This window comes from Empidonax traillii, unplaced genomic scaffold (genome assembly GCF_003031625.1).
Source record: "Empidonax traillii isolate 1590-97213 ecotype Southwest subspecies unplaced genomic scaffold, ASM303162v1 scaffold60:size2069287, whole genome shotgun sequence".
In the NCBI taxonomy this organism is placed as follows: domain Eukaryota; kingdom Metazoa; phylum Chordata; class Aves; order Passeriformes; family Tyrannidae; genus Empidonax; species Empidonax traillii.
In genome coordinates, this window is record NW_020955253.1 from 824,153 (window position 1) to 895,700 (window position 71,548).

Here is a 71,548-nt window from a genome sequence, read left to right on the forward strand (position 1 = left end):
AAAAAAAAAAAAAAAAAAAAAAAAAAAAAAAAAAAAAAAAAAAAAAAAAAAAAAAAAAAAAAAAAAAAAAAAAAAAAAAAAAAAAAAAAAAAAAAAAAAAAAAAAAAAAAAAAAAAAGCCAGCTTAAGTTAGTGGTATTTTCTTCCTTGAAATAACATACTGGTCATATGAAAGTCACTGAAGAGGTCTGCTTTTAGCTCGGAAGACTTTTACAGTTACAGCTGAATTCAAAAGCCCTAACTCCAAATGTGTGATGTTAACACAAAAACTGAAAACATAAAACCTGGGATAAAGAACAAACTTGGCTGTTAAGATGCTAGCAGTTACGTGAGGCCTTTCATGCCTTTACCATAACATTGTAAGTTCTTCAGTATCTTTCCCACCACCATTAGTTCAAAATTCACAAGGTTCTTTAAAATACTAATGGGTTAAATTAAAACCAAGCTCCATACACTTGTAATGTCTTCTGTGAAAGGTCTGAAGCCACCCTGTTTTAATTATTTGGTTATTCAGTGCAGAAGGTTAAAGACCACAGAAGGTATAACAGCTTTTAATACTCCATTAATAGTATAGATTAAAAATTATTGCATAGTCTTATGCATTCCCTAAAACAGCGTTCTCGGGAAATTAAACATTTTAATATAAAAGGAGCAACTCTTTAAAACATAAATTGCTTTCACTACCTCGATCTTCTATCCTTTTTTGATTTGTCAGTACATTTGTCCATTGTTTTCTCATTGTCTCCTCTGCACTTGGGGCAATACCACTTCCCCTTCGGTTTGTAGGTGAGTCCAACACAGGAGAAGTGGAACCACTCGATGGGGCACTGTTCATTGTCACATCCTATCATTTCGCCGTAAGACACTTGGTTACATAAGCAGTAAGTTGGTTCATTGGGATCAATTGCAAACTCTACAGGTGAAACCTCCCTCTCCTGTTTGGCTTTGGAGCGTTTTTTCTTCTTGGAAGATTTTGACCTCTTTTCCTTAGGCGGCTGATCGTCGCAGTCGTCGATACCATTGGCTATGTGGCACAGGTCACGGCTCTCGCTGGTTCGCTGGCGACGGGGCCTGCGGGAAGATCTCTCTGGCTGGCACGACTCCATCTTGGCCTTTTCCAGGGGCTTTTCGTTCTCTGACAGATCTTGAAAACACTGAGAGTGTGTTTCCATTTGACGGGCTCTGTTCTCTACCAGTTCTAGCATCTGAGTAACTATCTGAATTTTTTCATCTCCAAGTTCTTGGCTGTTGATTAATGCACGCTGAAGATGCTGCTGTAAGCGTTTTTTCTGAACCGGGTCATTTTCTGACTTGTATTTTTCATAGACATCATCTATTTCTTTTAACGCTTCTATAAAATAAAGATAATAATAGGAATAATTACACAGGGTGGAATATGCTCAAGAAAACAAAGGAATGTATTTCTAACTGATGAGAAATAGTAAAATTTCAATTATAGTATACCCTAGTGGGTTAGATAGGATATATTATTCAAGTTACAGTGGTCATCAAATCGGTGTTAAGGTCACAATCTGTTGCAAGAAAAAAAATTCTCAAGTTCTAAGAAAGAGCAAGCTTATTTTAGCCATTGGGAAAAGAAAGGATAACTCAAGAAATGGGACACCATAGTTGCTGATGCATGGATAATCCAGATCCTCCTTCCATCTGAAAAAGCAGGAATTTCTGTTAAAAGTCTCTATCATAGTAATTCCAAACCCCTGGTCTAAGTACCAAGGCAATAGCTTATTTTATCACAGGGAGAAATCTTAAATTCATAGAATCATTGTGTATCATGATATATAACACTTCAGAATTAGGATACCCGGGTCCTCTGCCTTCCTCTTCTTACTCGTCTAAAGGTTTGGTATTACGGTTTCAGTGTAGTTATAAAAGGAGTATGACAACTGAAGTTACATAACAGCAAATTTACAATCCGGATGAAAATTAACTTACACCACTCAAAATGCCTTTCCTATTAACAAAACAGTTTACAGCAAGTTGCATTTTAAATCAAGGCTGAACTTTTCAGAATAGGTGACCCTCTAGAGCATCAAAGGACATTTTTAAGCAACTAGCAAATGAGTGGCTTATAGCTTGACTACCAAGCTTTCCTTCTTGCTAGTCATGCAAAATAACTGCATGAGTTGCTGTGAATTTCTCATTAAATTTGGTTCTCAGTAGCAAGTTTAATGAACCCAAATATGAGACCAACAAACACCTTATACATCAGTCTTAGTCTGTACTCTGCTGTTCTACATTGCTGGATTTTAAAATAGTATTTTCCAAGCCAAAAGCTACACTAGATCTACACATAAAGAACAGGAAACGCTTTAGAAATACTGGCAGTGCAACTTGATGCACAGTGTTAGATACGGTACTGGTGCCCTCAGAATTTAAGGATTTTATTTGAACAGGAAGGAGAACTCATAAATGGTACTGAGCTATTTACTTCTAAAGCAAGAAGATACACAGCACAGTCTATCTCTTCCTAAAGATCTGCATTTCACAAACTGGCTTTCATTTTTAAAGAATTTGTCTGCATTATACAGTAGTGAAATGATTCAAGCCTGTGCTAAATAGAAGCCACAGCTATTATCTCAATATCATTCCCAGCAATTTTTTTCCTGCTGACATCTTGAAACAGTAGCTTAAGTATGGATAGCTGCTCTTTACTTTAAATTCTGAAACCTGTATGACAACAGGAGCCAAATGCATTTTGTTCTGTTCCAGACTTTCACTAGGGGAAAATTCCTCTTGTCCGGTAACTCAATTAATCAGTATTTTCTCAATATCAGCATTCCAGCTACTATTAAAAACATTAGTTTTGTTTCCCTATATCTTCAGCTGCATTACTTGGCCGTTGCCCTGAAAAGGGGGAAAAGAAACTAAAAAAATCTTAATCTCTGCTCCTGAAAAGCATGGAGTAAGGTACTTAGTATGCTTTTGAATGAGAAAGGCATAGCCAGAGTACAATAATCTCTAGCCATATTATTTCCTACATGAAATTCTTTGGAGGGGAGCTGGAAAGTGTAGGTATAGTTACACAGATTTCCCATATTTGAAATGCTTTACCTAGAAGAACCCAAAAACAATAACTGTTTGCTTTTTCACACTGTGACAGAGAAAAACATTCACCCCACATCTGTATTCCATAAATGCAGCCTGTAAAGATTTAAATGGATCAGCATCACTAAAGAGAGGAAACAACTTTATGACTGACAGAGATGGAAGTTTACCAAATGCTTTGTGAGTCCCTAAGATTAGAGAAGGCACCCATACATTGTAATAAACAGCTCTGAAATCCCTGTTGAAGGAAAACGAAAAACAAACCCCAAGAAACCTCAACCCAACACAAACCAGGGCCAAGTGTTCATTACAGATAATCTGATTAAGTTTGGTGGAGCTAATGAAAGCTAAAAGGATTTGTTTTCTAAGCACATGAGTGACTTTGTTCCATCTGCACAGACTATCACTACCTTTCAAATTAGCTGAAATAAGAGAGCATTGCTTTTACATCTTAAAACCTGGGCCTAAAATAGTTTTATCCATTTTTGGGGGTCTTGGAGATTTTTTGTTGTTGTTTTTTAAAACAGTTGAAGGTTTTGGTTAAAACTAGCAACAAACTTCCGCTATGGCCCGGTATTGTATTAGCGACTAGATGTTACATATATAGGGGATGCAGCCTAAATAAAAGACTGAATCTATACAAAGCAGATGAGCGCTGGATAGTCACCACCGATCAGGAGGTAAAGAGCCTGCTAGGTATTCCGGCCTTGACTAGGAATTCCAAGTGCTGCAGGCAAGTCTATGCCCTTTAAACCCCCAGGAAACTTACAAAAGCCTGTCCTCATGTATCCTTCCGGGTAATTAGAAAGATAATTGGAAGAATCCCTTCCCGACAGCCGCCTCCTGAGGTGGCCATGTAGCGTCTGAGAGGCCTTGGCGCTTCCCTCGGTCCCCTCCTGCCCTCGCCGAAGGAGGGAGATGCGGCTCCAGTGCCGACTCCAGGGGACCAAATTCCTGCCTCATGGCAGGGCAGGCCGGCAGCTGCCGGGCACTGCTGCGCGCCGCGAACTCCGCGGGATGGGAGGGCACTGAGCCTCTCTGCCGGAGGAGCCGAGCCTCCGGAGAAGTTCAGGGCAACTTCTCGCTCCGCGGACCCCCTCCACGACCCCGGGGAGCGCTGCTGGCGCCTTGTGCATCCCCCGCCGCCCCGTGCTGTGTACGCGGGACGGGGGCAGGGCCCCGCCGGGACCGGCGCCCCCGCTCGGCGGGCAGAGCTGCGGAAAGGCCGATTCCCGCGCCCCCACCCCCAGCGGCACCGCCGGCGGGGCGGAGCGGGAGCGGCCCCGCACGGCAGAGCCGGGGCCTAGCGCTGGGCAGCGCCGCCCCCGGAACGGGGCCGCCTCGCCGGCAGGGACCGGGAGCCCCCCCGGCCCCCGGCACCGCCCCGGGCTCAGCCCCGCAGGGCCCGGCAGGGTCCGCCCGCGGCCCTGGCCCCTCCGATCCAGGCGCATGTGCGGCGGGCGGGCTGGGCGGGCGGCTGTCCCCGTTCCCCGCTGCCCCTTCCCCGCGGGCGCCCACCTTGGCACTGCGTGTCCATCTCCCGCAGCAGCGAGGCGTTGCGCTGGATGTCCAGCGGCAGCGACTCCACGCACTCCAGGTAGTCCTGCACGTAGAGCGAGAGCAGCCGGGCCCGCTCTCCACCCGGTGCCGCCGGCCCGGCCACCAGCTGCGGCCCTGCCAGCATCATCCCCCCACGCCAGCAGCACATCCGCCGGCACCGCGCCGCCCGCACCGGGCGCGGGGTCCCTGCGGCGGCCCCGCTCCCTCCTCCTTCTCCTCCTGCCGCCGCCGCCCCTGTGCCCGCGGGCGGGCGGGCGGGCGGCCGCGGTGAGCGGTAAGCGGCGGTGGGTGAGCGCTCCCCGGCCCGGCCCGGCCCGGCCCCCCCCGCCCCGCGGCCCCCGCGCCCCTTCCCGCGGTGCCGCCGCCGGAACGAAACCCCCGCTCGGCGCCCCCGCCCCTGCCAGCCGCGCGCATGCGCGAGGCCCTGCCCTTATAAGGCGCGGCCGGCGGCGCCGCCAGGGGTTCGCATTCTCCCGCCTTGCCCTCGCGCGCGCTCCCATTGGCTCGGTCCGCCGCGAGGGGCGGGAGCGCGCGAGGGGCGGGGCCGCCCTTAAAGGCGCAGGGCCCTCCGCCTCAGGAGTCGCCACCTGAGCCGGGGATCCGGCGGCGCCCCGGGCGGGAGTTTGGACTGTCCCTGACCGGAAAAAAAAGCTGCCCGATTTAGCTTTACAGAAAAGCGATGGTGGTTTGTGATATACTGTGACCTAGGGAAGCTGAGTCACATTTCGTCCTGATTCGAGGAATCACTTCAAGTGTTTTTTTTTGCCTACCAGCAAATCTCCAGAATTTGACAGAATATCCTGTCTTTTCCAAGGCTGTTGAAGAGTCTGTATCAAATGTTTGCCACAACAGTTATAGTAGGAAACAATAGTAGAAAAATACTTTCTAGCTATATACCTTTTAGCTACATAATTTTTCCTACTGGAAGAATGATATAAAGGGGTTAGAACTACTAAAAAGTTTCAATTTCATTGCCACTTCTCTTTCAGACATTTTTCAGGAGAGGTTGCTCACAGGGGTTGTATAGTCTTCTTTCTTGGATATTTTTGGGGCCTAGCTGGCTGAGGCCTGACAGGACCTGATCCGGCTGTGAAGCTGGCTCTGCTTTGATGGCCTCCAGAGAATCCTTCCAGGCTCCTTTCTTCCTGTGATTCTGTCACTGTGTGATCTGTGCCAGATGGCTCCATGGTGAGTCCCTACAGCAATATTAGCAGACATGATGGCAGTCTGCAAGTGTTATTTTCTAAAGACCCCGGTTCACAAAGATATTTAAACACATTCCTAACTTCCAACTCATGCAGCTGCTAAGAGGGTGTTCTATATGGCAGTGATTTTCATATATCTGTATCTGAGCTGTTGAGTAATTGTAGCTGCAGACAGACAGCTTTGCCCAAGCCAGTAATGTGTTGGCAAGTTCATAAAAATGAATGGAAACAAAGCTGTAGGCAGTACTTTCGAAACACTCTTTATTACGCTGATGTCACTCTGGCCAAAAAAACAGGAAGTCTGTAATTCTGTGCATTCATGTTCTTAAGAGGGCACCCTCATCTTAAAATCTGTAACACCTGTAAAACCAGCTGCTTTTTTTTTTTTTTTTTTTTTTTTTTTTTTTTTTTTGTGTGTGTGTGTGTGTGCATTGTTACAGCTCAGGTTAATGAAGATAAGCCTCAGATCATTTTATGCTACTTGTCTCATTTTTGCACAAATAGATTTAGAAAGTGGCAATAACTTAGTTACCTTCACTTCCATCAGCAGTATCCCACTGAAACTTTACTGTGTAGCATTCACTGCTGTCACTTCTGAGTAACTGAAGTAACCGAGTAACTGAAGGTTGAATTCTTTGATATAATATTAACAGATGACACTTACCGTACAGGCAAAAACCACTACCTGTGCACCAGTGTAAAAGGACCTGACCTGAATTAGTAGAAGTGATACAATGTTCTTGAGAAAGATGTAGGCTGTTTTGAGGGGTTGTGTTTCTGCTTACAGTATGTTTGAATGGCTCTATCATTCTGTACCATTTATAAGGAAATAAAGCTGAGAAATAGGAGATTTCCCTTACAGAGCAGAAAAAAATAAAGCAAAAATGTTCGTTCAAAATTAACTTCTTGTTTAAAATTAAACCTTAATTATGATTAAATGTTAATTTAAAACAAACATTTTGGCATAACTTTTTTTTTCCCTCTATTGGTAAAGAAATAGCCAAGACAGTATTTTTAGAATAATTCATAACATTTGTTACAGGTAGCTTCTGTGCTAAAAACTTGCTGTTTGTCACTATGTGGGAAGCAGTATCTAAGGTACAGCAGAGACGTATGATGATTCCTGAATGTAAGTGTTGTTGCTGCTTTCAAACACTGAAATGAAGACTAATATTTTGAGTGGCTTTAAGAATGCAGTAGCAATGTTAGACTAGATGTCCCTAGGAAAAGGAAGCCTTAGCTTGCTGCCTGTTTGAAGCCTCAGAGGAAAGGAATGCAGGAGTAACAGGCTGAATTCTCTGTGTTGCCCATGTCTCAAAATGGGAGAATTTTGCTGTATTTGACTCAAGTTTGCAAGTTGATACCTCTACAACTCAGCTATGTCCCTCCTCTCACTGACTGCACGTGAGAATAATGTGGCTGTAAGAGGAGACAAGGTAGGGCAGAACTCTGCTGTTTGTAGAGGTGGAGAGGCCGAGCAACCATACATTTCCACTAACACCTTGTGCTAAGTGGACAATTGTCAGCAAAGGTTGACATATGTGGTGATATCAGGGATGTGGTATTGGGGTGTATTGCATAAGACCCATCTCAATGATTGTTATTCCAAGAGTAAATAATACACAGACGTCCTATATCCAATTTATTTAGATTTATTTATATGTCTCTAAACTAACCCCAGTTTTCATGGAGAATAGATCCCAACAGAAACCCCAGTCAGAGTATCCCTCTTCTTTTTGTGAAAGATTATCTCGTTGTATTATAGATTTTAATGTGATAAAATATTTCCAGAGATTTGATACAAATCTTATTTTCCCCATTTGTGGTTTTGCTTCTCATCTTTCACAGTCCTGATTTTACATCCTCAGATGACATCTGATTCCTGTCCTATTTCACCTAATAATACACAAGTTGGTTAGATTTTTTTTTTGGCTTTTCATTGATAGTCCAGGAAGTGTTCCAGCCTGTGGAAAAAAAAACTCAAAACCAAAACCAAGCAATCAAAAAACCAAACCAAAAAACTACACACACACACACAAACCCAAACCAAACCAACAAAAAACAAAAAAAAAAACAAAACAAAAAAAAAAAAAAAAAAAAAAAAAAAAAAAAAAAAAAAAAAAAAAAAAAAAAAAAAAAAAAAAAAAAAAAAAAAAAAAAAAAAAAAAAAAAAAAAAAAAAAAAAAAAAAAAAAAAAAAAAAAAAAAAAAAAAAAAAAAAAAAAAAAAAAAAAAAAGAAAAAAAAAAGAAAAAAAAGAGTAGAATTATTGATGGGGACACATCCATAAGGGACTGTAATTATGAAAGGCCTATTTATTTAGCATTTAGTAAAAATGCTAAGATGATGATAACAGGGTGCTTTTAAGCGAAAGAACTGATTTTTGATGATATATATTTCTTGGCAGAAATGCTTCTCTGGCTTCCATGGTATGAAGAGGATGAAGAATTGTCCAAGATACCAAGAAAATAAACCCAAAGAAAAGAAAGAATGAGTACAAGCTAGATGGACTCTTTACAGAGTCAGCTGAAGGAAGCTATAGGCCATAGCTGACTTTTGTATAGATGATATTCCAGGAAGAGGCTATCCTCGCCAGAGCTGCAGAGGTACTAGTGCATTTGTCCAGGTAAGCTGTTCTCAAAAGCTTCTCTATTTGTTCAGGTAAGCCATTCTCAAAAGCTTTTCTAACATCAGGCCATCCAAAATAGATAATTCCCTGTAATGCCAGACATTGCTTTTGGTTTTCCTTAAATATTAGGCTTGATTTATCTAGTGGAATACAAATCATATGAACACAAACATTATTATTTTTTTCTTTTGTTTACACAAGTGCAGAACACCTAAAAATAAGACATGGGCTAACATCAGATTATTTCAATATGATGATAAACTAAACAGTGCATTTCCTGAAAACACTGGCATGTGCTTTTTTCCCTGTTCGCTTCATCTTCAGCTGTACCAAAAAGCTTTCTAGTACTGAGTAACAAACATCCCACACTGATCAGGAGATATATGTTCTTCCTCATCTAAATGCAAACATCTCTTCAAAAACTGGAGAAGTTCCTGTTTTCTGCCAATGTGCTCTAAGAGAAATCTCTTCCCGACCCTGAATTAGTAATCAGTTGACTGAATTAGTAATCAGTATTAACATGGGGAAAAGGCAGCTACAATATCCTGCTCAACTTTTTTCTTTTAAAGGAATGGGTTCTGCTTATCTCACCAGGAGCAGACTGAAGAATGGAATAAAGTGTGCAAACTAAGTTTACTCTGTGCTCTGTTTTGTAATAACTATTTATCTGTTTTTTTACAGTTCTTTCTATTCAGTTTCCATACTTTAATGCCATGGCTGTATCCAAAATATTTCGAGAAGATGATAGGCCCAAGGCAGGACATGTTAAGGAATTGACTTTCATATGACATCATTGCTTCCATGAGAGCATAGTGACCTGTTGTCACTTTGTTTCGAGCAGAACCTGCTCCTGAGAGTATAAGCTGTGTTTGTAATACCCTCTGGAAATCATGAGGAGCTGGACAGCACCAGCTTCTCACAGGTCCTATGGAATATGCTTGGCTGGCACAGGAACTGCAGCTCCTTAGAGGAGGGAGACTCTGCTGACCAGCTGAGGAGCAGCATTCTGGTCACAGTGATGACAGAGCCACATGGATCATTTCCTGTAATTTACAACATGGATCTGTCCACTTGTGTCTCAGGTAATACTTTCCTGTCTTCCTCTTCAGGAAACTGCTTTCAGACAGTGACTCTTCTTCCTCACCTCGTTTTAAAGCATAAATGATCAGTGGATTTGCTTTCCAGCTCCAGAGCCAATCACCCTGCCAAAGAACACAGGAAGTGTGCAGATGACGTTTAGGGAAGCCAGATGAGGAATGATAACATGCTAATCTTATGCAAATATGTACTAACCACCTTTCTTGTCTTAGCTCAGCCTTAAAACTTGATCCTCTTCCATTCAAGTAAATGGAAGAGTCCATATGACTTTAATGAGAAAGAACTGAGCCCCTTTTGCCCAAAGTAAACAAAGGATCTTTTGTGTGCTCCTACCTGAGCTACACACTTAAGGTGCACGCCGTGTTTCCATGGCTCTGCTGCTCAGCACAGGTCATGTGAAAAACACGCTTATTTCTTCCTCTTGTGAGGAACAAACACACATAATTGCACCTTTGTAATCAAGATTATGAAATGACGACAGGCAGTGCACCTGCAGGAAGTTTCAGTAGTTGACAGTGTAAGACATTCATAATACTCTCCCATATGTCGATGTTAATTTTTCTTTCCAGTTCAGGAAATAAAGGTGGGAGTTACCCAGCTAAGTATGTTGAATGAGACAGAATCTTAGTATAAATAGGTCTTGCTCTAAAAATGTCTCCATTGACTGTAAGGGGAGCCCAGGTCTGCTGTCACAGATGTCAGTGAAATGAATTCCACTTCATATGCAAAACTGGGGTAATTACATGCCTATAGGTACCATTTACGAATTTCAGAGCTCCCCTGAAAACCTGAAGAGAGTTTTGGTGTACATCACTACAACTCCACAACAAACAGGAGGAAGCCTCATTTCATTTCCCTCATACTGTGGATTTTTTTTTTCCCTTTGGCATTTGCTTATCCAAACCTCATACAAATAATTAATCTCTAATGCAACTGAAAAGTCACTGCAAATAGCACCAGCGAGTCTTCAAAATAACTCTGTAGCACCTCAGTCACCCACATTAGGTGTTTCCTAGGAGTGCTGCTGCTATGCAAACTTTTCAGTGCCACCACTTACTGCAAGTTACCAGAAAGCAGTACTACTAGGAAATGATCAATGCATACTTTTTTTCCCCCCAGGAACTGACAGTATTTACATTTGCTTTATTATTGAGTTGTAATTGTGAGAAAAATTAATGGTTAAACAAGATTAATAGATCCTTAGCCTCTCAAACATCCTCTTCCTCAAAATAATAAAGAGAAATGTGGTATTTATTCCAAACTAAAGAAGAATTTGGGGTGAAAGGCTGTTGTCAAATATTTTGTCTCAAACTGCAGCTAAAAGCACAGAATTACAGAATGGGTGAGGTTGGAAGGGACCACAGTGGGTCATCTGGGTCCAACCTCCCTGCTCAGGCAGGGTTGCCTAGAGCACATTACTTAGGATTGTGTTTGGACAGCTTTTGAAAATCCCCAGAGATGGAGGCTTCACAACCTCTCTGGGCAATCTGTTCCAGTGCACAGTCACCATACAGTAATGAAGTTCTTCATTATATTCAGGTGGAACTTCCTATGCATCAGTTTCTGCCCACTGCCTCTCATCCTATTGTTTGGCACCACCAAGAAGAACTTGGCTCCATCCTCTTGACAACCTCCCTTTGGATACTTGTAGACAGTGATAAAATCGTCAATCAGAGGATTTGGAAAATCAGGGAAAACATTGGTTAGATCAGCTTTCTTACAAGTGACAAAGTATCTTTTGCCCAATGTGATTAATCTCTGACATTCATATTAAAAAGAAGGCTCCTTTTGCAGCCCACTTGGGCCTAACAATTAATGTTACTTGACTAGCAATGACAATTCAAACTTTAAAGGGCTGTAGGCTCAGATGTGAGAGCTGAACGGTGCTTTCATAGTTACAGAAATGTTACTGGAGGAGGAAAAATACCTAGCTGGTAGCCACTGGAACTCAATCTTCCATTGCCTTAGGAACAGGCAGTTGTGCTCAGAAATTATCCTGCACCATTTTCAAAATTAGCCTGTATCATGCAGCATTTTCAAAATTAGCCTGCAACATATTTGAAACCGTTACCAGGTATCAACATCCTAAATGCCCGTCTATGAGTGTGTGTTAATTAATCACAAACTAAAAACTGATACTTCCTGACAGCAGATTTAATGACAGCATCTTCATAAAGACACTTCAACTAGCTAATGGCAGTAGCTTTGCTGTGGCAGTGTCAACTAACAGAACCATCTAGAAGGCACACAAATACAAGTTAATTGTTGTTACCTGGACACAGAGTATGGCATATTATACATTATGCAAAAACATTGCAAAAATGCAGATTTTAGCTGAAAGGAAAGCTTAAAAAATATTCTGCAAAGCAGATACTGTTTTTATTTTCTCTGCACTTTGCAACTTACAAATATGGGGGACTTACCTGCCCAGTGAAAGAGAGACAGCATCAAAACTCTTTCAATGCATGCTTTTTCTCCTCAGCCTCTGGGCCACTAGACTATGTCGTGTCAGCTTAGTGTCATCTGTAGGGAAGAGAAGTTTAATGTATTTTCTCCTGCTCCATGTATAATGTTTGATGTATTCTCTCCTGCTAACAAGTCTGACAACCAACATTTACCATAAATTACAAATGCAAGCATTTTGTTCACACACACACACACACAGAGAACTGGCCCAAATCATTAAGGTGCTATAGTGCACCTTAGAAAAACAAGTACATGTCAAGTCACTGCACAAGCTTCAGCTTGTCTACACAAGCTTGACTGTGGTCTTCAGCCTGTATAGCAGGTGCTACCAGCACTACAGACGGATGACAACTCATGAAATGTTAGGTTCATAGAGCCTTAGATATATCTTTTTTAACAGATGAAACTAGGGCACCGGGATATCATTACAGCTTCTCAGCCCAAAAAAACAAAACTTCATAGAGTTGTGCCCTAGTTTAGTTGTTTCTTTGGGCATGGGTTCTTTGATAGCTTTTTAACTAGAAATCTCTCTTTTCCCATGCACATATAGCTGATCACATGAAGAATAATGGGAGAAAAGAAAGATACTCAAGTAGCTCAAGTGGCCAAGACAGCAATCAAAGCAACAGCTCAAGCCAGGTGGTTTCTCAGCCCCTTGTGCCCCCTTTGCTGGCTCTTGTGTGAGGCAGTCAGAGCTGCCATCACTATTTCTGCAGAGGCACTCCCTGCTCTGCATGCTGGTCTCCTCTGCCTCGTGCGGGCTCTGACACAGCTGGAAAGAGGTCACTGTGAGGATATTACTGGAAGAGGAACAACAGGTGTAGGAAACCAGCGGGGTTTGCAAACTGTACTGTGCCTATGTGTAGGCCACATGCCTGAGGCTCAACCAAAAAGAAAGACAGTGCTAGTTTAGCTGACCTGGGCTCACCACAGGAGCTCCGTAAATACGAGGACAGCATGGACCAGAAGGAAGCATTGGCTCTGGGCTGCTTGGGAGTGTTTTACGTAAGGCAATAAAGCTAATTTGGGTAAGGTAATAAATCATCTATTTGGGGTATGAGGTGCCCAAACCTGATGTTATTTTGGGGATCTCTGCCAGTGCTCTTCTATCCTGTTTCATACCCAGACATGACTATGGGGCAGTAGAGGTTGAGCGTGGTGGTGTGCTATTTGTTTGACATACTAGAGGCAAGAACAGCATTGTCTATGAAATTAATTCAGTTTATCGGCAGGGCAGCAGCATCTTATGTAGTTCCTGGGAGTGTAAGCATGCAAACCTGCTTAGAGTAGGTAGGTATCACTGGTGGCACGCACTGGCCTTCTCTGAGGAGGTCCATGTAAGCAGAGGAACTGCACAGCACAGGGCAAGTGGCTGCTGCGCTGGAGCAGCATGGTTTGTAGTCAGTGCTGTGCCAATGTTTGTGCCGTCGCTTGGATACCTGCTGAGCCCTCCTGTGTTTGGTGGTTAACTTTTGTATGGTGCAAGTGCCTGTGGCAGGGTACTTCCATCTGGGCTCTTGCTATATCCTGGAGCAGGGAAGGACAGAAAGCCTTTTCAGGCAGGGGTAGAGTGCTCCAACCGGTGAGTGCCTCCCAGCCTGAGTGTGCTTAGGTTGGACATCAGGAGGAATTTTTTCACAGAAAGGGTTGTCAAGCATTGGAATGTGCTGCCCAGGGAGGTGGTGGAGTCACGACTGGATGTGGCACTTAGTGCTATAGTCTGGTTGACATGGTGGTGTTTAGTCAAAGGTTGGGCTCGAGGATCTCAGAACTCAACTGACTCCGTGACTGCACTCCAGGAGGCACCCGAAGCCTAGCAGATCTGAGCAGCGGGGGGCTGCGGGACCGCGTCTCCTGCCCGCCTCTCCCTGCACAGGGCTGTGCTGCGCCGGAAAAGGTCCCACGGAGCCGTGGGAGCTGTCCCGGCAAAAGGGGATGGCCTGAGAGTGAGCCCCGTTCTGTTGGCGCGCCACCGCGCGCTACCTGCGTATCTGTGGCCGTGACGAGAGCCCGCCCCGCGCGCACCCGCTCGGCCCGGGGGCGTCTCGGCGGGGGTTCCCGTGGGGCGGGGCGGGCGTGGGCGCGGCCGCGCCCGGCACTCTCTGCCGGCGGTCCGGGGACTTTCCCCTAGGCGGGCGCGGGGCCCGTGAGGAACTGGCGTCCTCCGTGCTTGGCCTAGCGAGCAGGTCTTCAGAACATCCCGGCACCCCTGAGCTCCGAACACCGACTTTTAAAGGTCGGCAGCCGGCTAAACCAAAGAGACAGGGCGAGGAAAAAGGAACGCTCTCTTTGTCTGCGCGCTACTCTCCGCAGACCTTGCACGGCAGACAGATCACTCAGCCGGCCCTGGAGGGGCGCCACGACCCGGAGCTGCCCCCGAAATCTCCCCCCCGGGAGGGCCGGAGCGGCGCCGGGAACGCGTTATGCAAATAGCGCGCCGAGGCCCCGCCCTGTGGCCGCCGCTGGGACCGCCCCGCGCCGCTCCAGCGCCTCCCGGGAGGGATCTGGGAGCGGCGGGAGACAGCCACCGAGCCGTGGCGCGCCTCCGAGCCTGCCAACAGCCACCTGCAGGGCGGCGGGCCGCAAGGAGCCAGCGGTAGTGCTCGGATGTTCTAGCACACCCCAGAAGAGACGGGAGTCACTCCTGATGCCTGCGATTTCCTGTACTTCTGCAGGCAAAACAGGCTCAGTTTTTCTTTCGGTTGCTTGGTTTCCTTTGTCCCCCCGAGGCGACTCTGCACACCTACAGCGTTAGTGAAATTGTTTTCGCCGGTCCTTGTCAGCAGGGTCTGACAGTTAAAGACCAGCATCCCCATCCCTACAGACCAGGACAGTACCTGTAAGGGAGACCAAAACGTTTTAGAACTGACAGGACCGCACAAACACTGCTTGCCACAGCCAGTTCTTTGGAATTCTTTCTTCCTTTGGGTGTAATGAAATGTTAATAAATTCTCATTCAAATACTCAAATAATGCTTATTCACTTGTATGTTAAATTGTGTGTTTTGAGCTGCTTTCCATGCAAAATGTGAAATAAAAGTAACACACTTCAACCTTCAGTTTCTATTAAGAGTAGCTACAGACTCGTTCTTTAATGATTCACAACCAAACATCAAAGAGGAATAACATTCAAAATTTTTAAAAAAGCCTAAGTCAAGTCTTTAAAAAAAAAAAGGCATCTAGCACCTCAGCCTTTTAACACAGTTGCCCTAACAGCCCCTTGAGGTCAGTGAATACTGTGAGCTTTGCTTTCCAGACAAGAAACACAGGTTTCCACACTGCAACACACACTGCAATTCCGAACCAGAGATCTGGAGATGCCCAAACCAACAGCAGGAAAAGCTGTACTCCAGACGGCACAGGATGCAACTCCTGTCCTTGCAAACCCCGTTGTTCTGTATCTCTACCTGAACAGGGTGGGGACTTGAAAATAGATCTCATGCTTCCCATCATGAATACCACAGCTCCTAAGCCTAGCACGAAGCCTGCCCTGTGCTTTAACCAAGCACTAGCTGTCGTGCTAATATGCAATTTAGCGCATTACGTTCTGAACATCAGGTTGTGCTCCAGAAACGCCGAGGGGAAACTCCTGAGAAACCTAACCAGGGCAAAGGGTGACCAAGGGCACAGAACCACAGGGGTCAAGTAGAGGAAGTTCTCAACCAGCCATTGGGAAGCATGAGTGCCTTGCAGGTTTATGGTGCCATAGACTGGACAGCCACTGATGTTTAAAATCATGTAGGGTATAGCGTAACAACATGGCTGTAGTTCAGTCCCAAAAATTACAAAAGAACTTGAAGTGGACGTATGTACTGCTGGGATCCCAGAACTTCCTACTCACTCCTGTAGTACTTGATCAATGGATCTGTCAGTGAAGCATAATGTCGCCACTAAATGATGCTAACTACTGCAATCAGACAAGATTAATTCAAAATAGCACTGAAGACATTATGTTTTTACAATTACATGTCATTATCCAATACACCAAAACATGCAGTTTGTGCAGGTATTTCAGTAACATTGAAAATAAAAGGTAATCTACTTTCTTTGCTTCAAATCATTCTGTACAGGGTGTAAAAATGTAGCAAAGGAAGGGCTCGATTAGCACAAATGCTTTACAATACACTCACTGTCTCCAGCAGACAGCAGCATCTTCATTTTGCTTATCTTGGCGTTACAAAAGTAGAAATTTATATTCTGTAAGTCCACTCTATCAGTTTTACAGTATTTCAGCTACATGTCTAAAGAAACCAACTCATCCTTGTGGGTTACACCTTGAAGCCAAAGTAAAGCTTTTTTGAAGGTGTTGCAAAGTTATTGAAATGGCTGGAATATTTAGTAGCCAAACCCAAAGTACTATAAAAGCTTATCCCAGAGGTTTTATTGTTTGAGTAGCAGTCAAAATATACTTAGTATAGAAATCCATGTTTATTTGAAAAAAAAAAAAACCCAGAACTGTGACCGATACTTCACAATATAAATTAAATCTGCTTAGTTTTGGTGGCTGAAATAGCTGTGACTTGACTAATTGCTAAGTCATCAGTGTGACGCTGTGGCTCTAACCTGCTAGTATAATGTTAAATGGGATCAGAGTGTCACTTATATTGCAAGTGTTATGAAAACATCCCATAAAAAGAGTCAACCAACTACTTTCTCTCCTAGTATGATCAACAGTGAACATTATGAGCAACAAGCCTGAAACAGACGATTCAACTTTTTGATTGAAACTTTTAAATAACCTTCAATCATTCAAGTATTATGGTCCCTATGTACACACTTCTACGTGGCTAGAAAAGACATGGTAGACAATTGAGCATACTGCCATCAAATTGTAAGAATTACAAAAACGTCAGGTTTTAAACAGTAAATTGTACCTTAATAGTTTAATTAAAAATAGAAGAGTTAGGTAGACTATTTTGCAAATACAACAGCACACTAGTGTGCTGTATATTAAGGCAATACCTTTAAATGCACACTTGTCATCTCTAACAAGTTTTATACAATTGCTACTGAGTGAAAGAACTATCATTGTCTTGCAAAACTGAGAAAGAAATAGAAAATATCTGGAAGCCTACATTTTCAAAGTACAAAATTAACCTTCAGTCCTTGTGTTGAAATATTATACACAGTAGAAACAGTGATTCTCCCCTACAAGATCTCACGAGGATTTCTTAAAGCTGGAGGCAAATTTGAAGGCTTTGACTCCTCATCCAGAAGCACCAAATCTTCAATTTCACTACCTTTGTATTTTCTTTTACATATCTTCACAATAACTTTCTTCTTGAGGAATAATTTCAAAGCTTCTCTTGAAGCCACCGCTTTGGCATTTTCCATACTTTTACCACAGCCAGTACCCAAGTACACAGACTTGCACCTCAGTTCACAAACTATATTTTCTAGAGAGCTTTTATTTTGAGGCAAGTCCGCAAGTTCCTTCAGGGGAACAAAAGCAACATCTAATGTAGCTTTTACGGACTGAATAGATGAGTTTAGAAGTTCTGCATGATTTACATTAGGACTGAAGCCTCCAACAGCAACCAGTTTCCAGGCTACAGCTTTGTAGAGTCTGTTAAAAAAAGGCTGTCTTTCCTTTGCATCTTCACTGGTTAAGGGTTTGCACAAAGCCTTAGCAGGGCTTTCACCTGCCTGTGAGCCACTCTTGGAAGCCAGCAGGGAAGCACCTGCCTGAGCTCCACCCCGGGAGGAGGGACCTTGCTGAGCTCCGCTCCGGGCAGCCAGCAGCGAGGCAGCCACCTGAGCGCTGCTCTTGGAAGAGAGCAGCGAGGATCCCGGCTGCGCACCGCTCCGAGCAGCCAGCAATGAGGCAGCCACCTCGGCACTGCTCTTGGAGGCCAGAAGCGAGGAGCCCACCTTAGCAGGGCCCTTGGGGGCCAGCAGCAGCGAGGTGCCCACCTGAGTGCCGCTCTTGGGGGCCAGAAGCAGCGAGCTGCCCACCTGACCAGCACTCTTGGACACTGGTGCTGGGGTACTCGCTTGGTTTTTGGAAGACAGCAGCGCAGCATTTGTCTGGGGGGTGCTCTTGGTGGTTGGTGGCACCGCTGCCACCTGTGGGGTGCTCTTGGTGGTCAGTGGCATGGCTGCTGCCACCACCGGTGCCTGTGGGGTGCTCTTGGAAGCTGGTGGCACTGTTGCTGCCACCACTGCTGCCTGTGGGGTACTCTTAGAAGTTGGTGGCACTGCTGCTGCCACCACTGCTACCTGTGGGGTGCTCTTGGTGGTTGGTGGTACTGCTGCTGCCACCGCTGCAGCCTGTGGGGTGCCCTTGGCAGTCAGTGGTACTGCTGCTGCCTGTGGGGTGCTCTTGGAAGTTGATGGCACTGCCACTGCCACCACTGCTGCCTGTGGGGTGCTCCTGGCAGCTGGTGGCACTGCTGCCACCACTGCCTCTGGCTGCAGAGTGCTTTGGGCAGCCAATGGTGCTACACTTACTGTAGTTTTCTTTTCAGGTGATGGCACATTTTCACACTTGCTTTCTTCAGATGGGCTTGAGCAAGGCTTCTTTCCTGGCTCTTTTTCAGATGAAGATGGCTTTTGCTCAGCAGTATTTTCAGCATTAGCAGGTTTCCCTTCTGCCTCTCTGTTTGATGCTACAACCATTTCTTGATCTGAGCTGCAAGTTGACTGGAAACTTTCTGGATCTTTGCTAGTACCTTTTTCCTGCTTTTTTGGCAATGTGCTCTCTGTTTCCTTCAGGGCTTCTGCCTTGATTATTTTCACATCCTTTCCAGCATCCTTAGAGTCTTTGCTTTTCTCAACAGCTTGCCTCTTGGAGGGGTGCTCTAGCCCTTCTGCAAAACAAGTAAAATATGTTATCCTCTCTGATTTCTGAACTATAAAATATCCACGTAGAGAGAAATCATCTAAAACATTCTAGCAATAATCTCTGTGAATTTAAAAAGTATATATTAGGAGTACACCTTGAAGTGTGATTTCAAGTATTAACACACTATTTCAGAATATTTTAGCATTTTTTTGACAAAAACCTGAAAATACTCAGGTGCAAGATTTCAGATGTTGGTTTGTGACCCATAGGCAACTATATATTTCTATTCCTGAAGTCCAAACCAAAAGCGACTAACATAGATTAGATGAACTATCTAACTTTAAAAAGTGTATTTTTTCTACTAACATCATAAAAGTTTAAGAAACTCAGTTTCTCACACAGCAACAGCGTCTGACTGGCAGCAAAGGCAAAGCAACAAGAATGCATTTAAGCTGGAGTACAGCGGTCCATTGCAACGCACACGTAATCAGCTTAAAAGTACATCAGTTGTAGAAATTCAAAACGACAGCTCTACATTACCAAAGGATTATGTGTACATTACATCCATTTTAGAAATACCGTATTAGGAAAAAAACAGCACAGAGAGAGGAAACGAAAAGTAGGAGTTTTTAAAGTAAATTATTTTGACTACTTTCTAAGCCCGAGGCAAACCGAGAACATTCAGAAACAAGCATTTTCTAGACTCCTATGTATTGTCACAGCTATGATCTGCTAACCATTGCTACTTGATATGCCTCTTTTCTTCACCTTGGCAACCAGTTCGTCTCTCGTGGTGCGGACAGGCGCGCCGGTCACTTGGATGCCTTCGGCCATTTCCAGCGCCTTCTCCATGACCTGCGGCGGGTACCTGGAGGGGCGACAAGGGGAAAGGAGGGAAGGGGTGTCATCAGCCGTCCGCGCCGCGCGGTCCGCGCCGCCCCGGCGGGTCCCGCTGAACTCACCGGCATCCCAGGAAGACGTGGTTGGCCCACACCATGGAGAGGGACACCAGGCGCTGCAGCTGAGCGCTGCCCGCCGCCGGCGGCTCCCCCACGTTGCGCAGCAGGAACTCCCGGCGGTAGCGCCAGTGGTGCTCGGGCTCGCAGACCCCGCGCAGCGTCTCCGCCCAGGCCGCCTCCTCCGCCGTGCGCCCCAGGGGCTCGGCCGCCGCCGCCGCCTTCCCCGCCATCGCCGCCGCCGCGGAAACACCCGCCCCGCTCCGCTCCTTCCGGAGGGCGCGGCCTGAGCTCACATCCGCCAGGGCCGGCCGGCGGGGCGGGCTCCGCGGCCTGGCCGCCTCAGCCTGGGGAGCGGGCAGAGCCGCCTGTGTCCCGACGGCTCCGCGGGTGCCGGGGGAAGGGACCGTGTCCGGGCGCGGTTCCGTGCCCTGTGTTCTGCCTGGGGAAAGCGTGACTAAAATTTATGCTTTACGGCTTGACTTTTCTAGGCTTGCTGAGGTCGGAGTTCACGGGGATCAGCTAGTGTTTTTACCTCAGAATAACAGTCAGTTAGGTTAGAAAAGACCTCTGAGATCATCGAGTCCAACCTATGACGGAACAGCAGCTTGTCACCTAGACCGTGGCACTAAGTGCCTCGTCCAGTTTTTAAACACCTCCAGAGACAGTGACTCTACCACCCCGGGCAGCCCATTCCAGTGTGTTATCACCCTTTCTGTAAAGAAACTCCTCCCAATGTCCAGCCTAACCTTACACTGGTGCAGCTTGAGGCTATTTCCTCTCTCATCCTGTCGTTGCTTGCCTGGGAGAAGAGGCCGATTCCCACCTGGCTACAACCTCGTTTCAGGTGGTTCCAGAGAGTGATAAGGTCTCCCCTGAGCCTCCTCCAGGCTGAACAACCCCAGCTCCCTCAGCTGCTCCTCATAAGACTTACTCTCTAGACCCATCACAAACTTCATTTCCCTTCTCTAGAGACCCTCCAACGCCTCAATGTCCCTCCAGAATTGAGGGGCCCAAAACTGGACACAATATTTGAGGTGCGGCCTCAGCAGCACCAAGCACAGGGGGCTGATTACTGCTGTAGTCCTGCTGGCCACGCTATTTCTGATACATGCCATTGGATGCCATTGGCCTTCTTGCCCTACTCGGCACACTGATGGCTCATGTTTGACCAGCTCTCAACCAGCACCTTCAGGTCCTTTTCTGATGGTGAATGGAAAAGGAACCCTAAGGTCCTTTTCCCCTTCCTCCTCGTAGTTGTCCACAAAATTGGATTTGCTACCTGGTATGCAATAGGCCAGAAATTGCACACCCAAGAGGCGGAGGGTTGATTATTTATTTCAGAGTTGTGCAAGCCTGGGTGCTTGGTGGTATTCCACAAATCAAGCACACCTCTCCATATTTTCTGTGCCATTATTTATACACAGAAGTTCAGAGTTAGTAACTTTCCAAGCACAGCCCCTCTATTATGATAAATTAGTACTTTCCATGCAAGTTATGTAACCCCAGATAGCTTCTGTGCATGCTCAGGGGAAGGGTCTTTACCTGTGCAGGAATCTTTTTGACCTATAGGCATGATTTTTAGTATTATAATATATGTTCTGTTGTCTTTAACATCTTCATAAACGACTTGGACGCACAACTGGAAGGGATACTAAGCAAGTTTGCAGATGACACAAAACTGGGAGAAGCTGTTGACTCCCTTGAAGGCAGGGAGGCCCTGCAGAGAGACCTCGACAAATTAGCGGACTGGGCAATCACCAACCATGTGAGGTTCAACAAGGGAATGTGCTGGATTCTGCACCTGAGATGGGTTAACCCTGGATGTATGGACAGACTGGGGAATGAGATGCTGGAAAGCAGTGCCACAGAAAGGGACCTGGGGGTCCTGGTCACTGGCAAGTAGAATATAAGTCAGCAGTGCCCTGGCAGCCAGGAGGGCCAACTGTGTCCTGGGGGGCATCAGGCAAAGCATCACCAGCTGGTCAAGGGAGGGGATTGTCCCGCTCTGCTCTGCACTGGGGCAGCCTCACCTTGAATATCCTGTGTGGTTTTGGGCACCACAATATAAGAAAGATATTAAGCTGTTAGAGAGTGTCCACATGAGGGCAACAAAGATGGTGAAGAGCCTCAAGGGGAAGCCTTATGAGGAGTGGCTGAGAGCACTTGATCTGTTCAGCCTGGAGAAGACTGAGGGGAGGCCTCATTGCAGTTACAACTTCCTCATGAGGGGAAGAGAAGGGACAGGCACTTATCTCTGGTCTGTGGTGACCAGTGACAGGACCTAAGGGAATGGCCTGAAGCTGTGGTAGCAGAGGTTTAGTTTAGGTTGGGTATCAGAAAAAAGGTTGTTCACCCAGAGGGTGGTTGGGCACTGGAAGAGGCTCCCCAGGAAAGTGGCCACAGCACCAAGCCTGACAGAGCTCAAGAAGCGTTTGGATGATACTCTCAATGTGACTCTTGGGGATGGTCCTGTGCAGGGCTGAGAGTTGGACTCGATGATCCTTGTGGGTCCTTTCTAACTCAGCATATCCTGTCATTCTGTGATAGTTCACCTATAGGATATTTGAACCTTGAGTATTTTGCCAAGTTAACAATGTATATATAGATATACATTGACATCTTGATTTACTATATCCTTTAAGCTTATTAGTTCCCAGTTGTCCTTGACGAAAGGATGCTAGCTGCTGCCTGTTCCACTGATTAAGTCTCCTTACTTGCTGATTAGGCTTGCATCAAAGACCATCCTGACTTAAAATGATCTTGACATATTCCACATTTTGCAGCATCGTTGTGTGACAGGAAGGTAGTGGCAAGGACATGGGTTGTTGTAGTGTTTTGGAGGAAGCATTAAATGAGGACTGCTGGCTACAAAAGGTTCATCTAATTGCTCTTGCAGCTTTATAGGCTGCCTTTAATTTGCAAAAGATTACCTCAGAATTTAATTCGAAACTGTTTGGAAAACTGTGTAAAATGTAGTAGGCACACTGTGAAAATATCACAAGCTTCAGTTTGCCAAGATGGTGCATGCTAAATCAGTGCAACAGAGGAATAAATTTTGATTTCTAAAGAGCTGTCCCTGGAGAGCTCTATTGATTTTTCTCTCTGAATTAAAAGTCTGGGTTTGCTTAAGTTTTCAGTTTTTAACACCTACATGTCATCATGAAGTGAACTACAAGATAGATTGCATTTAAGGAAGGAGTGTTTCTCCTTAAGTGACTTAAATACCTTATTTTGTGGAAATTGTTGTGTAGTAGCTTAAATTAGACTACCTCTGTGGAGCAAAAACTAAGTGATTAAGGAAACCAAGCCAGAAAAATATAGTCCAATGCACTTTTGCTCTTTATCAATTGTTAGAGTGGAAGTACTTTTCCTTCACTTTCCTGGTTAGCCCACACAGTGTTATGTTGTACGTTGGCAAGAGTAATTCATTGACAGAGAGCAAGCAAACAGCGATAAGTGGGATGGAGCTGACAGACTCCATATTGTTTTATATTTGCATGTAGGGGAAGAAAAGGGCAGAAAGTTTGTACTCTCTCTAGTGTGGGTGTCTTGGAGCAATGGGTTTGTTAAGAAACTATTTCAGAAGGTTTAGAAACAGCACTGTGATACTGATATTTGTGTCTGGGCATTAATTGTATCAGTGTGGTTTTCAGGTAATATAGGCTCAAATATATGAAGGACATAATTTGTCACATTAGGGTTTTCATTAGGTGAGGTAGGCCTGTCTTGTAGACCTTTGATTCTGTGATACCACAGTTCTTGACTTCATGGTTCATACAGAACCTAGAACGGAAGGGTAAATGGAATCCCTGGAAACATAGGTTTGAGCTTGCACTTCAGCCAGGATTGTCCGTGCTGCCAGCCTGTTTGTTCACACTCTTCAATGAACCAGTTTACTTTTAATGAAGCTGGCTGGGACTTGGTCCAGGCTTGAGATATGACCCTCAGAGACAGCAGGAATTCAACAAGGCCTGCTCTATGTTATGTGCTCTTAATACCAGAGTAGGAATTCAACAGACAATTCAGGATTGGCTGTACTCTTGCAGAAGCAGCAGGCAAATAGCACAGGTGAGAATGCCCTGTCCTTCTCCACAAGCATCTGAGTTACCAAGTGAAGTGAATAAGGACCAGTCCGTGTTGACCTGCTCATATATCAGTCACGAGCGGGAGCAGGAGAGTGGTAGGGGCATTCATCCACTCAGAGGGATCCCCAGAAGTCATATGCTGGTGTTGCTGGGCTAATGACAGCCAAAGATCAGAGGTAAGACTCCACACCTCAGAGCTTTGTGTCTGCTCCTGATCACCCCACGTGCATAAGATTATATGGTCTCACCTGTGAGACCCAGGCTCCTACAAAAGCATTGTTCTAGGGAATGGTGGAGACTCAGCACAGCTATATGAGTACATTATATGGTCCTAGAGTGGCTCAAGGACTGATAAAAGCAACTTTTTCTTGCCCAGTTTTAGAGCTGTTCTACCTCTTTGCCCACTGACCATATGTGTGAACATAAACAGAGCTGACAGCTAGAGAAAAGTCAGAGGACAGCCCTGAACACATCTGGAACAGCTCACAACAGTTTTGTTGTAGCAAACAACTTCTATGATCAGTTTTATGTTTTAATTTTTGCTTTTTAAATTTTCTCTGATGCTCCTGCTGCAATAACTTATTGGTGTTGTTGGTACAAAGATTACTTTAAAAAAAATGGAACCTTTTGTCTTCCCTTCTACCTGTTTTTCCAGGCACAGTCTTTCTACTTTAATTTTGTGTGATTGAATCATACTGGAAACGGGATGAATCCTAGCCCTGGAGTATGGGATGTCATGCACAATCAAACATAGGTGTACACCTGCAGTGCTCTCTGAGTACTAGAGAAATAGTATGTCTTAGGTTGATTAAACAAGTTGTGTATCAGAAATGAGAGAAAAACACTGCTGTTAATTTAAAAAAAAATAAAAATGAAACAAGTAGTGTTTTCATTCTCACCAGGAAAGGCAATTTTGAAGTTAAACACCTTGCTGATCGTGCTATTGCTGTGCATTTAATTTTCAACACTGGAAGAAAAGAGATGGTTTTGTTCCCACTAGGGGAATAAAAGGGAAGGAACTTCTAAATGTCACACCAATAGTAGTGTTGTTAGAATCATTTGGGTCTTGATAATACCTGTTTTTGGCAGGATATAACTAAAATCTCAAGGTGAATCATACCAGTGTCTATAATCACAGTATTGCACCTGCACTTCCTGCATAATAAGTTTATTTCTGCCTTAATAAACCAGTGAATTATTATTTCTTCAAAGTCAAGTCCCACTGAAACAAAGAGGGCAGTAGCTCCCATTGAGTTGAGTTATTTTCTGTGCAGTTAAGGTTAATATATAGCGACATTCTTTATTCAGCTTAATATGAGAAGTGTGCCCTTAACATCACGACAATGCAAAGAGAGCTCAGAGTTATTTCCACAGAAAGCCAATAACAGTGGGATCTTACTGGCCTGGCACAATAAATCCCCTGAGCACCATCTGTAGGTCAGTCCCTGCTATAAGTTATAAGTAAACACTGGAGAGCTCTGGCTGAAGTTCATTAGAAATGCATCTGGAAGAAGGATGGGGAAAAGACTGTTTGCTGTTACCCAAGATAATGTTATGTGTTCTGCTGGAGCAGATCACTGAAGGTCTTCTAGGCAGGCAAGGGACAGGGACAGCACTGCCAGGGAGACATGTCTGCATGGGGCAAGGTAGCCAGTTGTTACTGTTCAGCAAACTAACCCTTGGAATAAAAGAGATAACTTGCTAGAAGAGCATTAATTACTATATAGGCTTGTCAATGGAAGTGAGGTTAGAGTAAATCTGTGTTTTTGTTTCACCACAGTTATGCAAGTGTTGTTATGCTACCATAAACAGATCTGGATTACAAAATCATTCACTCTTCTGAGATTGCTCAGCTGAGGAAAATGCATTGAGTAATTACAGAGTATAAAACAGAAGGTAAAAATGAAGAGGTGAATTGCTAATAATTTTCCTTTATGCATATGTGTTCTTATTACTAGTTTAAAAATTATTTTTCATTTAGTAAATTGTTATACTTCAAAGATATAGCAATGCCTGGAATAGGGTTGTTGTCCTTTAAATTAGTTTGTTAAACTTTAACTACAGCTAAAGGTAGCATATCACTTGTAGATTTTGCTTGCTAAAGTATGCTTTAGGTAACATACCACTCGCTAAATGTCCATGGTTTGGCATGCAGTTTTCCATACTGAGGATGGAAGTGTACTTTACTGCTGCCAAGCGTCATCTAAAAAATAGGGGCTCTGTCTAGAGTAAAGTATTGTGAAAATCTTATATTTGAGGTTCTTACATGCCTTTATGCTCTAGAGCTTGGAATTTGTCAGGAAAAACTGAGTTGGGAAGGGGGTGTATTGTTTTGCAACTACACATATCATAATTTATGAGCCTTGAGGAAATTAATTTTTCCCATTCCTGAATTAGCATATGTCCCTACCATCCTTGTCACTATTGCAGTCAAGTGTCCCCCCAGTTGTGGGCCCGAAAGAGACCTGTTTGCCACTATAAACTGGGATGGGTCTGTGGACTGAGAATTAGGCTATCGTAACCGTGCCCTGTGCTCTCAAAACGTTGCTGTTTTCTCTTTTTCACAGCTGCTTGAGTGTGTCTTACTGGAAGGGAGAGGGAACAAGGACCAGACTGAGGGGAAGGAAACATTAAGTGGGGAGGCAGGGGATATGGCAAGACTGAAACTACTGGGTGTGGAAAACCTTAACATTAGGACAATAGGGAGAGGGTACCGGGATTAGGTGAGGAAGAAAATTAAATTCTCAAGGAGAAATGAAGGAGAATGAGTTCAAGGCAAGGGAACAAGTTAATACAGATGAGGAATCGGTAGGGGACTGTACGCCAGGAGCCTAGGACTAAGAGACATGAGAGAGGATAGGCAGTGAGGAAACCAGAAGAATGAGAGCACGTTGGTAGAGCAGACAAAATCAAACAGAATCAAGTCTTGACTCTGAGAAAAGGGACAAGCTGTGATGGGAAGTGGAGCATTGACAGAGAAACCACTGGGATTTGAAGAGAGACTTAGAGAAAGGAAAGTCAAAACTCAGAAGCACAGAGACATTAGCATTTCAATGGGTTTGTTTTTTTCCATTGCAGTAGACATCTGCTAGGGTAAGTAAGACCAAGAAAATATTCTGACTTTTTAATATAGTAAAAGATATTTTCTTGTCTTTTCTGTATGCTATAAAGGAACAAAAGAGGTAGAAATCCACTTGTTTGCAGAAATCCATTTTGCAAGCCACCTGTAAAGAGTTTTCAGATAGAAAGCCTTAGGCCTTTATCAGACAGCTCTATCCTGGGGTTAGAAAAAGCAAGAAAACGGCCTTAGGAATCTTAATGCAAATATTGGCATGAGTTCATTGTAACTTGAGAGGATTCAGGAAAGTACTAAAAGGGAAAGGAGGTTTTATATGAAAAAAGAATCTATTGTGAGTCTATAACATACCTGCATTTTATTTGTAGGTGTGCATATATATGTATACAGCACATATGCATGTCTGCATACACACATATGTAATGCAATATAGATGTGTGTGAATATGTTTTAAAAATACTTGTATTATTTATAATATAAGCACCTATAAATCTAGATATCCCGGCTCCTTTAGTCAAGCTATTTGTGCCTCAGAGGAGAAGCAGAATTACAACTAATATTTTATTGGCTTGAGTTGTGGATAGGTGCATTACAGAAATGGATGCTGTTAAATCTTTATGCTGTGCTGTGCCAGTATGAATTTTGTATGTCCTACATATTTTGCAGACACAAATAACTATTTTAGAAATTATATAAGTAGCTTTCCTGAAACTACAAGCAACAATGTCAGATCTAATTTGAATTATAGCTATTGGAAATCATGGTTCTGTTTTTCATTACTGTTATACCAATATCCCTGACAACCTGCAATTTACCTGGTATGAACAGAGCCTCCTGAAAATATAAAGCTGTTTTGTGTGCTGTTGGATTTTTGTATAAACTCCCTGTGCATAAGAGTGATATTTCACGTTAATTCCACTGGGTGGCACTAAAGGAGACAAGATTGCATGGAAATATCTCCACAAGTTGAATATAACTCCAAAAATCGAGAGTGGCTTACTTTTTCATTCCATTACTGAAATAGACAAATGTGGGCTCATTTTCCATCCTGATGTAACAATTTGTCATCAAAATCAGCTCTTAAACACTCGTAGCTGTAGTTCTAGGTTTTGACAGTAGCAAAATTACAGTGGAGGCAGAGTCAAGGCTTCTGAATCTGAATATCCTTTGTTCCCCCACAAAGGCTAAGAGAAGTGGCTTTGGCCCATTCTGGATTCTTATGTGAAGGTTTACAAAGCATTTGAAAAAATTTTGACCCCTGTCCTCCATGGCAATGCTGTTGATCCTGGCCACTTCTACCATTATGAGCAATTGCAAGTGTGTTAGCGTTTAAGCTCATTTGAAAAAAAACTACATAGGAAGGCATTCAGGATTAAAGGCTTCCACCTGTAGAGGAAATACGGTATAGTGTTTCAGAGAACCTCTTGACTTGAAATTCCATCTGCAGACTCCACACAAGGACTCCTGTTTTTTCCCCAGGTAGGGACTTTGCAATCCTGCCTGGAAGATACACAATTACTCTCTGTCAATCAGACCTGTAGGAGTCATGGGAGTCATCTTTGACTCCACTCTTTTTTTGGCCTGTTTATCTTGATGTACAGGAATTTTATTTCCTTTTCTTCTCTAAAGCCTCTTCTTATCTCTGTCCACATCACAGATATGCTTTTTTTAGGCTTTTGTTATCTCTGGTCCTGCTTATGACAGCTTTTTTCCCTATGCCTGACCTGACATGTCAAAAAGGTCCCTTGAAACACTATTCTTGCACTTATCTCCCTGGCCTATTTCTGTGGTTCCTTTTTGTACTTACCTCTTTAGTGTATCTCCATAGATTTCCCTGTCTCTGCAAGCCCTCTAGCCCTCTGAGAGTGCAGTCTGACAATTTTTTTGGCAGCTGTGCTGGCCTAAGACAGTTTTTGCTCCCAGCCATCCGCGCCTGTCTCTTTGATATGCCCGCTGTTTTGCTGGCACAGTTGTTTTGCTCAGCTGTGTGGTAAACCAGATTAGGAACCCGATTTGGCTGAAAAATAGCATGGGGGAGGGAGGAGAGGAGCCATTTTCAAGCAGCTTATTTCTCGGATGGAGTTTGTCAGGGAGTTGAGTGTGGGGTAGGGACAAGTGGTGAGAGATGCGGGGTTGCAGAGCAGCGATGGCTTACGCTGGTTCATGTAGCGCTGACGGTAGGTGTTAAGCTGCGAGTGGATTTTGATGATAGAGCTAAGCCAAGCTAATAGACAGCTGCTGCCGAGAGGGTAGTGTTGCGCCTCCTTCCTCACCCCTCCTCGTAGGCTGGTTCCTGGCCCTTCCCTTATGCCAACACTGGTGCTTATCTCACCCAAGGGAGTCACTTGTGGGAGCTAGCCCAGTACAGAAGCATTCTTGTCCTAAGGGCTTGCCTGGCTGTTCTCTTGAGAGCCCGTGGACCCCACCCACTCAGCAGCAGCTGGGTGCTCTGTCAGCTCAGCTGTGTCCTCAGTTGCACCACAGCACTTCACAACGTTGCCTTTTCCTGTCATTCCCTGTCCTCTCTCAGTCTCCATATCTACTCCATCTGCTTTTCTCGTGGATGTGTTAATGAGGTCCTTTTGGTCACCCTCAACATATGGAATACCCTTCCTGGAGCAATTGCTGCATCCTTCAAATCTCTCAAGGTTTCCTCTACCATGACACATATGGTAAACTGCCAGCTGATAATGCCCAGTTTAGTTGCTTATAGAAATTTTGGATTTCATTACTACAGTTAATGTGTCCATGTGTTAGCTTGAAATGGGCATGCTCTATCAGTTTATTTGAGAAGCTAAAAGGCATTAAGCTGTCACAGAATATTTTTTTATTTTTAAAAACCAAAAATTCCCAAAGCTATACCCTGAAGGAGATGTACTTCCCTAAGCTCATATATAAATACAAGAGGCTTATTTTCTGTTGCTTCACACCTTGGATCATCGTTCATGCTTGTGCAAATGGACATAGCATTGCTACTAAGCAGTTTACAGGAACATCTTACAGAATTGTAAATTAGTGCCCCAGAGACATGAGAGCAGAGTGTCAGCACTTACATGAGCAGCTGAGCATAGAGACTTAGGGATTTCTTTTCACCTAGCTCTTTGGGTTCTTTTTAGACACGTGGAAGCTTAGCCTAAACATATTTTATCCTAATATCTTGGTGCGCTAAGCATTTTTTTCCTAGTCAGTTAAATAGAAACTGTGTAGAAAAACAGCAGTAAGTGAAGCTGCACATTGCCTTGAAAGCAATAAAATAAAATTATCTGTGTTTGCTATTCAAAACAAACCAAACCAACACAAACGTGACAGAGGGCACCTCTACACCATGAAACAGAGCACAGGACTTAACGTAGCACATATTCATTGAATTACTTGTGGAATAGGAGGCAGACTCGCTGTAGACTTGCATATGACTGCTGTTGCACCCAAAGTACTTAACCCTGTGGTAGGTGGTGCTAATTAGGTTGGACATGGTGCTAATTAGGTTAGATACAACACTGTGGTCATGCAAATACACAGTGCCCGAGACTCCAGCTCAGACCTGGCTGGAGGATTCTGCACATAACTGCTGCATCAAGCCATATGTACACATCCAGAGAGAGAAATCATGAGCCTGTGGCCTCTTGTTCATTACCCCTGTAGGCTTTAGCTGCAATAACAGATGTCTTTGCCACATACAGGTGTCAGATGTGGCTTTGTGCCAGGGATTACCTCCCTCTCTCTTAAAACTGAAGATACTCTTTTAGGTGTGTATTTCAGGCTCTGAGTTGTTGCTGAGGTACAGTAACAGGCATCCAACATAGCTGCTTCTTAAAACTGTTCTGTTTTACTTCTTAATTAAGACTGTAAATACTGAGAGGAGCAGGAAAGAAGGGGATGGTAATTTTTTCAGGCACCATAACTTCATAGAAATTGTGAATCTGCTGCAAGGTCATGGAGGCAGACAGCAGTAAGGCAAAGAGCAAAGCACATTCTCCTCCAGTACATTTATCAGGAGACCTGCCTTCCCCCTTCGGTGAGACAAAGCAATGTTTCAGGTTAGAGACATGATCATGGCTACAACATAAATTCTGTGTCTGTGTAACTGGATGGCAAGTATATCCCCAAAGCGCTGACTGCAGAGTTGCTGTCTTTTTAAATAACCAATTAATATATTTGTAAACATAGCATTATTTCAAAAATAATTTGAATATTCAAGTTGATGTTTGTAAAAAGACTGGTGATTGTTAGTAAGAACAAGGTAAAATGAAGAAGCAAAACAAAACCGTTGTTCAAGAGGCAGTGTTCAGAATCATGTTTGGGGTAGAGGGTACTGGAACATCTTTCTCCTTTTTTTTATTTTTTTAAAGGATCTCAAATGGTCATTCTGGCACCTTCTATCTGGAATTTCAATTCCATTTGACAGACAGATGAGAGAGAAGTTTTATTAGAATGTAGTTAGCCACCAGTAATAATTAAAAAAGACTGGGCAAAATGCAAGCCCTCTCTGAAAGGAAACGAGGCACCTGATTACTCAGGATATGGAGAAGGCTGAGGTACTCTAAAGGTTTTTTGCCACTCTCTTCACTGGCAAGTGCTCCAGCCACAGCTCCCCAGCTGTAGAAGGGACTGGGAGGGTGAAGAGCCACCCACTGCAGGAGAAGAGCAGGTTCTGAGAACCTGAAGGTGCACAAGTTCATGGGACCTGATGAAATACATCCACACGTCCTGAGGGAAGGGGCAGAGAAAGTGGACCCTATCTGTTGTATTTGAGATGTCATGGCACTTTGGTGCAGTTTTCTCTGACAGGAAAAGGGGAAATGTAACCCCCATTTTTAAAAATGGGAAAAAGCAAAACATGGAGAACTACAGGGCAATCAGTCTTACCTTTGTATCCAGCAGGATCATGAAGCAGGTCCTCCTGGAAACCATGCTATGACACCTGAAAATAAGGAAGTGATTGGTGGCAGCCAGCATGACTTCACTAAGGGTACATAATGCCTGACAAGTTTGTTGACCTTCTACGATGAGATTATAGCGCTGATGGATAAGGAAAAAGCAACTGACATTTTCTACCAGGACTTGTGCAAAGCATTTGACACTGTCCTGCATGCCATCCTTGTTTGTAAACTAGAGAGACACGGATTTGATGGATGGACCACTTGGCAGATAAGGAATTGGCCGGATAGTCACACTCAAAAGAGTAGCAGTCAGTGCCCAGTGTCCAAATGGAGGAATGGCAAGTGGCATTCCTCAGGGGTCACTTGGGACTGATGCTGTTTAACACCTTTGCAGGTGACATGGACAGTGGGATTGAGTGCACCCTCAGCAAGTTTGCCAACAATATCAAGCTGCGTGATGTGGTCGACACATTGGAGGGAAGATGTACCATCAGAGGGAACTGGGCAGGCTTGAGATGTGAGTCTGTGACCTCATGAAGTTCAGCAAGGCCAAGTGCAAGGTTCTACAGCTGGGTTGAGGCAATCCCAAGCATGAATACAGGCTGGGCAGGGAATGGATTGTGCCCCTCTATTCCACACTCATGAGGCTCTACCTGGAACACTGCATCCAGCACTTTGGGATCTCCAGCACAGGAAGGACATTGACCTGTGAGTCCAGAGGAGGGCCACAGAGATGATCAGGGGGCACCTTTCCTATGAAGACAGGCTGAGAGAGTTGGGGATTTTCAGCTTGGAGAAGAGAAGGCTCTGAGAGGACCTGATTGTGGCCTTTCACTACTTAGAGAAGACCTGCAAGAGAGCTGGAGAGAGACTTTTCACAGGGGCATGTATAGATACCTCTCCTATGAGAAAAGGCTAAGAGAATTCAGATTGTTCAGCCCGGAGAAGAGAAGACTGAGGAGACCTGATTGCAGCCTTTCAGTACTTGGAGAGGGCCTACAAGCAAACCAGAGACTTTTCACAAGGGCATGTAGTGATAGGACAAGGCAAAATGGCTTTAAACTGAATGAGGTTAGGTTTAGATTAGATATTAGGAAGAAATTCTTTACTGTGAGGGTGGTGAGGCACTGGCACAGGCTGTCCAGAGAAGCTGTGGATGTCCCGTTCAAGAAAGTGTTGAACAGGCTTTGAGCAACCTTGTCTGGTGGAAGGTGTCCCTGCCCATGGCAGTAGGGTTGGAACTAGATGATCTTCAAAGTCCCTTCCAAACCAAACCGTGCTATGATCTATGATAACTGACCCATGGAAAATCACCAAGGAGCTGTGATGCATAATACTTGGACATAATGGATTAAAATATGACATCTGTAAAATTAATAAAATTATGAGAATAAATAGCTTCTTGATATTGGTATGGTTGTTCCTGTTGTTTTGTAAATTGTTTAATGTCACAGGGAGAGATTCAGTTCCCTGAAGATTTGAGCAATCCTTGTAAACTTTATAATGTCATCAACCTTTTTTTTTTTTTTTTTTTTTTTTTTTTTTTTTTTTTTTTTTTTTTTTTTTTTTTTTTTTTTTTTTGTCCCAGGTATGGCAGTGATACTGAGCACTCAATAGCAGCACATAGATTTTAAAAAATATTGCTTAGCAAAGGCACACGCAGAGTAAGTAATCAAGAAAACAAGGTTGGGTATTTTTCATTTTTTTTTTAAATTCTTTTTGATGCTATCTTCAATTAGGTTTTTTCCCCACTGTATCTGCCAGGAAAATTTACGCATGCACAGCATAAAGTCATGGCATTTAGCAAAAGCCTTTTAAGAGAGTCACACAAAACCCAACATTATCCATGAAAACTACGTAAATATTTATAGGCAGTATAGGTTTGATTTCTGTTCTTTAAAAAAATTATTTATTTATTTTAAAAATCCATCTGCTGCTAGCAGATGATAAATATTTAAATCAAATTTGTGCCTGGGATACAAGGGCACTAATTCTTCCAGAAGGGACATTATAAATTTGATACTGTAGGCTCAACCTCAGTTCCCCAGCTCAAAACAGCATAGCAGGCACTCTGTTGGGATGCATTCATAGACTTGTATGAAAAAGCTTCCTGTCTGGAAGGCTACAAACAAGTGATCATTTTGCCTAATCTCCTTCAGGAGTTTTCCTAGAGGCTGGGCTGGAATATGACTCCTGGAAAAATACCTGATTTTGCCTTAAAGACTCCAAGCAATGGTAACTCTACCACCTCCCCAGGTAAGCTGTTCCAATGTCTAGTTACCCCCCTGCTAAGAAATTGCATAATTTCAATCTTGAATTGGTCTCCAGTTTCCAGTCATTAGATCTTGTTATGTTTCTGTCTGCAAGACTAAAAAGCTTTCCCTACGATCAAGTACCTTTTCCATATGTGTATATCTGTGTACGGTGATCCAATCATTATTCTTCTCTGACAGATTTAATAGATTTCTTAAAATTTATACACTAGATATTATTTTTCAACCTCTGGATCATTTTTTCTGCCCTCTGTCTGATTTTTTTTTTTTTCTGGGGCTTATATATTCTTCCTGAATCATGGATGCTGGTTTTTCTGATGCTAGGTGTAGAGCAAGGTCACATCCTAATAGTTACTTCTTTTTTCATATAGCTGATAATCAATTATTATATATTACAGCTGACATGTGCTAGATACATTGCATGTGTCAGTAGATTGGTAGATGAAGTCCCTAGAACTTTTAGGGACACTTACATTCTAAATATGTGTTTGCATTATCTAACGCGTGCTGTGAATTGAAGGAACAACATCTGCCAGATCTTCTGTCATACAGTGCCCCTTTTTGCTACTTAGATGATCAATAAATCCTGCTAATACATGTAAATTGTAATTCCCCATTTTCTAAATGAAGAAGGAAAGACTACTTTGTAAAGAGTGAATTTTGTTCTTCCTATAGGGGAGTTCCTACATTAGGAAGAGAACTATTCTATTGCTGTGCTTGAAGTAGAAGAGGAATAGAGGGAGGAAGCACAAAGAAGCACTGAGAAAGCACAGTGCCAGTCTTCTGAGAAAACTCTGAGTGACTGCTTTCCTGGGCAGCAGAAGAGCAGAAATAGCACCCAGTTAGGAGTTTTACCGAAGAAAAGCTGAAATTTAGCAGAGCTGGCTGGCTTGAATGTGGCCACATGAAAAACTGGTAAGAGAAACATTGTCATTTAATAGCTTGTGAGGGTTTGAAATACACTTATTAGTATAGCTCATTTAACACATATACAAAAACTGATCTGATTACTTGTGTATGACTTCTAATTCCTGTGGTAGAGAATTACAAAATCACAAAAATGTTGTTTGGAAAGGATGTCTACAAGTTGTGTAGTCCAGCTCTGTGTTTAACACAGGCTATTGCCAACACTCACTCAGGAAGGGACCTCCTTGGAAAATCTGAAAATTTTGTCTGCATCTCATCCAACTACTTATTTTGTACACTTACCCACGTTTTCTTGTTCTGCTATCACACAGGCAAATCTTGTTTGGCTCTTAACATGAACTCAATCAGGGAACAATTCTGTCAGGAGAAAAAAAAAGATACTTTTTCTTCTCCAGACTTCTTGAGTTTAATTAATCATTGATCCTGTCTAACACAGGCTGTATGACTATGGATGCTGGCACACAAATGGTACAGGAGCAGGTAGGAGCATTCAAAGGGAACCACTTATGCACCACAGCTTTGTGATGTAACCACACAACTCTAGCAGTTTGCCAGTGCAAAAAAAGTGAGGTCATTCTGTTCCCCTTCCCCCGCCTCCTCCTTGGCTACACATTTCTGCTTTTCTGGTGGCCATGGTGAGCTGAGCTAGAGGGAAGCAAACCTCACCATAAAAAGTAAGTAATTATTGAATGTTTTATTGAATAGCAGTGCCAATTGGGGCAGACTTGTGTGGAACTGCTCCTTTCAGTGGCAGATAGCCATTTGGTTGGCTTTGCTGCAATGAGAAATTTCATTCCTGGAGTACAGTTCCATGGCAGTTTATCCTGATCGAAGTCAGAGCTATCATGGTCTGTCCTGGTATTTTTGCAGCTGAGCAGTAGGTTGGTTCAGGGAACTTTGCAGCCAGGAACTAAGCTTGCCAAAAGAAAAAAAAAAAATCTGCTTATTCTCCATTGATTTTAGGGAGTAGTTGCGGATGAAAATGAATGACTATTTTATACAGTGAGTTTTCAGCTAGACTTGCAACCTGACTTGATGCAGTGTGCTGGTACATGTGGTGAGAAGGGGAAAGGAGAAAGGCTGGAATGTGAATCTGTGTCCTCTGACATGAACAGTGTCCACGATTTAGCTTGTTCTTTTCCTGAAGCACATTATTGATGTGACTTTTTCTGTTCACAGTAGGTCTTAAGATTATTGTAAGATGTTGAAAGAGGCCTGTTGGAGACATGCAGCATCAATATTCTGTGGATCGTTCTGGACTCACTGATTATTGAATGACAACTTGTGGTTGCAGGGACTGACTCTAGTGACCCAGATGGTCTCTTCCAGTCTTATGTTTTTAGCAGTATCCTTCATAAGAGTGCCCTACTGTTAAAACTCTTGAGAACTAATTTTTTCTTTATTGTGATGTTATTTTAGCCTCTCCAGTTTGTTGCATTTGGTACTATTCAATTCTTCACTGCTGTATTATTTTAACAGCAGAGAGACAGAGAGCTTTTGCTCTTAACTGTGCTAAAGATTTTCCCCAAATGCAGCCATTAGAGACCAGCTGCAGACAAAAGGCAAAGGCATTTGATTTCTCAGCAATGTTAGATTTTGAGCTCCTGTCTGCAGTAATTAATTAGCATCACTGCTGAGCCGACTCCCTGCGGGACTGCATGATCATTAGTGCCAAAGCCAGGAAGGGAGCACGAACTCCCAAACCCCTGAGAAGGCTACGGCAGCAACTGTTGTCATCTACAGAGCATTTCAAGAACATTTCAAGTGACACTGGTAGAAAAGATTCACTTTCTTATCTGTATGAGGGGCTTGCCCAGAATCGGTTAGGCTGCTGGCTGGGATTGGGCAAATCTACTTCCTGGGCAAGATTTTGTCAAAGGCTATCTAAAACCCAAAGGGTTGCTTTCAGCTAGTTCATCTTAATTTTGCTGATACGCAGAGAGAACTATAGAGGACTTGAGAGGCATCACAGTACAAATCAACGATGATGTACAGTACTGGGGCTGCTAAAAGCTAGCCCAAAACCAAATATCTGTCAGCTAAAAATCAAACATAAGCCAGCAGAGGCACAAATGAATCTAAGCATGCCAAAATGAAAGTGCTGGCATGAAATGACACAACTTCCTTCAGATGCAGAAAACCAGCAGACATTGAGAATATTTATAATTTGCTTTTATGGAATACTTTTTGTAGGCTTGGGATGCAGTGTAATATGGTTTAATCTCTTCTCTCATCCCCCATGCTCATTTCAGAAGAGAACAAGAAATTTAATCCAAACAAAGGATTACGAAATTTCAGTAACTGGACTACTGCCATTATCCAAACAATGTGCCAGCTCTTTAAATGCTTGTTCTTGATTGAATTGAAGTCAATGACTACATCAGAGGGAGCAGAATTGGAATGCAGTAAAGAGGAAATGAAAAGTCTAGAAGAGCTACACAATTATTTTACCTATTACGTGCTTCTAGCAATGCATCCCATAAACAAAGCAGCTCTGAGAAAGGATCTCTCCTCACTGTAGAATAAGGTTAGGGACAACTTTTGAGAGATGGACAGAGGAAAGAGAAATGAGATTTAATATAGATAAGTGTAAGGTAATACACCTGGGAAGCAATAACAGTCATCATATGTACAAAATCAGGAGCTGCTGTTTAGAAAACAGTAAGAGAGAGGAAGGCCTCTCTCTATATATAATAGAGAGAGGGAGCGATGGTTTATAATTAATTACTGCAGACAGGAACTCAAAATCTAACACTGGGGCAAAAGTCAAATACTTTCTTATTCTGGGCCAGCACCTGAGGTTTGTTTCTATAATGAGTGCATGGAGATCATTTGTAAAAACAAGAGGGAGCAACAGCACAAGCAAAATGTTAGACTTATCGCCACCATGTTAATAATTTTATTTATAAGATAGAGCCTTGACTGCTGATACCATGAGCACAAGCTTGTGGTTTTCTAATTGCTGAATACAGTAAAACAATAAAATATCTCCAAGATGCAAGCTCCTGCTTAGTTTGTAGAGGGGTACTTTTTCTTTTTTTGTCCTCGTATTGAAATGCAGAACGGTGGCTTAAAAGTGATCAGATATAACCCAGCCAAGACTGAGGAAACAAACCCCCTTTCGTAAAGAAAAACATTACAGCTGAAAACAGTATAGATAGAATTAAGACAACAACTATTCCATAACTCAGTAAGAGGGAATCTGTTGGTAAGAAATGAAGGCCAAATGCTTTTATTTAGGTAAGAAATGTTGCTCAATAAGTACGTTTAGCAGATAGTGAACCAAGATATCACAACTATCTGTGTTCCAGCAAAGACCAGATGAAACATTACTATGCTGAGAAGCCAGTGTCATGTGAAAGCCTGCCAGACAACCCAGACGGAGTGCCATAAAGAGCTGTCTGATTGCAGGACCTGATGGCTGTGTATTGCTGTGTATTTAGAAGTTCATAGACTTGTAGATCAGAATGAAACAGAAATTGATTCTAGTCCTAGAAAAGGAAAGGAGGAAAACCCTAACAAGGTACAATATGCAGAACATTAAAGATTTACAGGACTATTTCCTCTTACTAGTGTTGTGAGCTAGTATCACAAGGTAATCCTGTCTTTGATTCCTTACAGGCCATGCCAGAAAGGTGTCACATCTCCCCACTGTAAGGCAGCCTTGAGGTGGCTGCCATTTCTTCACAGGCTGGATACAGCCTGTGCTCAAACCACCAGGCTGTATGCAAGCACAGAAAGAGGCATTGACTATCCCAAGAGCAACTTTTTCTCCTTCTGGGAAAAGAATGACGGATCATTTCTTAGAACCCTATAGGTCAAAAAGCATTTGTTTTGATAAGTGAAAAAATAAGTACTTTTTAAAAGCTGCAAAAAATATGGCAATATAAAATTGAAATTTCATCTTCCATCTGAAAAGGCAGATAAAGCTACGTAATTAGTCAGGGAAGGGTCACTATCTTTCTCCCCACATCCTCCAGAGAATAAACTCCAGATAAGCTTTTCAGAGACTGCAGAGTTTCAACTGTAGAGGGTTTTAGTCTGTGAAAGAGGTTTGGAGCACACAATAATTAGCAGCTCGCAGCTGAGTTTTGCTAGCTGTCACAGTATTTGTTGCTATCACTGCATGAAAGTCTTCCTGCAGGTCTCCTGAGCCTTCCTAAATATGTGCTGTAGTCTGATTTGTCCACATGGAACTTTTTAATAAATTTTTTTTTCAGTGTACAACACTTAAAGGCTTACAGCAAATCCCTTTTCCGTGGCAGAACACCACCTGGACAGAATGAGAAAATAAGGGCTTTTTTTCAGGACAAAGCAGGAACTGCTTTACTCTTTATACTATATTCAGGCCCTTACAGTCCAGGGGAATTCACTATGCTGGGAGAATCGATGGGTAGCCTGATAATCCAAATCCACATCTTCTTTGTGTCCCCCAATCAGAGCTCAAGAGTTCTGGTTCAAGACAGGCCTTTTCTTAAGACTCATCCTTCATCTCTGCTTGCTCAGAGTTTTAAGGTCCCAGTGAGAAAACTATAGAGGCACTGGGAAAAAGACAGTAAATATAATGCAATTGCTTTAAACTTAATTGAGGTTCACCTCTGTTTTAAGAAAGCAAATATCAACAACTGCCCAGGTTTCCTGAAATTCAATGTGTCCTTGAGGACACCGTTTCTGAGACTTCATTACTGCTGCTTTCCAGACTACAGTCTCAGATTTGTATAAATTTCTTACAAATACTTCTTGACTTCTAGCCTGTAATTATAGGATACTTGATAGGATGCCCATGTGCTGGCTCTTTTCTCATCTAAAATGGCTATTCACGTTGTTAGTCTGTGGGCTCTGGTTTATTTACAGCAGTTGATGTCTGTCCTGTTCCTGCTTTTTATCTTTTTCAGCTGTGCTTTGCTTACCTTCTCAGTTCCTATGGCCTCCTGCCTCCCTGCCTGCCCAGAACAACCTGCTGCTGGGAGCTATGTGCATAACATATATGCACTTAACAGAGCTTTCATTGTCTTTCAATCCAATTGCAAAGGTCATTTTCTTGGCTCATTGCCCCAGTTCTGTCCCTCCTCTTTTTTTGCACAATGCTATTGGCTCCCTTTTCTTCCCTGTGTGAAATACAAAATGACTTCTCTTTACTTTTCAAGCCATGTCTAATCTACATCACCAAGAAGTATCTCTCACTGCCATTTTATAAACAATCCTCATATTTTAAAGCTCTCTTGTACATATACTTTTATGCTTTCACCCGTACTGCTGATTATGCATAGCACAAAATCTGTGTAAATACTCCTAAGCCCTTATTCCTCTGCTTTTCCAAGCCTCCCATCTCTGCCTCAAGGTTTGTCAGTCTGAGCGTAGCTACATAACTGTTTTGCTAGATACATTTTCTCGTGTGAACCTGTATCACCTCTTCTTCCTGCTCATCTTCTCTCTGTAAGCTTAGTAATAAGTAGTAGTCACTTCAGAGTCAAAACAGCCTGTTGTTTTTAGGGCTATACAATGCAAGCTGCAGTGAGGGTGGGTTTAGGTGTAATTTTAAAAGCAGTATTAATGAAAAAAACACAGTAAACCAAACTTGTTTTGTTTGTGAGTATGTCACATACTTCCAGGAAGTAGCTCCAGCACAGGCTATTTAATTTGCAATAAGCAAGTTGCTTAAATCTGTGGATTCCAGGAACAAACTTGCCATAGGGGCTAAGAGAGAAAGAGGGAAACTGGAACGGTGCCTCTTCTGACAGATGACTATCACTGGCTTAGTAGTATTGGCAGACTGCACCCTGAGGGGTTGTAGTCACTGATTCACTCAGTGAGAACCATGCTCAGCATGGTGTCATGGGGGCATGGTGGTGTTTTCTACAGATCCCTTACCAGCATCACAGTCAAATTCGCCCCCAGTGCTGACTGGACAAACACGTGGCCACATCTCTTTTAGAATGGAGCTACATGTGGTTCTGCACAATTCTGTTTTATGGAGATCTAATATAAAATGGCATTTTTTCCCCTGATTCTGTTCCTTTTGGAAATTCTGTTATTTTATCATCTCATGTGTAGGTAGGGCGAAGTGAATATTCTGTTCTAAGTTATACCTTCCAAAAACCATTTGAAAGGATTGAGACTGGAGCAGAATTTGGGCTAACAGCCAGGGTATGCAATTTAAGATTCTTAGAGACTTAAGACATCACTGAGAGGTGGACAGAAAGCTAGAGAACTGAGATCTACATGTTTTCAGTATTTAGCAGTAGAAGATCACATTTTTATTCACAACCACAGAGCATCTGTTTTATTCAGGAAAAATGGGTCCTGTCAAATAGCTTTGATACTGTTCTCTGGGAGCATTACAAGTACGTTTGATAAAGATGACTCTATTGACATAATACACTAGAGTGTATGTAGGGCATTTGTTTTATTCTGTATGGCAGCTTATATAAAACAGATATATAGGAAACAAACAAATTAAATCTGTTTTTCTGTATGGTCATTTGCTATGTCACAGGTCCCTGCAATATGCCTGCCTTCTTTCTGTGTTTTCCATTACTTTATTACCTTATAATGCCTCTAGTTTAAAGATGTCCAGTCTTTGCATAACTTCTACCATCTTGAAGCATTCAGAATACAAATAATGGGCACAGTTTGTCAAAGATCTGTCCTTTTCTAGTTACACCTCAAAACTCTAAGGTAGACATGTCTTCTCTGTTTTATAAAATAAGTATTATCACTTTCCTAATTGAATGAATCAGTGATGCAAATTTTGATGGAATAAAGCTCATGAACTCTGATTTAAAATGAGCCCAGTGCATGACTCAGTCCAGTGCACAGTGGATAAATACACCTTTTAAAATGCCCAGCTATTATTTGCATGCTGTTGGACTAATCTCAAGGGAATCTATGAACTGAATAGTTAGAGGGTGAAGACTATTCTCAAAGTGCCCAGTAAGACTGGAGCCCCAGTAGTGTGAACACACATGCCGGTTGATAGGAGAGACCTTCAGTCCCTGTGTGGTTATGATGAATCCCTCATGCCATTCACTGATACTAAAATATACAAAGAGTTATACAAAGTTTTATCTCAGTGATTTCAGTACAATTCTCAGTAGATTTCTTAGAATTTCTGCGTGCAGACAATGAAAGACAAAAACAGGTTTTTTTTTTTTTTTTAGCACTTGGGAACAAAAAGCACTGATAATAAAATGTCTCTTTAATTGTCTTGTAGTTTGGCTAATTAAGGTGACAGGCAATGAAGTTTCAGAATACTTATGCTTTTAAAAGGTGGAGTATACACCAAATAAATACTGCTAGATAGCTGACTATAGTATTCAGAAAGACTTGATTCCCAAGCTGCAAACCCTATTAATTGTCTGGATGTTAAGTATTGATTCCAGCAGGTACATGGTAAAAAGGCCTTTGACTTCAGTCACTCAAATAATATGCACACTCACAGAGATGAAATCTCTGACTACAGGTGAGGAAGGGTCCCTCCTTCTTTACTTGAAAAAGTCTCAGAGGCTACACGTTATTGTCTTTTTACTCATGAATGTGGAGAGAGCTGGGCCTCTGAATATTTGGTGAGTGTGGGAAACAAGGCACTGGAGAAATTACTTTTTATAAAATCTGTTCAATTGACAGCAGTCAAAACCTTTAATTTTTTTCAAAAGTATATTTTGATTGGGACATTACTGTAAGAAAACAGGCATTGTGTATTTAACTTTATTTGCTTCGAGTGAGACAAAATGACATATAATTTGTAGTGACTTAGTACTCATCTGATATCTCCTAAAGTAAAGAAATGCCACCTGTATAATTCTTAAAAAAAAGTTTCTCAGGATTATGGACATGTCTGTAAGAACTGACTAGTGCTATCAACAGAGCTTTTAAGTGAAGGTTTTACTGTACTTGTCTGACTTGGATAACAAACTCTTTTAGTATTTCAGCTCATAAATCTGGAAGAGAAAGATACTATTCTCTTGGGTCACTGACAAACTAAAAGAGAATCTTTGTTTGCAGAGGTCCCCAGAGTTAACACAGTAACTAGTTAATGATTTCACCATGGTAATTACTTTCTATGGTCTGTCAGTCAGGCAACTTTAATGTATGCAGAATGGGCTGCATCAATTTTGTGCAATACTACTATTTTACCTGTTTTCATGCTCTTTGTCTATCAACCTGTCCGTGACAAGTTTTGAATCTATGGACCAATTTTTCTTAGAATCATAGTTTCACAGAATGGTTTGGGTTGGAAAGGACATTAAAGATCATCTAGTTCCAACCTCCCTGCCATGGGAAGGGACTCCTTCCACCAGACAAGGTTGCTTAAAGCCTCAGCCAACATGATCTTGAACACTTCCATGCATAGGGCATCCACAGCTGATCTGGGCAACCTGTGCCAGTGCCTCACCACCCTCACAGTAAAGACTTTCTTCCTAATATCTAATCTAAACCTAACCTCATTCAGTTTAAAGCCATTTTGCCTTGTCCTACCACTACATGCCCTTGTGAAAAGTCTCTGGTTTGCTTGTAGGCCCTCTCCAAGTACTGAAAGGCTGCAATCAGGTCTCCTCAGTCTTCTCTTCTCCAGGCTGAACAATCTGAATTCTCTTAGCCTTTTCTCATAGGAGAGGTGCTGCCCATCCCGCTAATCATCTTAGTGGCCTTCCTCTGGGCTTGCTCCAGTAAGTTTATGTCCTTCCTGTGCTGGGACAGAACTCCAAATGGGGTCTCACCAGAGCAGAGTAGAGGGGCAGAATCCCCTCTCTTGACCTGCTGGCCATGCTGCTTTTAGTGCAGCCCAGGACATGGGGCTGCAAGTGCACATTGCTGTGTCATGTCCAGCCTCTTGTCTGCCAGCACCCCCAAGTCCTTCTCGGCAGGGCTGCTCTTGGTCTATGGGCCCACTTCTCAAGCTTGTCCAGGTCCCTCTGGATGGCATCCCATCCTTCAAGTGTGTCAACAGCACCACTCAACTTGGTGTCATCTTCAAATTTGCTGAGGGTGCACTTGATCCCTTTGTTTATGTTATTAGTGAAGATATTAAATAGCACTGTTCCCACTGTGGACCCCTGAGGGACAACACTTGTCACTGTGTCCATTGGGACTGAGTCATTGGCCAGTGCCCTCTGGATGCAAACCATTGTCCAACCAATTTCTTATCCACCTAACAGTCCATCCATCAAATCCCTCTCTTTCCAATTTAGAGAGAAGGATGTTGTGAGGGACTATGTCAAAGGCTTTACAGAATTCCAGATAAATGACATCTGTAGCCCAACTTGTCCACTGATGTAGTCACTCCATCACAGAAGACCACTACATTGGTCAGGCAGGACTTGCCCTTGGAGAAGCCATGCTGGCTGTCTCAAATCACCTCCCTGTCCTCCTTGTGCCTTCAGCACAACTTCTAGGAGAATCTGTTCCATGACCTTTCCAGGCACAGAGGTGAGGCTGACAGGTCTGTAGCTCCAAGGGAGCTACCTTTCTACCCTTTTTAAAGATGGGCACTATGTTTCCCTTCTTCCAGTCACCCGGGACTTCACTTGACTGCCATGACTTTTCAAATATCATGGAGAGTGACTTGGCAACTATATGAGCCAGTTCTCTCAGGACTCTCTGATGTATCTCATCGGTCCCATAGACTTATGTACATTCAGATTCCTCAGGTGGTCATGAACCTGATCTTAACTTACAGTGGGAGGGAATTTGCACCCCTGGTCTCCATCCTGCTGTCTATCTACTCACAAGATATAGGAAGAGAGTTTGCCATTGAAAACTGAGGCAAAAAGTTGTTGAGTACCTCAGCCTTTTCCTCATCCGTTGTTACCAGTTTTATATGCCAAGTTTGAGAAGAAAATTTTATTTAAATATCAAAAACAGTTGGAATCATGCAAGTTATGTCAGTTTGGTGAGGTGAGTAGAGAGAAACTCACGTGGGGGCTCCCATGGTGCAAAGGTTTGGGACAAGGCTCAGGTATTACCACTTCCCTAAGGTACAATAACTGCTATATGTCTAATTCAGGAAATGCACATCATGTGCTATGTCTTGTCAAGCTCACAGGTAGGGGACAAGGTGGACTAAGATGTGCATGCAGATAATAGCTGTGTATTTTTAAAGGTGCATTTATTCACCATAAACTCACCAGAACCATGATTTTGTCCTGCCCTGCACTAAATTCTGAATTCATGAGCTTTAAACTACAGTTTCATCACAGATTCATATGTGCTTTATTCAAACAAAGGCATCTAATAATACCTCTTTTATAAAATTAGGAGAAGGCAGGTGTAATCTTAGATTTTGAGGTGTAATCAGAAAGAGACAGATCCTTGATAAAATTCTTTTGTTCCCATACCTATTGTTTTGGTATTTGGAATACCACAAGACGTTAGAAATTATGCAAATATTGGACTTTTTTTGAACATGAGTTCATTGAGTATGCTTGCCAATGTTTATAAAGGACTGGCACTCAGTTGGAGTGCTGACATTGGTTTCAATTAGTGTGTGATGAGTCCCTTTGTCGTTGAAAGCATCATGTTTAAAGGTATAAATAGGCAAAGCAACTGGCTAATAAAATGTAAAGTGAAAAAAAATCAGTTTTAATATGTTTGCAGGAGCTAGGTCATGACTTTTTTCAGCACAACAGTTGCAGTCACAGCTTGGAGAAACTTGAGAACATCTGTTATTTCTGTTGAAAAATACAAGTACATTGAGTAACTCACACCTTTGAAATTCCTTTGTGGGGGTGGAAGACAACTCCTCTCTAACACAAAGCTGATTTACTCAGGATTTGGAGAACATTTGACTGGTTCATCCTTCAGGTCTCTCATAATTCAGACACAAATGTTCTTTGGAAGGAAGCTTGGAAAAGGTTTTTTCCTCTGAGGTTAGTTGATTCCAGAAGGAAAGGCTAAACTGTCTTACAAATTTGGAATACGTAGCAGTTGATTTTGCATATAAGCTTATTTAGTTTGTAAAATTCATAAAGTTGCTGTCTTAAAAAGACACCCAAACAATAAAAAAACAGAGGAAATGTACTTACAACTGATCTGTGATCCAATACTTATTTTCTTTTGTACATCTTAAATGCAACTATCTCACTGTATTTTTTTGTAATAGATTTTTGGAAATCTATTTTCTTTTGTAGTTAGTCCTAGAAAAAAATCAGCAAAAAAACCCCACCCCTATAAATACCTGTCCTTTGTGTCATCACACACCAAGGACTCTATGTTTTGCAAACACACTCACATATTCCATTGACCCTTTAACTAGCATCAGCTAGGAGGCTTTTGTTTTGTGGGGCTCATGAAAAGGGTCTTGAGTGACAGACATTTGAGAATGAAGATTCCTGGAGAGGCCGATGTGCCCGAAATACTGAGGAGAGCATATTACCTTTCCTAGCAGACATACTGGGCTTCCTAGCAGACAGTGTCTAGTAAGTAAAGGAGGGGGCAGAGAGAAGGTGACAGAAATGTGGAAAGAGATGTAGTAGTGGTAAGAGCGTGGAGTGTAGAAGAAATATCTTTGGGTGTGAAAAGCAGTGAGTGTAGGAAGCAAATAATCAGTATGACTGGGAAGGGGGATTTCTATGAAAGAAACTGTTCTGTGCCTTCTTCCCTTTTCATCTCTAGAGTAGGTGTCTGTTTAGGTGATGCCTCCTGTGACATACTGGTTTTCCTGCAAGTAGTGTATAAGGTAACAGTTTTGGCAAATGGGAAGCTGCAATCCCCCTTTGGAAAGTTAATCCATTGAACAGAATGTGGTAGTTGAACAGTAACTCCCCAGAAACCCTACAACAATTCACACAGGAAAAGTTAAGTTACAGATTAACCCCAGATGAGGGGGTTTGATTGCTTAGGCAAACTTAACATCAATTTAGTATGACTGAGAATAACATATTTTGTTCTACTTTTCCTAAAATAATAGAAACATTTCAGGAAAATTTTGATTTGGACACTTCATTTTCCAGGGGAAAAAAAACCCCAAAACATTTTGTGAAACTTTCCTGACTTCCTCTAAATCAAACAATAGTGTGTATCATTTAGATTAGGTCTAGGACAAATGAAAAAATGACAGATAACTTGGGGTTTTCTTTCTTTTTCATGTTGGTTTTAGCTCCTGTTCTAGCTCGTGTTTCTTTAGTGTAGCTTAGTTAATTTTCCTGGTGATTTTAGTTTCTTCTGCATATGCAACATCTTGTTATCTGTCTCAGGCAACAACCCACATTTCCCTCTCATATCTTCTTTATGTCTCTTCTTATCAGTCTCCCTCATTTCTATACATCTTTTTATTCTCTTCATTCATTTTTTCTCTTTGTTTTTCACCAAATTGACCAAAAGCACTATCTCGTGGTTTTCTAGTGGTATTTTAAACTGCAATTCCAGCCTGCCACTAACTTCTCATTCTCTCCCTCAGAGTTTTCTCTCACATTATTAGAAAGCAAGTCCTTCAGTTTCCTTCCCTCTTCACTCCACTCAGCCATGATTTTATTTTTCTAGATCAAGACTTCTGTGGGTTTTTTTTCCCCAGTTATTTTTCTTCCAACTTCAACTTTTCCCCTAGGAGGTAGAACAAGATAGTAAGTTTTGCCCCTTGGATGGCATTCCTCTCTAAATGAGGAAGGTTATTTCTGTTCTCGATGGTGTTTAGTCATTAACAGAGACAGCTTGCTTTGCAAATATTTGTCAATAATTTAGTTAAATAGTAACAAAAAGTAAAATGTTTGATTGCAAATCCAAAATTCCTTCTCCTGTAGTGGTTCAAGTGGTTTAGGAACTACATAAAAGGGAATTTCAGGTTACAGAGTAAAATATTTTAAAAAGTGCTTTTTAGTATGAACATGTGTATAGGCTGCAAGAACAAGTACAAAAATATTCCTATTAGAAAGTACATTAACAACCAGAAAATAAAAGTTACAAGTTTCCTTATTAATACTTTAAAATATATTAAAACTAACTGAAAGAATACACACATTAGACTTTAGACAATACAAAGCTTATTTTTCCCCCGAGAAAAAGAAATCATGGCCAGAGTACATTAGTAGAGATAATTAGAGATTTGTTTCTTTTCTACCTCCCAAGGTAAGGCTTAATCCTACAGTAATCTCTTTATTGAGAGCCAAGTGTTAGTCAAGGAGCCTGCTGCACAGATTTCAAACTAGGATTTAGCCCATATTTTCATCAGCATTCTGGAAAGGAGCTATCCTACGAATTTATAGTCTGCGTTGCTTTTTATTTTATCCTGCACTGTAATGCCCTGGTATGGATTCATTATGCATTTGCTGGCTTATATCATGATATAGAGTGAGGCTTTCCATTCATGACCAGCAAACCTCCAGAGCTCTTCTGTCCTTTAGCACAGAAGGGGGTTTGTACTGGGCACACAATGAATGGCACAGTCTGTGAATGAGAATAAACCGATTATCCCAGAACAATTCTGCCTTTGAGCATTTCAGCATCATGTTGCCCCATTGTCAGCTGTGCTTTAAGGATAAATGCCAAACAAATTTGGGGTTCATTTCAGTGGGGCAGATATTAAGCAAATTGGTCTTCTGTTTTTCTTTTTTCCAAACTGTGGTTTGCAGCCTTGTTGTAAACTGGTTGACTCTTTTAATTCCCAGGCTAGACGGGAAAGAGAAATGTAACAAAGAGAGAAAACTACACACTGAGATTAAGTTTTGGTTGTTTTTTTTAAGGCCTAGAGGTTAGATCTACAAATTTATTTAAGTGGTATTTATGTGTGTAATGTTAAAATTTGCACTCAAGTGAAATTTTGCACTGAAGGGTCTGTAACCTGCAGGTGCCAGCTTCTCTGATAATAAAGTTCCCACATGTTATGTGCCCAGGAGTGTCTCAGACTTGCTGGTGCTGGAGAGCTCTGGGTCCCTCTCATCTGTGTAGGTCTCAGTGAGATTCACAGATGAGGTAACTCCTTCATAACTGGAAATTAATCCAGTCACCCTTATGGGGTTACTGAACACAGGGTCCATACAAAATACAGCTAACTCAGAAACAGGTAGTGGTGCTTTTCAGGAGAAGAAATACGGAGCAAGGGATACTCGGTAGATCTGGGAGAACAGCTTAGTAATAATACTTACTAAACCAACCTGTGGATGCTTGATTCATACTTAACTGTGTCATTTTGATACCAGTCCAGAAAGAGAAAGTGGATGGTTTAAGGATGAGTGTCTCTGGAAGGGAATGATATTCAGTGGATGTGGGTATCCGAGTGACCCCATGTGACAGAGACCTCTTCCTACATGATGGTCTGAAGGATCATGTAGAGAAAGGGTAGAGAAAATGTTTTGCTACTTGCTGGGTTGACTTGCTACAGATATTTCTTTTGTGTTTTTTAAATGAATTTGGCACAGAAAAGTTTTATTTACTATGTTACACGAGTAAAAAGGCAAGAATGGTCTGTAACCTCTCTTTGTTTATCCAACAGCTTAATAATTAGAGCATTAATGCAGACAGTAGGTACACAAAGTCCGTTTAATTTACTGCTTGCAGGAATTCAAACTGCAATGCCCTTATTGCCAGGCTATAAAATGTTCTAGTATTCTGCTTACTGAATTTCCTTTAGTGAAGTTTTACTTGAAATGATTAAATATGCTTTGGATCAGAAAGAGTGAGTGTGTCACTTGCTGGTGAGAGTACTCCCAAAGAAAAGGGAAGGTTGGGCAGCCTGGTTCTTATGAATAGTTGATGTAGGATAGTTGCCAAAAGAAGGACTGAAATCCATGTGTCCTCCCTTGTGCAGATCTAACTACCAGGCTGTAGAGGTTACTCTCTTTACATGCAAATATTAAAAATTGGACCATTCAATTGCGTATTTTCACAGTGAATGGAGGAACAGCCCCTCAGTGCTGCTCCTGAACTTGGTGACGTGTGGTGGTGAGAGTATTTTTTGTGGAGTTTTGCAGCATTTAAGGCAAAAATCTCCATGTTTGGTTGAGGAGGGAAGTGGTTTGTTTGCTTATAAGAAGTGCTACTATGGTGACTCAGCAGTTTCCACAAGAACATACCTGTTCACCAAAAACTTTTCCAGTGTAAATGGCATTCCTAGTCCAAAGCGAGTACATGTCACATGTGTAAGCATACCCCAACAACTGGGACACTCATTCAAAATCTAATGGACAGAGGTCAAAATTAGTTTGAATAGAGTCTATTTGATCTCAGCTGAACACCCAAAACTGTTTACTCTTCTGGAATAAGCAGGTCTATCTCATTTTATTCCTGTAGGTTTTTTAAAGCATACGGGTCCATCTCAAAGCAGAACAAACTATTTTTCTGAAACCACTGTAAATCTTTGTAATAGCAGAAAGCAGTCTGTTTCCTGCCTTCTGAGTAAAAAGCACCCCAGAAGCTCCTGAATGTCTTTTGGACCCATCAAGGCTGTTCAGGCCCTCTTTTCACCATAGGGATAGGAAGTTGTGGGATTGGCTCACCGCAGAGGTATAACCCTAAATTAGCAGGAAGGAGGCTTAATGGAACCTGAGTACCTAGTTAACCCTCAGCTGTGCTTGGAGGTATGAGGAACTTGTGGTGGCAGCTGGGGAGGAGAGCAGGAAAGACCTGTGAGAGGAGAAAAACTCACTGTAATGACAAGAACTGCAGAAACCCAACTGGGAGCAGGAATTTTATGATTTGTGCTTTGAGTGAGGAAAGGCTGGGATCAATTAGGAGTTCTGCAGAGAACTGTGCCATGAGAGAGGCAGACCTACTTGATTTGCAGTGGTGTGAGTTTGCAAGAGGTATGAAAGTTGAGAGGGCTGTGCTCCTCTGTGAGAAGTGTTGCAGCAAGGCTTTGGTGAGTACCCTGAAGGAAGCTCACTCTTTTTTTTGTGGTGCTTGCACTTAAATCTTGACTGGGGCTCCAGTTTGCACAGGATTTGAAGGATTTGTGTGGCAGCACTGGTGTGGAAAGCTGTCGTTTGCGGTTAGAGATTAGCTTGAACAAAGGGATAAGTTGAGTGGTTTCTTGGAAAGAGGCTGATACCTTTGATGACTTGCTCCACAGATTAACCTTTTTTCCTTCCTAAAAAAAGATATAGCAAGGTCTATGCGTGTCTGTGGCAGGGCAGTGGGTGCTGCATAGCCTTGGTTCTCATTTTTCTGAGACAGTTGTTTTCTGACATTCATAAGCAGTGTCTTCTTTGTCCCTGCTGGGGACATATTATATATTGAATGATGTATATTGAATGAGTGCTTATGGATTTCTTTCTAATGCCTGAGAAGGAAGCTTCTGAAACTTTACTTTCTAGAAGAGATACGGTCAGCAATGGCTGACAGACTGGTCATTACCACTGGGAATTTTTGACTGTAGGACTTGGTTGCTCCATAGGCCTACCTGAACCTGGAATTTGTGACTTAAAAGGGCTGTTGGTATATCCCCCATATACCCCATCAGTCAGTGCAAGCAAGGGAGCTTGTTTTTTTTTGTCTCTACAGTTCTAAGTAGCTTCAACTCTGAAAAAGACACAAAATTTTATGATGCAAGATTTTCTGTTCTAATCTAATTAGTAGCATCTATAATAGCATTGTGAGGAAGTCAGTTGGTTACCTGAGGCCTTTTTGTAGCCATAGAGCTTATTGCTGATGATGGAGAGCATGTCTTCATCATATTGCTGTGGTGAAAAAGCTGAATCTTGTCACAAAACTCTTACACAGGACAGGTCTAAATTCAGGAAATCTAGGTAATCTCAGTGGATACTGTTTGAGTTCGCACGTTATCAGGCAGAGCTTTGCTAGGTTGTTCTGGTTCAATTTAGAAGTAATTTAAAAAGGAAGCACTTAATTTATTTAGAGAATATCTATCCCACTTTTGTCTATAACAATTTTCTCTTTTTCAGAAACAAAATGGTCTCCTTGTAGCTAGGATACGTATTTTATCTTACCATATAAAGGTTCTCAGCTGCTTTTCCCCTACTAACTTTTAAAAGGGAATTTTCTTTCTTCACCCTTAACGATTCAAGGGGCACACATTAGAAATTGTGTTTGATTTCTCTCAGAAACCAGGGCTGAACAAAGAATCATTGCTGTTTATCTTCTAATCATTCAGAGCTTTTGTCTTCTACTGTATGATATTGAAATGTTAGCTTCTACTTAATTGGCAGAACTGAGGTATTCTAATAAGAAATTCAACCAGAACTGTTCATTACATCTATTCTTGTTAAATATTAACTTTAAATTACATGCTGGAAACAATTGTATTAGAAGCACTTCTATGATTAAGAAGTTATTAAGAGTCACTAAAATCCTCTTTATGCATACTTATGTCTTATACTTTTATCTGTGTGTCTTAAAGCTCTAATGGCACTAGAAATAATTTCTCACAATGCAGCTCTCCATAATTCCCACTGGTATGCTGAAAGATAGCATTAAGAACATCATTAAGAGCATAGTCTCTCTATGTTCCCATAACCTCTCTGTTAATTTGCATGTAGCTGTCTAAACTACAGCAAAGTTAATATTTACACCAAGTTAATAGAAATGTGAAGCACACTTATTCCTCCTGGTTATTAATATTAGTGGCTGGGCACAGATGTGTTTTCATAGGATTTGCTTGCTTGCTAGATATGTGCTAATGACAAGTGCACTCGGAATCTTGCTGGACACACTCCGTTAAGAGCACTCTGTCCTAGAGTCTTGATTACATATCAAGATGGGAAACCCTTTCGTGTTTCCAAATGTCCCTGTAGAGTGGTGTTGGGAGCAATAGCAGGCAGGCTTTACTCTGACAGCTCCTCTAGATAATGTATGGATCGTAGAGCAACTGTGTTGGCTGAGCCCATGGGGTTTGTAAAGCTCCTTTGGGAGATGGGCATGTTCTGTGGGTCTAGCAGTGGGCCATGAGGGTGCAACCCACGCGCAGTGAAGAAGTGATTTCTGTTTGCCAGAGCAGTCAAACTAAGCTTTCTGTACATTCAGGCGTGCATTACTATGTTTGATGATCAAAAGCTGGAAGCATAGATTTGGATGAAATTGCAGGACTTGATAAGCTGGTACTCAAGGTGTGAATCTCTTCTGCCTGTCCTACCAGGCTGCTACTTTTATTTCCTAGTAAGGTAAGGAACTATGCTATAGTCTTTCTAGATGTGATGAAACAAATATTTTGTTAGAATAGAACATATTTGCGTGTATTTGCTACAGTCTTGAAGAGATGTGTTAGCTTCCATCAGATGGCAAGGTGGTAAATTTCATTGATTTAACTTGTTTCTCACTGCCAGCAGCCTTCTGTGCCTTACAGATCTGTTTTTACTGAGACCATTTCTAATGCTCAAAAGTTGGAAGCGGTTTTAAGTTGTTTGTTTAAAAGCTGTCAGAGAGCTGAGGAGAATGAATGTTTTCTTAAAGTAGCCTCGGGCTTCCCATCTGATCCTGGACTGTGCTACTGCTAAGAATGGGGACCCAACTTAAGAGCAGAGAAAGAAAGTGTTGTTACTTAGCACAGCATCTAGTTTTATTGTACACTGGTTGGAGTCCCAGTGAACTTTTGCAATAATATTAAATGTGGCTTTTTCTTCAGACCCTCAGGGAAACTGTTACAGAAGGTTTTAATCTTTTCTTTTTGACTTAAAGTCCTTCAGGACCAGGCACTAACGCTTTGTATGCTGTCATAGCATGTCTTGAAGCACTGCTCCATGTGTGCCTGGGATCACTGAATAGTTGTATAATGAAAGGGAAGACAAATGGTGAATGACTCTCAATTGCTTTTGGTTGTGCTAACTGCACTAAGGTATTTGTTTAAGTGAAAGCTTTTAGCATAAATAGCTATGCATACAGAAACCAATTCAAGTTTTGAGAATTATACCTAAAATTTCTGTGTGCTGCCACAACAGCTGTAAGGATGAAATAAACAAAATAGTCTGACAGGAACCATATGCCCTTTCTCATGTTAGAGCTATAACCGTCAACTTGCTGTACATTATTGCACTTGCAATAAAATGTTTGTAAGCTACGTAATAAAGGCATTTAGCAGTTAGTCTCTCAGATGCTGAAGAACTCAAGCTGCATTTAATAGAAAATCTTTCAAACAGTCAGCTTGGGTCATAAGAGAAATTGTAATGTAAGAAAGGTAAGAATAATGTTAATCAGTACTCTTTTGTAATTTTCTCTGAGGTATGTAACCATTTTGGTTTGGTTTATGAATACACATAAACTGTGTCTGGAAATAACCCCCCTAAATGTCTCTTATTTAAGTGGAAACTTATTTGTGGGGAAACTGCCTGGAACAGTTGTTCATTGCTTTACTACTATTTGATCATGATTTTGCAGAAATACACTTTTACACTTTGCTTGTTTAAATACATAGCAATAGAAAATATTGTGTATGTGAATGACTTTTTATGTGATTTCTTTAAAAGAACTTTAAAAGTCCTGCTTGAAAAGAAGGAAATCTGGCAAGTCAGGGCTGGATTGTGGTACAGTAATGATTCTAGCTTTTTGAAAATGAATACCTAGAGATAATAGCAGCATTAGAATAACCTCCCTATTCTACCATTATAATAAGCTTAAAAATGCTACCACAGCCCTTTACAACATGCACCTTTTTAGTGTTGAGCTTCTAATGTAATTTAGATGGTTGTCAGATCTGACTTTTAAGAAATTAAGTAGTGGCAAGTATAGCAAATTCTAACTTCCATTGCCATATATGTAAGCCCACATCTCAGCTTGATGATGTGTTACAAAATCTGAGAAGTTTTACATTTGAATACTTACAGGATATCAGTAAAGGAGAAGAGTTCTACTACAGCTTTCCAAAACTGAGAGAAATAGAATAGAGTCTTAAGGGAAGGTGGTTTAGTTCTGCTTCACTTGCATTTAGTTCTTGAAGGTTATGTTTCCTATTTCTTTTGGCTTTCCAGTTATGCCTGACATTGTAGCATAAGTAAGGTTTATACAATTCTCAGAGTTTGTTCCTAAGTAATCTTTTAGAGACATGGATTTTTTAATTGATTTTTTTTTCACAATCCTGTTAGGATAATAAAATGAAGGCAGCTATTCTTTACCTGAAGACATATCAGCCTCGTGACATTTGCCTTCAGATTAGGAATAGAAAGCAGCAGGAGATTGATTAAAGCAAAATCTTGTTTCCTTGCAAATGTTACCACTGTCATGTCATTCTAAGTTCTGGTTTGTGTTGTTATTGACCTTGGGTGCTTCAGTGGTACTTGAGCTAGAAAGAAAGATGGCTATTATTATTATTATTAATCAATACCTACAGAGGACATCTGGGACAAATTCTGATGTATTCTAAAGGGACAACCAGGACTATCTGGAACAGAATGGATATTGGCAATATTAGTTCCTGCGAAGGAAGGAAACAAAGAGTGCCTAGCCTTCTATACCTAAATGTGAAATGTGATGCTGCTGTAATAAGAGATCCTGAAGTCAAGTTCTTTTTATTTTTTTTTAATATTTTTTTTTATTTTTATTTTTTCATACCTGGATATCTTGTTTAGAGAAAGTGGTGTTACATGACAGGGTTACAGCTGAAGCTGATAAAAGGTATCATTCAGTTCAGAATTGCTTATTTTGGCACAAAAATAAAATAAAAATAGCTAATGCAATTTTAGAAAATCTTTTGGATTCAGAGATAGGGGATAGGTAGCAATGACTGTGATTATGGGTTTTGAGATTTATAGCTCACTTGTTATTTACTCTCTAGGATGCTAATGGGATCCCAGAGATATGTATTATTGGAATGTATGGGCAAATGGCAATGTAGCAACATGCTGAGTTGTTGGAAATTTCCATGTTTGCTGTATTTTGACGGAAGAGTCTGTGGAAATTCATTTCCTAATTTGGTTTGGCTTCCTTGATGCTAGCAGACTCCTTGTAAGGTTATGAAAAATAATTTTGTAGCTCCTGCCAGAATATGCAGAATGTGAGAGTGTAAGAAGTTAGTATTTTTCATCTTCTGTATGTGAGACTAAACATAGGCAACTTGAAGGGGAAATGAGGTGTCTGTAGAGGTGCGTCCACCAGAGATTCTAGAAATCCAATCCTGTTGTGCCACATGTTCTTTTTGAGGCTTAGGAGCACTAGGGCAATGTATGTTTCTATGAAGTAAAGGTAAATACCCTTTTTGGGATGAATCCTGTTGAATCCTGTCCTTGGAATGAGTGCACAACAGTTTTGATTCATTAATAAGCAGTGGAGTACCTATCTGACCTGACAGAGCTGGGTCAGGGATGAGAGGGGAGGATATAAGGAACAAAACACATACATATTGTTTCTTCTTTTTATATTTGCCTCACCTTGAATCCTGAAAAAAATCAGATATGTATAGGTGATCAAAAAGCTAGACCATTCGTTGTCTGTTAATGAAAATATTGGAGCTGTGTGTACTTTTTATCTACCTCTTCTCACAGGATGAGGGAGTTACAGAAGGGTCACTGTTTAGATCCAAGACTCCATGCTGGTTTATACCCCAGATAACTTAATTTGGTAGAGTTAAGTAGTGAATTATATGCTGCCTAAATTATAGATACTTGCTATCCTTGTGTAGATTTGGTTTTTATTCATTACTGGATTGTATTCATGGCATGTTCGTACCCTTTCCTGATTTATAATGGATCCCTTTATTGAATTATTGAGCAAAATTTTTAAATAAAACATCAAAGAATTTTCGTCTACTATCAGTTCTCCTATAGTCATAAGATGTATCAACCCTTAGGACCACTTTCCTCATCAGAATACTGACACTGCTAGACTTATTCCTAAATGTGCTGTACAGTAAAATGTTCATCCAATATAGCCTTTTTTCTTTTGAAAGTGAAATGATTTGCCTTATAAAATGCAGAATTAGATTGCTTCTTGTACAAATATCTTCCACAGTAACTGTTTTGTTCTTTCTGGCCACCTTAGATGTGCAAGGGTTTTATAGGTGAAGAAAACCAAGGTACTAGCAAAAAATACAGTTAAATTGCTTCCTAAAAGTACATCCATTACCAGAGTTGAAAAAAAGACTGGTGCTTGACTTCCAGCCCTTGGTCATCTTCGTTTTTCTGCCTGTTACATACTGTTTTGCTTGGCTGAGAGAGCCACTAAATCCAGACTATGGAACTCTGAATTGTGATTTTTTTTTTTTTTTCAGCAATCCAGTTTGTGTGGAAACCAAAACTTGTGCTCAAGTCTTCTCATGGCCACTTGTGAAAATTCTATGTGTTAATGGTTTTTTTGGTGTTTGTTTGTTTAATTTGTCTGCTTATTTGAATGCATTAAAACTGACTGTATGGTTCTGATTTCTATAATACAATAACTATGCTACCCTTGAGCTTCTTGTCACGTCCATAGAACCAGTAAGTCTGGTTTTTTGCCTGGAGGGGACTAGCGTTTAGTTTGCACATAACAAAACAAAGAGAAGGCATAAAGCACTGCTCAGTTATTCCAGAACCCCTAGATATAGTTTGTAGTGTAAGTATTATGCTTCAAGGATAGATGAAATGAGGCTAGTGGGAACAGCACTCAATTTCTGAAAGTAAAATATATGATTCACAGAAAATGAAATTTGGAACGACTTGGCTTTTTTTTCTTTAATAAGTGAAATACCAAAAGGAATATGCATATTTATATTTGAATGTTTAATTTCTGTGGGCGCTATTTAAATATATGTTTTTGTCATCTGGCTATTTTCCTAAAGTCTGGAATAGTCTTGCTAGGATATCTGAACCAGAAAACCCTTTTATTATGTCTTGTTGTCTCATATTTTACTCCCTCAAAAGGAAATCAGCTGTACAAGCACAAAAACTTAATAGGTGCTGGTTTTAAAAAAGGGGGAAGGGACCAACTTTCACCGCAAGCTAACACTTCTACTGGCAAGAGTTTTTTGTAGGCTTAGCCTGAGATGAAAAGGTTTTTTGTAGCTAAACATGATTTCAGTAAGTGCTTGGACAAAATTAAGAACAAATGTAGGTCTATTGAATGCAAAGACACCACCTCTAGACTTGGGAAGCCCCTGACCTGCATTCAGGTGGAAGTGGGAAATGTGTTGAGGGTATGATAGAACATTATCTCCTTGCCCTGTTCTTCTGCTCTTCCCTGGAATCTCCTACCAGTCCCTGAGAGAAATAGGATACTGGCTAAGCAGTGCTTTGGTGTATGGCTGTAATCCGTGCTCTTAGTGCACCTTCTTGGATTTGGCCCTACCTGTGTGTGTCTGGGCAACAGCAGACCTTTCTTACTGCTTAGGGTTGTCAGTTATGTTTTCAGCTGAAACTCTTTGAACTCTTGTAAATAACTGATTTTCCAACACCCTGCCCCACCCTCACCCCCCCTTTAATACAAAAATAAAGCAAGGGAGTCAAAGGCAGTTCAAGATGTATTTACATACAAACTGCCTTTGAATCCTGTGACAACCTACTTCCCTGACTGCTTCTCATACCAAATTCTAACAACAGGGTTTCTTTGCTTTATGATCTAAATTGTTTTATTTTTTTGCCTTCAGGGCCCTAGATATGTCTTTATAAATTAGGTTTGTATCTGTATCAGATGCTTCTGGCATTGCAGAGTCTCAAGTTTTCTATATTAATTATCTAATATTTCACGTATGTAGCATTTCAAAGATCTTTTTTATGCTTTAGTTTGCAGCATTTCTGTGAGGCACACTCCCAAAGACAGCTTCTTCTCCCAGTTTGCCCAGCTGACTGTAAATCTTTCTTCACTGATGAAATGTTAGTAAGCTGCTCTTGGGCACCTCTTAGCTTTCTATCAGTTACTGCTTCTTCCCTGAGCTGTCGGAAACTCCCAAATTACACATCCGTAGCTCCTGCTTAATTTGCATGAGCCTTTAATTCCTATTCCAACTGGCAGTGGGGATTGTGGCAGTCCCAAGCTGTGCTGCAGTACTTGACAGTGCAGATCCTTCTACTGAAACTTGAGTGCCTTCCATCACAGTCAAAGCTCTTTTGATCTGTTCTTGGTTGTTTAGGTCACTTACTAGGCTCCATCAGTGTGCTGTTCTCTGATACAAAGCTAAATCATACCCAAGACAAATGGGACAGAGATTTAGTTATCTTTTTGCCGTGGGATCTCCCAAACTTTGCCCAGGCCTGCTTCTCCTGGTCTTGCACAAAAAATGTAGCTCTGTAGTTAACAGTGGGTCAGAAGATTCTGTTACGTTGTGGTTCAACACTGTGATGCAACACTATTGTTGTATGCTGATAAAAGCTGTTCCCTGCTCTGACTGGTTTCATCACAGCTGGGCTTCTGAGCTCCATGAGGATTGCTGGCTTTGCAGCTTGGGCCACCCCAGATCAGCTGGAGGTAGAACCATGTTTTCCTGTATAACTCTGAGGAGCCAGTTTATTTGCTCCATTTTGTGGAACCCCGTCAGACCACAAAAAAGGTAATGTTCTGTGTGGTAGTTGTGAGATGATTTGAGAACAGTAATACTTTCTGTACCCTAGAAAATAGTCCAAGAGATGTGACTGCTCTCTAATTAAGCAGGAGAAGGTGCCACAGCTACATACTGACTCGCTTTTTCTTCTCATGTGCACTATGTCCCATGCGGGCACAGTATTTAGCAACTGAGCTCCAGCTCTTTAGTAAGATGTTCCAAAGCTATATCCTTTCCTTATGCTTTCCTCGAGCCACCTTGCTTCCACCCATTCACAATCTGGACGTAGTTTGATTCTGATTCAGAAATCAGTGAAAGATTGCCTCTCTCTTGTATTTGTGGAGATGAAATAAGAGTTCAGCAGGGAGCTCAGTGATCAAACATTTCTAAAAGCAAACCACTTGCAGAGGTGAGAGACAAAGGTGCTTCTGTCAGGGCTACATGGAGGGATGCCAGCAGGCAGAAGAGGAAGGGGAATGCTTGTCAGCCCCCATCTTTTTCCATACATGTGGTAGGAGCTGGGAAAGCTCCTTGTCTTTTCAACATCATCAGAAGTCAGAAAGTGTGTGTGTGTGCACTGCAAGGAATGCAAATACTATACCAGAGTTAAAAATTATAGCAAATCGTAAACTGAATGTGATTTAATGATGATGACAACAACAAAAAGCTATGTCCTTTTAGGTACTGCAATGAGAGGAAAATTGTTTTTAAGAGAGCAGACAGAGCCCATCTCTGTGACACGTGGTGTTATTCTTGGGGTGTGCGCTCTGTGCAGAGCCAAGAGCTGGAGTTGATGATCCTTGTAGGTCCTTTCCACTCAGGATATTCAAGGATATTCTAGGGTATTTACCTCTAGGTGCTATTGCTCAAGAAAGGAGAACAAAAGGGGAGAACATGAACATGGCCCTAGGAAATACGATCTGTATTCCAGTGCTTCATTAGAACAGGTTGTGTACTATGCTTATTCTGTCAGCAGAGATTTTTTTTTAAGCAAAATGTCTATTGGTTGTGATTTGCTTTATTTTGTCTTGTAAGAGAAAGATGGATAAAAAAGACTTTTAATGATTCTTCAAATTTACATGGAAACTAGATGTGATTTTATTCCACCTTTGTGTGGAAACTCCCCAGGTTAAAAATACTTCAGCACCCTGCTGTCAGTGGTGTTCCTGTGGGTTGTGATCTGTGTAACTGGACACGTAGATCAGACAGAGAAGTTCACTTGCACTCTTAGAGGGATATAATGCCCCCTTTTTCCCTCTACCACAATAGCAGAAAATTCTGTGATCACTGTCCTGCAGAGAAGTGATAATTAGGTAAAGAGAACCATGATAATATGTTGTAGCACAAAGGGTTTTTACATGAGTACAGATGCATTGCTCCCAACCACTGAACCTATACTTTATGAAAATCATCATGCACTTGGTGCGAGGAGCACCTTCCTCATCTTGTGCCATCTGTGCACGTGGCAGAATATTGCACAAAACTCACTTGTACATCCACTTGGGAGTGTATCCTTCCTATTAAAAAAAATCTGGTTTTAGATCACATCTTGCAGTAGAAGATATTAGATTTCAAGGAGATTACTGCTGAAATAATTCACTTTTTTTCATTGTGTTTCTTGGGCTAGAGTTCTTGTTCTGCCAAAGTGCAGACACCAAGATACCAGTATACCAACAAGATGGTGTTCACAATATTTTCAATTTCAGCAAAGATTTTAACTTTTTGTCCTAAAGTGCATGGTGAACATGAACATACCTATGAAAATCATATTGGTAGTGATATGAAAGAAGAGAGGTTTATTTTCTCACATCAGTTGTCTTATGAGGTGGTAGTGTGCACACTTTATTGATCCCTGGCAGCGGGAAGGTAGAATCACCACAAGAGAGATCACCACTCTTTCATCTTCTTAGAGGTAATTGTATATATAATAAGCTAGGATAAACAAGACCTCTGCATAAGGATATTAAAGAGGTATGTACCAAAAAGTGTGCTAATTTTGGCTGTGAGTTAATTTTGTTCACAGTAGCTGGTATGGGGCTGTGATTTGGATTTGTGCTGAAAACAGTGTTGATAGCAGAGGGATATTTTCATTGTCACTGAGCAGCACTTGCACAAAGTCAACGACTTTTCTTCTCCTCATCCCACCCCTACAGTGAGGAGGCTGGAGGTGCACAGAGAGTTGTGAGGGGACACAACAGCTGACTCCAGCTGACCAAAGGGATATTCCATACCATATGATGTCATGCTCCACATATACAGTAGGGGAAGAAGGAAGGGGGTAGATGTGCAGAGTTTTGGCATTTGTCTTCTCCAGTCACTGTTATGCGTGATGGAGCCCTGCTAACCTGGGGATGGCTGAATACCTGCCTGCCTATAGGAAGGGCTGAATGAATTCCTTGTTTTGCCTTCCTCTTCCTTTTGTGTGTGGCTTTTGCTTTCCCTATGAATCTGTCTTTATCTCAACCCACAACTCTTCTCACTTTTACCCTTCCAATTCTCTTCCCAACCCCGGGGATGTGGAGTGAGCAAGTGGCTGCCTAGGGCTTGGCTACTGGCTGGGGTTAAACCATGACAGAAGAATAATGAACATCCTGTAAGAACTAGGGACTAGTGGGTAAAATGATCTAGCAGTGAGTTTATAACTACAGGGGATAAAATGATGCAAGGCAAAATTAAACTGCAGAGGTTATTGTTGTAAGGTGCTTTGGGTACAGCAAGCATGTGGGTCAGGGGAAAATTCATAGGAGAAGGGGGTCCATCAGAGGCTACTAAACACGAAAATGTAGATTTAAAGTCCAAGCTCAGAGATTTTAACACTGTAGCGTGGAGACAATAGCAATCTATCCTTACCATGTTGTTATATTCTTTTCCTGCTGGGCTAGATGAACTTTTGGCTTGTCCTGGCATAGTACTGCCGTTCTTGTATTAGTAAATGTGGCTTTGCAAATATATGCCAGGCTCACTAATATATCTGTTTTTATATATTCCCCTAAATAATGTGTTTGTTACCTTTTGTCTTCATGGAGTTCTGTACAAAATAATACAAAGACTTGAGTCTATTGCAGAATAGTCACTTTCCCAGTATCTCTTCCTGGGTACTATGTAAATTAAAAGTAGGCTCTTTTGACAGACCAAAGAACTGAAAGCAAATGTCTGGTCAAGTGAACACAGGTTATCTTCATATTAGGGAATAACCATTTTAATCATCTTCACAATTTCTTTTTTTTTTTTTTTTCACTCATTGTCTAAGATTCTTCACTGTCTTTGATTTAGTATGAAGTTAAAATATTTGAATCCATGGCACAAAGGCAACCTTCACCTCTATGCAGGCGCGTTTGAAAAATGTGCAATGCTTTGCAGAAGACTTAGTACTTTTCCAATATACAGTCATCATTGATTAGTTAAACCAGAAACAACTATCACATAACTACTGCAGAGGCATGATGATAGAAGTCTCCAGCAGTTATGTCTCTCTGGGTTGATATTGAACATGGGCAGGCATCATCTCAATCTACTGATGCAGCATTAACTGAAACTCCTGCAGTCTCCCTTCTCTCAGCTATACCGTGTTTTGCACTACGTGAGGCATTCATGTGATAATGGATTCTTGTGCATCATCCCTTTCACCTCTGCAGGCAGTATTTGACATCTGAGGGTGCTGCTGGGTGGCTGCAATTGGTGGGAGGGCAGAAGAAATGAAGGGAGGAAACTGCTGTCCCACCTTCCCTCTCTGCATCCATTCCTTCCTCTGGAGTAGCCATGAGCATCTTTACTTGATTCCCTCCTCACTGCCCCCCTGAGGGAACCTGATTGGACAGAGGCCTTTTAGCTTTTGTTGATGTAAAGTAGGGAGCAGAGAGAGGGAGTGGAGATGAATATGGAAGAAGACAACTGTAAGGTGTATATTTAAGTATATAAGAGCACAACAGTAGGGTGTATACTGAAAATGTTAATGCTTTAATTTGTTAGTGACAGGATGTCGTGAACTCTTTAAACTATAGGTTTGCTGAGATTTCATTGAGAGTGGGATACTTAAATCCTGATTAAATCCTGTAATACTGTGAGAGAAGAAATTTTTTTTTTTCTTCCCAGCCAAAAAGATATGCAATCTGAGAGACAACAGTTGCTTGCTTGCTTGCTAGGAAAGGGCTTCACTTTCTGCATTTCTTTACTCTCTGCACCTTAAAAGCTAAAGAGCAAAATCAGCTTAACCCACTAGAATCTAAGGAACAATCACATTTCAAACAATTACCATGAATTTTTTAAGCTTCTTTCCTCCCTTCCCACAAATCTCAATATGGCAGATAACCAAAATGCCACAGGTGCCCCACACTTCCTTCACTTGTCAAAAATTCTTGTGATTCATTTCCCATTCTGGCTAGATTGCTGTTAGAAGCTGTGTGCAGTCTTCTAATTTATGGTTAACAAGTCTGTATTATCTTTCTAATTCCAATTGTCACGAATAACGATTCCAGATGTCAGTTCAGATGGGTACTACAAATAATTTCTCACAAGTTTACTGACATTAAGAAACATATCTTAAGGAATGAGAGAAAGCTTATTACAATAATTGTTTGCAGGTGTTAAATGAAAAGCATTATAGAAATATATATAACATTCTATTAAAACAGAGTCTTATAATAAGGGATGCATAGTGATAAAGAAGGCTACATATTTCACAACTCAAAAATTAATTTCTTAGACTTCCATCATTCAAGGAAATCACATTCCAATCACTCAAGTGACATGAATTTTCATACTTACAGTAATCTCCTGTATGGACAGTATATCAAAAATAGTTCCCTGAAGAATAAGGCTAATTTTCTAACCCAGTCAACCCTCACTTTGAAGTCTGGATTGGGATGGTGATGGAAAAGTTTCTGCAAAGGTTGAAGTACTGAGCCTTAAAGCATTCTTTATTCTTCCAGTATAATGATGGCAAATCTACCCTCTCTCATTTCAACCTTTGAATAAGTCCCTAAAGCAGAAATCAACAGTTTCACCTTGCTGTGCTTGACTCTTTCAGTGCCTTTCTCTTCTAGATCTTGTGCAACTGCCATTAATTCTACATGACATCCTATTTCAAGCTTTTGATTAATCTTACAGAAGTGAAACTGTTAGAAAGGTCTTTCAATCACAGAAGTACATTTCTTTTGCATACATAACAGGGTCTTGTTAAAGTTGCTTAATGAATTATATCCAGGGTTTGAAGAGGGAAGGTATGCGGGTTTGGGCAGTTCCTGCAATACTGAAAAGCTGGGAATATTCTCTTTTGCAGAAGAAGGTCCTATTCAGGAGGCCAGAGACGGCTGTGCCTTTTTCCCTTGTGAGAGGGTTCTGCAGCCCTTTCCTGGCTCATATGAAGGAGCTGATTGCTCACCTCCTACTGCTCAGCCCAGCTTTGCCTTGCTGTGCCAGCCCTGGTGCTCCAGTGCTGTGAAACCATCTGCAGTGGCTGCGCTGCTGGAGTGTCCTCACTGCCTGAGCCAGGGAGGGGGGATCAGAACAGGTGATTTGGCCCTTTGTGTGAAACCTTAGGCTCTATCAATACAAACAATACTTTTTTGTTAAAGTCCACTTAAATGCAGACGAGACTAAATCACTATGGATAGCAGCAGCACAGGTTGTGTTCTTTTCTTGGTCTTTCAATGGTTTCGCTGAAGGGCACATTGGACATGCAAACCCCAAAGAAGCTCCAGCACACAGAGAAATGTATTCTTAGTTGGGTAACAAAATGCTAACTCGTATAACTTCCAGTTCAAGCAATAATGTGGAAAGCAAAAGACTGAATGAATTAACTCACTTGTATTAGGATGCTGAAGATACTACCTTGCCAGCTTCTGACAGCAGCTAAGTTTCACCGGCTGTATTTAAGATTGTCATAGAAAATCCATGTACTAGCTCTTATTTCCATCTTTTCATATGTATCTATAAAATGGGAATCTAAAATTGAGAGACCTGTGAATGACTCATGACAGTACTTGTCAATTAAATGAGCAACAGAAAGTATTTAGGGAACTCCATGACTGTCTTCAGATTAGAGAAAATAATGGTAGTATCTGGGGGATGCTATTGGAAATCATTGTACTTCACAGATGAGCACACTTTTGGAGCACTGAAGGAGAATAAACAAGCCCACAAAATGAACATGATTATGCTTTATGAAGGAACTGAAAATATAGGAAAGAGCCAGTCTCATAATACTGCTTTTGTGGTATTAAATTACCTAATCAGGACCCAAAGTACTGCACCTGATATTTTTTCCTCTTATGCTGACCACAAAACATTGGGATAATTGTGTGGGCTGCAGAGCTGTGTAAAGACAACAATTCCCTACTACTCTTTCCAGCTGCTAAAGTATTAGCGTATCCATCTCTCACCATGGAGGTTCCCAGAAGAGTTAGTGTAGCTTTTGAGGGACTATGAATACTTGTAATGAGATTCACAATCCTTGTACTCAACCTGAAATGGTTTTATGGGGAGTAAAAATTTAAGGCACTTTACTGCATAAAATGATATGCATGCTGACCACCCCTATTCCCCTTTAGCGTAGTGAAAATCAATTTGCAAAATGATGCTTGGAGCTAGCTTGAATGAATTATGTGATCTCCAGTGCTTTAAAAAGTACTCCTGAGCCTCTAGGAACCTGATCATGCCCTGTGCTATATTCTTCAGTCATTACCTGTAACATGAGGTATGAAACCTCAGTGTCTCACAGAACTGGCTGCTGAAACAGTCATATGGCAACAGGAGTGAGTGCAAGGATGTACCACTCTGTGGATCTGTGACAAGTGCCTGGCTTCAGGGGGTCTGATGCTCTGGAGAATCTCTGCTGGCCTGCATGAGGCAGGCACTAAAAAAGTGACCAGAAGGCTCTCTTCTCTGCACGTCAGTTCCTACAAGCTCAGATTGTTTTAGCTGCATAAGCCTCTGTAGGGTGGTATTGCCTACATATTTATGTATATTCCTATGTATTTTCCTACATAGGAAAATATTTGCTCTAAACCCACTCAAACCCTCCCCTGATTCATTCTCACCTTCCTTACCTGCAAGCACACTGGTCGGTGATAGCTGTACCTGCTCTTCCTTTTGTCTTTGACAAGCCTGTGCTGGACAAGCAGTCCGTGCTGCAGAGGCCAGCAAGGTGAGCAGGGAGAGGAGAAGGGGCCGAGTTGTCCTGGGGCAGCTCGCTTGTGCGTGGACCCCTGGCTCTGGCTGCGAAGGTCCCTGGCAGGCAGCTTGTCTCACCAACCTGGGGGCATCTTTCAGTGGCCATCTCCACTGAAACCCCTTGAGATGATCTGTTGATTCAGGCTGTGCAGATGTCTGCAGGTGTTTCTTCTCATGGCAGTATAACAGCGAACCTTGGGCTTGTGTTTCAAATTACCCTGAGCAGCAGGGCAGAAACTGATGGGAGCCCAATTCTAGCCCCTAGGTTTCATAGTAACTCTGGCATATCACTGTCTGTGTAGGCACAAGTCTATGAAAATAAAATTATTCTGAGAATGAGATATTTTTAGATGAGAGAGAAAAGAAGAAATAACAGCAGGTAGGAAAAATGTGAAAAAAGGACAAGGGAGATCGGACTAAGGCAGTGACTGATCCCAGAGTGTACATATCCCAGTTCAGCTGAGATTGTCAAAAGATCAGTAAGTTTCAAGCAAAGACATTTCAGACCCTTCTTGTTATCCTGGTGATAAGAGAAGTGTTCACACCCCCCCCCCCCATATATATTATATATAATCACACAAGGATGATATATAATCTTATCCAGGATAGTGTAAGGAAGCTTTGTTGCCCAAAGTTAATGCATGGTTAATAGTAAGCTGCAGAACTTAATTGGCAGATCTTACTCATGCAGCAGTCCCAATGCTTCTGATGTCTAAAATTTAAAGGCTGGCATATTGTTCCAGCTGCAATCAACATTTGAAAAATGAATGGACTTCACATGCCTGATCCTGTGCTCTCACACTATATTGAGCACTGGAATTCAGAGCAGAGTAGAAAATATTAAATGTTCGCAGTCAAGAGAAACGCAACAGGCTTCCAGTAACAGTCTGTTGGTAACTGTGATTTTTAAAGTGAGATAAACACACTTTCTGCTCCCTGAAGGAGCAGAACCACTCATGGAGTGTGGTTGTTTATCTCAAAAATTATTCAAATGGCGTTATGGAGATTCTCATTGAAAGTCATGATGATTTCCAGAACTAGCATTCTAGCAGAGAAGGGGGAGAGAAACAACCCTGCCAAATCTGAAAATACAATCTGGAGTTTGAATGAAGGAATGAACATGGGATTGGTCTGTCTTCTTTTCCTAGTGCATGGCTTGCGTCACTTTGTTCCCAGTGTTGTCAGTTATATCCTTGGTGATTCCTGCTCTTGTGCATGGTAATTTTTTGACCAAGTAAGAGCCATTGGACTGGGCTGGTACATAAGATAAAGGGAAATAGATCATCTTTCCCTGTGTTGGTTCTTCACAGCTCGTGACAGGGAAAAAACAAGGGTTAGAAATTACTACTTCTTACAGAAATGGGGAAGAAGAGATCTTCTCACAGTGACATTTCTTAATGATAATCCCCTTCAGGTTTTTGGAAACCTTCAAAAGCAGTGTTATGTTTTCCTATCACGTAATCCATTTTATGCAACTGATAATGAAAATATACAGACATGTATATTATCACATCTAGGAAATGAGGTCAAGAAAGACTGGAAAACACCTCTGGGTAATACACATGTGTATGTGTTCACCCTGCTCGTCTCCCGTTCCCTCCCATAAAGGCTGTGCTCTTACATGTAGGGAGGGGAACAGCAACCAGATGACCTTGCTGACCCTGTAGGCATGCACAAGTGTAGCTGACATGAGAGCAGGAAAAAGCTGGGTTTCCTAATGGGATAATGGCATAATGGTATCTTGCTTTGATCAGAAGGGTGTACTAGGCATTCCTGGCCCTGGGAGCATTGAGTGCCAAATGTTGTTGATATAGATACTAAGTGTATACACTGTGTGCCATCTGGGACATGGGCTCTAGGAAAGGGGACACCGAGCTGTTGTAAGTTGCTACCACGGTGTTGCTGAAGTCCTGGGGCAGGTAAAGTTTATGCTGGCTGATGATCTGCCCAGGTTCATTATGGTGGAGGGTTGTCTAGGATTTCATTTTCTATGGTACTTTCACCATACCCGTCTCCTTTTCCCCTTAAAAGTCTGTCAAAACAAAGCCCATTTTAAAAGAAATGAATGTAGAAAATGTGAAACATAAGGATCTTTTACAAAGCGTCTTTTACAGTGCTGGGGACATAGAACAGGGCAGTGGAAGATAAGCCATTATGTATGTTGAGGAAGTCTAAGAATAAAGATTATAGGCAAACAGTCTACCTTTCTTTACAAGGCCTTGATTTACATCCCTGAAATCTCAAATTTAGCTATTACAATGAAGTCCTGTTGCACACAGAGCTGCTTTTTTATCACCACTTAAAATCTAATTAATCCGTATTGAAGCACAAAGATTTCTGTTGTGTTTTAGGGTGAGGGGTCATAGAGCCCTCTTTGTTCATCCTCAGGCTTGTAATCATCAGGCATTGGGATATAATTTTACCAAGCAAATTGGAAAGTAACAGATCAAATCCTTATCGGAAAGCCTAACTCATGGTTTAGTGAAGCCCTTCGTCCTTTATGTGAAACTTTATATTCATGAAGAACAAAAAAGTGTTTCAGAGCTTGCAAAGGGTTAATAGCAAGGGCTTATATTTGGGGAAGCAGAAAACTAAAACCATCATAGCTTCCACCATCACTCAAGGTAGCAGCTGGTACAGAACTGCTGGGGAGACCTTCCTTCCTCCTCAAGCTTTCAGGACTCTGCTTTTTATAATGGCCTTGGTCTATCAACCAATGATGCAATTAAGTGGCATACTCTTCTCTCTGTTGGGATGGGTCCTGTCCTGTCTCACCACCTATCTACCCCAGTGGAAAAACCTTAACTTGGAACTGAATGAGCTGGAGATCTGGACCATGGGACTCTGGCAAGCTTGTGTTGTGCAGGAAGAAGGGGGAATGCAATGCAAGGACTTCGATTCTTTCCTAGCTTTGCCTCCAGAGCTCAGGATTTCTAGGATTTTGATGTTTTTTTCCAATGGATCAGGGCTCCTGGGCCTCTTGCTCTCGGGATTTGGGTTGGACTGTTTGAAAATTGGTGAAAGGCAACAGGAACAAAAGAAACGGTTGTTGCTGTTCGGAGGAATGCTCGTCTGGATATCGGGGATTACAGCTATTGTCCCGGTTTCTTGGGTTGCCCATTCCACAGTCCAGGAATTTTGGGATGAGAATATACCAGATATTGTTCCCAGGTGGGATTTTGGGGAAGCATTGTTTGTTGGCTGGCTTGCTGGATTTTGTCTTATATTAGGAGGATCCCTACTTAATTGCACAATCTGTTGCACTGAAGTCCATCTGTCTTCAGTCCATTACACAGTAGCAGAACAGCAGGATCAGTGTCAACGCTTGGAAACCGAAACTAGGCCTTAAAATGGAAGGTTTTAAGCAGTACAGAAATACTGTCCTATCTTTTCCAAACCCTAGTGCAAGCCAGAAGCTTGTTCCAGTAGTAATTCAAAGGACTCTTTGTAACCGAGCTGATTTCCTAAATTTATGTCTGTTTTCTCCATGAACTGGTATCGGTGTGTTTTCTCACCTGGGGAACTGCTTAAAACTGTGTTTCACGGAAGAATGCTGAAATTTTTGTGGACTCTGCAGGAGAGGTGCTTTTGCTTTCTCAACTGCACTGTAAAATCCTGAAAATGAATATGCATGTTCTCTTACAGCTTGGGTTTTAAACAAAACGTGCTTCCTTTTTTATGTAACCAATGAAATGAGCCTCAAAGCTTGACTCGCTATTTCAATTTTCCACTTGCCTAATGCAGTGATGTACAAACTACAGGAGATTTCCTATCCTAAACAGTCTATAAATACCTGCATTGCATCAAATGGTTTCTATGTGCTTGGAAATAGTAGTTTTCTGAAATTGTAGCAAGCTTAGCAGCTTGCTTTTTGTGCATGGGGTGTGATGGTGTGGGTGCCTCGTACCCAGCAAGTCGTGTTTTCCCAAAGTCTACTGCATTAAACTGCCCATACAAGTTATGCTAGGCATTTCTGGCACCTGCATACTATACGCACAAAAAATAGCCTGGAAATGCTAATTTAAAAAATAGTTACACCATCTTCTTCAGATCCAGTCTTGAGGCATTACGCATCCTATCCACAGCTCCTTAAGCTCAATTCACTCATGTTTGGAATATGTTGCTGTGCAGTCTTTGACTTGAAATATACAACATTTAACTTGCCACACAGCAGACAGCATCATTTTCTCTAAGTGCATCAAAGTAGTATTAGAATTTAATATGAAAACAAACTGTGAGATGCCAAAACTAGCAGAACTGCTGTAATGTTTTAGCAGATTGATGGAAAGCCAAGTATATGCTTTTCTTAAAACAACAACAACAACAAAGCAACAAAAAAACCAAACCCAAAACTAAAGAAAGGTGAACCAGCTGTGGCCACACACTTCTGCTACTGGTTTACCAACCAGGCTAACAAAGCAGGAGGGAGAGGGAGAAGTATTTCATGCTTCATAAAGCTTTGTTTTAACCTTTGCTACAGTATGACAAAGAACTGAGTGGAACAGTGCCTGGAAAAGCCAGCAGTTTGGAGCTTCTGTGACTGCAACCTGTAACTATTTACCAGGCTGGAAAAAACTCAGCTTAGACTTAAACGTACTGGAGCTCGGACCACTGGACTCCTGCAAACTTGTGTAGTACAAGGTGTAGGAAGAGCAGTGTAAAGATTTTGATTCTTTCCTAGCTTTGCCTCTAGAATTCAAAATTTCCAAGATTTTAGTGTATACATCAAATGGACTAGGACTTCTGAGTGTTGTGATCTCCAGTCTTGGTCTTGGACTGTCTAAAGATGGAGGAGAAGCCAAAGAAACAGCTGTTACTACTTGGAGGAATACTCTTGTGGATGTCTGCAGACCCTGTGTCTTAGGTTGCCTACACTACAAGCCAGGATTTTTGGAGATTGTGCCCAGATGGGAAATTGGGAATGCACTATGCTGGTTTGGTGGATTTTTTATAATTCTGGGAGGATTTCTACTCCTCTCCACAACCTGCTTACCATCTGACTGTCAATTACCAGAGCAGTATGCAATGGCAGATATACAAGATGCCCAACAA

The 71,548-nt window shown here is 41.8% G+C and overlaps 3 protein-coding genes and 1 pseudogene across 4 annotated transcripts; 2 read left to right on the forward strand and 2 right to left on the reverse strand.

Moving 5' to 3' along the window:
* Positions 1–544: 544 nt before the first annotated feature.
* Positions 545–4,773, reverse strand: ING2 (inhibitor of growth family member 2). Its single transcript, XM_027879889.1, has 2 exons — positions 4,584–4,773; positions 545–1,350 (listed from the first exon to the last, which is right to left on the reverse strand). The coding sequence occupies exons 1-2, from the start codon at positions 4,771–4,773 to the stop codon at positions 680–682; spliced, it is 861 nt and encodes a 286-aa protein (XP_027735690.1). The 3' UTR covers positions 545–679.
* A 10,307-nt stretch (positions 4,774–15,080) lies between these two features.
* Positions 15,081–19,993, reverse strand: CDKN2AIP (CDKN2A interacting protein). 2 transcript variants are annotated; one of them, XM_027879890.1, is made up of 3 exons: positions 19,767–19,993; positions 19,542–19,672; positions 15,081–18,829 (listed from the first exon to the last, which is right to left on the reverse strand). In XM_027879890.1, exons 1-3 carry the CDS (start codon positions 19,991–19,993, stop codon positions 17,169–17,171), a joined length of 2,019 nt encoding a protein of 672 aa, XP_027735691.1. In that variant the 3' UTR covers positions 15,081–17,168. The 2 variants fall into 2 exon arrangements, with proteins under 2 accessions (XP_027735691.1, XP_027735692.1); XM_027879891.1 differs by having other exon boundaries at positions 19,573–19,672; positions 19,767–19,876.
* Positions 19,994–69,191: 49,198 nt separating this feature from the next.
* LOC114055591 (claudin-22-like) lies at positions 69,192–69,845 on the forward strand. Its single transcript, XM_027879893.1, has one exon. The coding sequence runs from the start codon at positions 69,192–69,194 to the stop codon at positions 69,843–69,845; it is 654 nt and encodes a 217-aa protein (XP_027735694.1).
* A 201-nt stretch (positions 69,846–70,046) lies between these two features.
* LOC114055595 overlaps positions 70,047–71,548 on the forward strand; it is a 1,565-nt pseudogene continuing 63 nt past the window's right edge.

Bases quoted from the DNA above. Each gene is read 5' to 3' on its own strand.
- CDKN2AIP (XM_027879890.1), bottom strand. From the start codon at position 19,993: ATGGCGGGGAAGGCGGCGGCGGCGGCCGAGCCCCTGGGGCGCACGGCG. The intron at 19,673-19,766 runs GTGAGTTCAGCG...TCGCCCCTCCAG, and splicing joins CACGTCTTCCTGGGATGCCG to GTACCCGCCGCAGGTCATGG. The intron at 18,830-19,541 runs GTTAGCAGATCA...CTTGTTTTGCAG, and splicing joins AGGCATATCAAGTAGCAATG to AAGGGCTAGAGCACCCCTCC.
- ING2 (XM_027879889.1), bottom strand. From the start codon at position 4,773: ATGTGCTGCTGGCGTGGGGGGATGATGCTGGCAGGGCCGCAGCTGGTG. The intron at 1,351-4,583 runs GTGGGCGCCCGC...TTTATTTTATAG, and splicing joins GATGGACACGCAGTGCCAAG to AAGCGTTAAAAGAAATAGAT.
- LOC114055591 (XM_027879893.1), top strand. From the start codon at position 69,192: ATGGCCTTGGTCTATCAACCAATGATGCAATTAAGTGGCATACTCTTC.